Here is a 72,089-nt window from a genome sequence, read left to right as displayed (position 1 = left end):
CGTTATGTGTACTTTCGCAATGGCCAGGATTTCGGTTGGGGCGCGCGACTAACCTGAGATCAGGAGCTTACCACATTGAGTCTATCTATCTAAATTTAGGTATGAGACTAGTTTGGATAGAAGTCCTTTGTGATAGGCCCCATAGCCTGCGATACCACGTACTATCATCCCGAATTCACACTGCAGCTTGGTCATTTCATTCGCACCACATATTGCATATTGCATTACATCCTCGGCATATGGCATTCTGGGTTGCTATGTTTTTGCATTTATATGACCTAGATGAGGTTGATGGTATTCGTAGCTCTTCCGAATTGCATATTGTATGTGCATCCTCGATATCTGATATCTGGTTCATTATGTTTCCGTATTATATAGCCGATTTACATTACTTTCTTAGTATATGACATTAACTTGCTATGTCTTTTCATCGCATATCCTGGTGAGGTTGATGATATCTTTATGGACTTGTTAGTATTTCTGCTTACTTTGATATCATATAATTCATGATCTTACCAGTATTTTCGATATTGTATGATTATGACATTATATTGAATACTTGGCTCTTACCTTGTACACACACTTACACCACCCTCTAAGCTTTTTATAAGCTTATGCACGATAGATGCGTGCAGGTGATGTTAGGTTGCAGCAGCATGGAGCTTGGAGCATGTAGCTGACTTCTGATGCTTTTATTTTGACATATGTATTTCCCTTTCGGCAATGTATTCAAATGTTTATATTAGTGGACATGTGATGATGATGTTGCCTTTGTGATTTGGGTAAACTTGTGGTTATGCTTCTTACAAGATAAATATACGTTGGAAAATTCTCCTTATAGGATCCTAGGATCGGAATCTGGCATATGGGCGCTGGGAGCTGAGAATGGGGTACTACGGAGGCTATTGGCCCCGGATTTGGCGATCAGGATTCCTGTGAATCTGATTTTCGGGTTTGGAGCATGATATGTGGTGCTTTTAAATCCCATTGTTGTGGTCGAGTGGGAAGAGGTCTTACTAACCTAGCATGTTGGGATTGCGAAATGGGTTCAGGTTGATCCCCTGTCATGTTAGGATTGCAGTAGGGTTCCCTGTCAATTACTGGGTGGAGTGGTTTATCTGCCATGGTGCGTTTGACCCCACCGTTGAGGTGGGTATACAAGGTTATACACCATGGTACATTTTCCCTAATACTTTTTAAAGTATAACAGTAATGAGATGTGTTGGATATTTGACCTTGGAGGCATGGCATACATGATTGCATTGGCATTTTGTTACATTGTATCATTTTTATCGACATCTTATGGCATTACATCATATTGCATGCATATGGGTATCATTGTGCACTTTGATATTGGTAAGTTACATAGTATGTCATAAAAATACTTCACACACAAGAGATGTACTCACTGGGCATTTTGAAGCTCATGTATTTTTTTATTATATTTTTTTAGGTCAAGGCATATAGCATGAGTAGCTTAGCATGAATTTTGTCATGCATTTGACGTTCTACTCTTTTAATTTTTGCGATGTATCTATGTAGTTAGAACTTATGTATTCATTGTACTTGTAAATATTTCATAATAGAAAAAAGTTTTAGGTTGCTCTCCCATCCTTTTTATAGTGCTAGATATCATAGTCGAGGGAAACACTGCTAACCATACAAGAAAATTCACTCAAAATTTTTTAGTCACATCCCAAGACTGGAGTCAAGCGCATTGACTTTATTTTCGGAGTTTGACAAGATGGTACAAAAGTAGTATATATTAGATTAAAAAGAATCAAGATACACCATAGAATACAAGAACAATGGTTCAAAAATTTGAAAACATGCATGACTCGACTTTGTCTAATTGGGTTGGGTTAATATAAAGACTCGACTAAGTCTTTACTTGAATCAACTTGGTATTTTAATACTTGATTTAAAGTATATAGTATTTTTAAATTTTTTTATAAGTAAATAAAATAGCTAGAACAAACACATTTGTCTAATGGTTAGTTGTTAATGTTCCAAAAGAGTTTGATTATTCCAATGCTGTCACATTTATCATTTTTTAATAAAAAAGATTGATTGTGACTCAGTAAAGTCACATAGAGTCTTGTGGAGTTAATGAGCTTTAAAACTATGCATTCTATCCCTCAATAACTATAAAATGATCAAGTTATTGTATAGACTTAAACATAAAGCTACACACAAGCCAAGCTAACCTGGTTAATTCGCTCGACTCGGCTTGGTAAGCTTGACTTAGCATGGCTCGAAAGCTGGGTTCGAGTCGAGCCGAGCTTAACTCAACTCGGCTTGAAGCTCGGACCGAGTTCAACTCAATTTGGCTTGGCTCAATTTATATTCCTTTTATACACACACACACACACACACACACACACACACAATCAAAAAATTAATTTGAATAATAATTTTTCCTATTATGCAATAGGGCTCATGATTTTAATGGCTTGGATTGATGAACATATGATAATCATACAATAGCTATGTCCAAAGTCTGACTGCATCCACACCGTTGATGTAGCATGCCCCAAAAATCTAATTGATAGGATGATTCTATACTTTGTATTTGTGGCCTTCAAACAGACGGTAAAGAAGGGAGATACAACTATGTTCATATTAATTTGGTTTACAGATTGCCAGGATTGATGGCCAAGATGAGAAACATTTGGTAGCAAGGTACATACCTTGCAGATGAAACTAATTGTTGGCCCCAGTGGTTCCGATTGAAAGGGTCGTGATTCAATGAGGGTCCCTCATGTGAGAGGGTGTTAGACATCAAAGTGGATAATGTATGTGTGAGAGATCTAGGCCATTCATCTAATGGAACAAATATAATGTTGGTCTACTGATAAACCAAGTAAAAAAGTAGCTCGAACTTGGCCTGAGCTAGCTCGAGCTACTGGCCGAATCGAGCTAAGAAGAATTCGAACCAATGTAAGCTGCTGGCCAAATCGAGACGAGTTGTGCCAAGCTCTACTTGATTCGGCTCTACATCCAGCTCTACTTAAACTTGCATCTAAATAATGGCATGAAAGTTCGATAAAGTGGTCATTTCATATGGCTTTAAATTAATGAATCCAATAAACATGCGTATTTAATTTTTTTTGTATGAAAAAGTAATAATATATCTATATATAATTAATATGTTAATTTTTGGCACATGTTTAGAAGCAATAAATGATACTAAAATATTGTTATTATTTAGTTTTGAAGTTGATGTGATTTTAAGTATCAAGCTAATGAGGAATAAGAATAGCATAATTCTATCTTAGTCTCATTATATTGAAGAAAATACTTAAAAAGTCTAATTATTATGATAAAAATTTGATTTCTAGTCTTTTGTTTTATTCTAACATCAAATTAATGTAAATAAAAGTCATAAATTAATGTTATTTTAAACATATAATTGCTCACTAAAACTAATATGCAATTAAACTAAGTAAGACAATATAACACTAAGGCATCCAAGCCAATAGTGGGTCCAATCACATATACTGCAAATCATATTCCTATGAAGCAACTAGTCTATAAACATGATAGTGTACATGTGTGTGTGGGATGTGTTGCCTATTAACTCCTAGCATTCATTTAATCATGCATACATATAATTAAACATTCACTCATATAAGAACAATTAAAAAAGTGCTTAAAGACAATCTCAAACACAAGCATGTATAATGGTTCAGTTCCCTACTCTACTTTTGGTGGATGCACTCAACCCATGAGTGTGCTGGATTTCACTATCGGAGGTTTTAAATCAGGTTTACCTCTAACCTTTATAATCCCATACAAGGACCGACTCCTTTGGAGACTTACATGGTTTTCCATAGGCTCGCCATGAACCCCAGTCTTAATCTAATAATCTACATTTACTCCCATCAGAGACTCCCTCGCAGACTAACACGTATACACTCATGTCCGGTGGCTTACACAATGACTTACATTTATGTTCTACATAAGAACCAAAGTCTTACACAAGAACATTATTGAGTTTAATAATTCAAACTCTCTACACTCAATCCTACATAAAGAGGGATTGCATATGAACTTATACAAATGACAACTTACTTGTCAGATTGATCTCCTTTTGTAGCGCCTTCTTGGGTTGCTTGATCAATGCTCCACCGTGCTTCAATCAACTCTCCTTACTTCCCGGGTCATGATGCCAAGGTGTTGACAATGCTTCAGCCCCAAGATCAACCACCTTACATGTAATGCTCCTTTTGATGACCAATATGATGGGAGGTTGGTGAATTATCCTAATAGAGGTTGAGTCTAATCTCCAGAAAATGGTGGAGTTCAAGCACATCTTCAATATAGAGGTTGGAATCCTCATTAGAGTGTTAATATCAAAGAAGATGACTTAGAACTCATTGGTTTAGAAGCTTAAGATGATGGATATGATCATGGAATCACCTTTGCTTCTATTGCACCAAAAACCTATACAAATGCCCAATGCCTGTATGCCCTATATATAGAAACCTAGTTCAAACGGTAAAAAAAGGAGTAGAAAATGGCTCGTTTGATCGATCAAACTCCCCTTCTATGGGATCGAAGGTTGGCTTGATGGCATTAAGAAATTTAAGAAATTTGTCAATTTGTTCCTAGACATTTCTGAGTACATTCGATTAATCGAGCCCGATCGATCGAGACCAATCGAAGATCACTTGATGGGATCAATAATCACTCAATGTGATTGAACATCACACGAAAATTGTAATTTTGGACATATTTTTACATAGCAACTTTGCACCTCTTTTAGCCTTACTAATCATGTTTCAATTAGGTTTTTAAGGCTAATGGATGATCAACGAGATTTATCTATTAAGTCATGATCATCTAGAGGTTTAAGAGGTTATTTTGGGTCAAGGGTTAGGGTCACCATGGCATCTCATTTACCCGTTTTTTACTCCTTGATACTCATGTCCACTCGTGTATCTGGTTTTCAAATTTCAAGGGCTCAACCGACTATATGACACACAGACTCACATAATTGACAAACAAGATGCACAAATCAGTGGACTAATAATTGTCCACATGAAAATAGACATCTAAATATGAGTATTATTTAAAGTCATACATATTTCCTATAGCATAAATTACCCATTTATTACTATTTTGACATGAAAGCCCACTTGCCTGGTTGGGCATTGCAGGAAACCAAGGCCAATTCTATTAATATAAATGGCGTCGTCAAAACACTTATTGATGCTACTTTGCTAATGTTTTTGCTCGAATGCAAAGTAGACTCTCACATGGTCACATATGGCCACTTCAGGCCTGGCCCACTTGCAAGATCACCAAAACTACCACTAAAGGCGATGATAATAAATATACACAACGTGCATTTATATCACAACTGATGCGAGGCATAAATACAATGGGTCCACTGTTCCTTCCATGTGGGGCCCAATTTTACTAGCTACCACATGGACAATTAATAGCAATCCATATAATCGTTTCTCATATGTACTTGATATGCCATCCAAACCATTCACCAATGGGCTTTGCAATAGCGAATCATGGGCTCAAGTCAACAGAATACAAGATGGGGTCCACACATGTCATCCTATTATCAGCAGACAACGTGAGTGGGCCCCTGCATGAGCATACACTTCACTCAGGCTTGATAGTGAGGAGAAGTTTATATGCAAGCAAAACACACACACACACACACACACACAACAAATAGGTGGGCCTAAGCCCATTCCGAGCCTGACACTTGTGTAGTCTATGTGCAGCTTCAAATGGCAGTCCATTGGCTACTGAGTTGGGTCGAAGGCCATAACAGATGCTTGAAATGCAATTTTAGACCTTACAATCTAGGCCCAAAATGACAAAGCCCATTAAAAAGCCTTAACAGTCCTGGATTTCTATACTATAGAAGGAGACTGGTTTGACTGTTCTAGAAAGTCACTTCTAACTTAATTACAACATGAAGTCACATCCCCACACACATGACGGTCTAGCTAACATGCCATGTCAAAATTCATGCTTTGCTCTTGTATTAATTGCTTTTGATAATGACAATTATTCCAATAGTAAAAAATTGATGGGATCTCACTGGCAACCATATCCTAGTCAACCCAACAAATGGCATGTTTATTTCACATGTCAGCACCAAAGCAAAGACAGTTGAAGCATGACTTGCACCCTTATGCACTAACAAGTCAAACATCTGGCTAGACATTGGTTCATATCAAGTAGCATAATGGCTCTGGTGGGTCCAAACTATTCGCCAAAGGACAACCATACCACCTACATCACATGCCCTATCATGGTCTATTTCATGAAACGCCAGGATTAGATCAAATCTGGTCAGAAGGGCCGATCTAGGACAAACACAGACTAACATCACTATAACTTTCATGGCCATAACTTTATTACCGATTATTGGAATAGCGCACGTCCTTAGAAAGCCATCGATGAGCCCTACACAATATCCAATCAACTGAGGAAGTTCATGGCTCGTGAACAATTTCACAAAAAAATCAATCAATTTAGTAGTCAAATTTTAATATGAAATCATAATTAATTATTGTTTATAAGTTACAATTTTCTTATTTTGTTAGTTTTAAATGTCTAGATATAACTGATATGATTATTTAACAGTACTTTATGAGTTTAGGTATGTTTATATGTATTTTACTATTTTTAGTAAGTTATTATTTTGAGAGAGTTTTCTTTTTTAATTAAGCTGAGAGTCTTGCTTATTGTAGAAACCCCACATCAAAATGAGATTAAACTATTCTTCAACTTCAATTAAACTTTAATAAAGAATATTTATATGGCTCCAAGCTCATTGTACAACTATACAAGTTGGACAGGGTATGACTTAGGCAGGCCTTAGAAGCAACCGACGCGCTGGATTGACAGATCGAAGGGCCTACCAATCCATTTCCACCCAAAATTATCAAGGTCTCCAGAACACTAAAATGTACATTATTATGATAAAGTCACCCTAATTACCTCTAAAAGCTCTAAAAAGCCCAAGGAGATAGCTATGGAAGACCCTTAGCATTGTTAGTGCACTGATTTTTGCACCTTATTTGTCAATCACGTGATTCGTTATGTCAACTAGTCGGTCGAGTCTTTGGAAAGTGAAGACCAAATACACAAGCGAAGACAGATCATCAGGGAGTAAAGAACGGGTAAAATAGGTGCCTTGGTGACTCTAACCCTTGACCTAGAACAACCCATATACTTTTAGATGATCTTAACCTATTAGGAATACCTAATTGATCATCCCTTAGCCTTAGGAGATTAAGAAAATATGATAAATAAGGCTAGAAGAGGTTCGAATCTGTTGTGTAAAAGATTGCCCAAAACAACAATTTTCAATTGATGTTCGATGGCGTCGAGTTACCATCGAACAGACTTCGATAACATCGAAGGTCTCTTTGATGACATTTAAAAGAGTTAGAAATGTCCAGCAACCAACTAAATTTTTCTCTGATTTTCTTGATGGCATCGATGTCACTTTAATGACATCGAAGACTCGATTTATAGAAGATTCATTAAGGACTTTAGTCATCTCTTTCGTCTTTTTATGCAATCTCCTCCAAAAGGATATTCCCTTCGAGTAGAGAGAAGAATGCCAGAGAGGTTTCTCTAAGCGTAAGGCTATGCTGACTACTGCTCCCATCATGCAACCACCCGATTAGAACATTCCTTTTAAGATCATGCGCGATGCAAGAGATTATGCTATTGGGGCAGTGTTGGGCCAGAGAAAGGAGAAGGAGCCCTACGTGATTTATTATGTGAGTAGAACTCTAAATTCTGCCCAAGTGAACTACTTTACTATGGAGAACGAACTTTTAGCCATAGTGTTTGCTTTGGATAAATTTAAATCCTACTTAAACTGATCCAAGATCATTATCTATATTGATCATGCGGCACTTAAATACCTTCTTTCTAAGAAGGATGCTAAACATCATTTGATAAGATGAATTCTCGTACTCCAAGAGTTCAATATTGAAATACACAATAAAAAGAGAGTAGAGAACTTAGTGGCTGACCATCTCTCTAGACTTGTCATAATTGATTCCCTTGAGCCTACACCTATAAACGACATGTTCCCTAATAAACAATCGTTTAAACTTTTCCAACTACCTTGGTTCGCTGATATCGCAAATTATCTTGCTATAGGTTTCACACCAACACATTGAACTGCACAAGATAAGAAGAAATTTTACACCGAGGTATGCAACTTTATCTGGGACGATCCATATCTATTTAAATATTTCCCAGGTCAGATCCTAATGAGATGTGTTCCCAATAACGAACATTAAAGCGTAATCTCCTTTTGTCACTTTCAGGTCTATGGTGGTCACTTTTCTGCTAAAAAAACCATGACCAAAATCTTGCAGTGCGGTTTTTATTGGCTCACCATCTTCAGAGATACTCATGAGTTTTGCAAAGCTTGTGAGCATTGTTAAAAATTGTGAGGATTCTCCCATTAAAACATGATGCCACTGAACCCCATTCTGATTATAGAAGCATTCGATTGATGGGGCATTGACTTCATGGGATCATTCCACTAAATTATTTGGAAATATTTACATTTTTCTAGCAGTGGACTATGTTACCAAGCGGGTCATGGCATTCCTATGCTAGAACAATGATCATCAAATGGTCATTTGATTCTTAAAAGAAAATATTTTATCCCGGTTCGGAACACCTCAAGCCATCGTCAGTGATGGAGGGTCACACTTTTACAACCAGACCTTAATGAACAAATGTGGCATCTCACACAAAGTAAGCACCCCCTATCACTCGCAGACAAGAAGTCAAGCTAAAATTTTCAACAGGAAAATTAAACAAATTTTAGAAAAAATGGTTAACCCCAATCGAAAGGATTGGTTTATTAGATTGACCGATGCTTTATGGGCTTGCTGTACAGCTTTCAAGACCCCCATTGGAATGTCTCCCTTTAGACTTGTTTATGGAAAGGCTTACCACTTATTTGTGGAGTTGGAACATAAAGCCTAATGGACAATTAAAAATTTAAACTTTAATTTAGACAATGCCAGCTCTCTGCATAAACTTCAACTGAAGGAACTTGAAGAGATCTAAAATGATGATTATGAGAATTCGAGAATTTATAAGGACAGAATAAAAGTGTTCCATGATCGAAACATCCTTTGGAAATCATTCACGCCAAGTCATAAGGTCCTTTTGTATAATTCTAGATTACACCTTTTTCTAGGTAAGTTTCGATTTTGTTGAACCGGTCCCTTCATCATTAAAGCTGTTTATCCTTATGGGGCTGTTGAAATTGAAAATCCAATGAATGACAACATTTTCAAAGTAAACGGTCATCGATTAAATCATTCGTTGAGAAATTTGATTCAGAGGATACGTCCATTTCTCTGATTGATCTTGTGTACCAGGATTGACCTCCTAGTCTGATGGAGGTTTAGTTAGGTTTATTTCTTTCATAGGATTTAGAATAGTTGTTTTAGCTTGTTTAGTTTCCGTGCTAACTCCTTTTACATGTTGAGAACTTTAGAAATGCCTCAATTCTACTTCTTCAAGTATGATCTTCCTATCACTCTTTTTTTTTTTTTTTTTTTTTCGTTGTCTTATATGCATTGATTGTTATATTTTTTATATTGACGACAATGTAGAATTTAAGTTAGGGGTGTGAGATTAGATAGACTAATTTGTGTTTTCATAGTTTTGAGTAAAAATCTTTAAAATTTTTTCAATTTTCAATTTTAAAAACTTGTTTAGAAAGTGAAAATTTGGGTAATTGAACATATTCCGAGTACTACAATAAGAAATAGAGCTGAATTTTTGAATTTTTTTAGAGCTTTATTAACTGAGTAAACTATTGCCTAAGTTCTCTCAATGATTTAATTAATAAAAAGTTTAAACATCAATTGAATCTAATTCGCAATTCATACTTAACTTGTTTTTTGTGAATAATACTAGAATTTTTTTTATCTTAACATGTACATCACTGAAAAGTGTTAGGAACCAAGTCTGGAGATCCTTATCCACCTTAAAAATAATGAAAATGAAGAAAATAACTAGCTAGAAAATAGTTAGATTGACAAAAAAAGGCCATATACATGTATGTCTCAATGAAAAAGAATGAAAAGATGGAAAATAATGTGAAAAGGGCCATCGATATAAAATTCGAAAGCTGAGAAAAAGAAGAGAAAATGGGATAGGTTTGGAATCAGTGCTTGCGTTGATCTATCCACCTTAAAGTGATGAGCATGGCTGACATTATGAAACGATAGTTATCTTCTATGAAAAGTGAGTTAGGATTCGGTAAGCACATTAGAAACTTAATGTTTGAAATTCTATTAGTTAATTGATGTAGGAAGACTTAATTCAACAATTTACCCATGATATTTGGCTTTAGATTTTCAAATTATCACTCTTTCATCTTTGATTCTTACTTATTGATACTCGATTGCACAAAAGCTTGTTTTTAGAAGGAGGTTTAAAAAATGAGAAAATTGAGAATTTGAAAGTTTGCTTCACACATGATTTTCTCGGGACTAGCAAAATGCTGGTTGGGGTGTGTGTTGAGTGTCAAATATTGCATATTTTCCTTTGTTTATACCTTGGTTTTATGAACACGATATCACTTAATCGATATATTTATGCATGTTTATCTTGCGGGGTGATTTCAAGAGCTGAAGGAAAAAGGATGCTAAGCGCTTAATTTTGATGCTCAAGAATTACCAAGGCAAGGATGGATCTTTGGAGACTAAGATTGAAGATTTCAAAAGTCTAAGATCCAAGAAAACCAAGTGAAGAAGGAAGAAAATCGAGTTTGCAAAGTGCAGAATTTAGAAGTTGCTAAACTTGACTGTCAATGACATAAAACACACTTCGATGACATCAAAGTAAGTATTTGATGCTATTGAAGGAGGATCGATCATATCGAGATTTTAGAGAAAAATCAAGTTTGGTTGCTGGACTGTTGGGTGCAATTTTCGATTCCATCGAAGACCCTTCGATTCCACTGAAGACAGGGTTCAATGACATCGAGATTTTCAGGATTTTCAAGCTCAACCCACTGAACTATTCTGGGTGATTTATGATGACATCGGAGACCCTTTCGATGACATCGAAGCTAGGTCGATGATATCGAAGGTCGGGTGATGACATCGACAACTTACGCAGTGCGAAAAGGCACACAATTTCCAATTTGAATTAAACTCGGACTCGTACCTTCGATGACATCGAAGGTTACGTAGTGCATAAATTTGAGGCGTTTTCAAAGTCGGTCAAACCAAGCCTATTTAAAGGGCTTTTCTGAGGCATTCTAAGCAAGAATTAGGGTTAGAGGACTAGAGCCAAGGGTATCGCATCTTCCAAGGAGTTCTTTCTTCTTCTCTAGTGAGTTTCTCTATAGTTTATTATATTTCATATTTTCTAACATCACTAACATCATTTGCTTGTTTTTATTTGTAGGATCTTTAAGTCCAATTCTTCCCAACCGATAATATCCTTCCTCACTCCCTCTACTTGCTTAATTGATTTTAACCATTAAAATCCCTAGTGAAATTAGTGCTGATCGGACTTCTTTAAAATTCTAAAAAAAAAGGACAAAGAAAACCCGTCCGATGACGCCTTCTTATGCGATCGAGTGGATGTATTTAAAATAAAGGCCGAAAAAATCTTTCAAAATTATTTTGCAATAAAAGGCCTAGAACTAATGTTCACAAAACAGTTCTATGGTTCTTAAAAGAAAATACTTTATCGAGAATTAGAATACCGAGACCCATAATTAGCGATAGAGGTTTACACTTCTATAATAAGCCATTTGAGAACTTAATGAAGAAATATGGCATTACACACAAAGTGGCTACACCCTATCATATATGGACAAGTGGCCAAGTTAAAGTTTCTAATAGGGAGATCAAATAGATTTTAGAGAAAATTGTGAATCTAGAACATAAGGATTGGTCTTTGATACTAATCGACGCACTGTGGGCTTATAAAACTGCATTCAAAACCCTTATTAGAATTTCTCCCTATAAACTTGTTTTTGGGAAAGCTTATCACTTAACAGTGGAATTGAAACATAAGGCATATTAGGCCATAAAGAAGTTTATTTTTGATATTGACAAGGCTTCTGCATTTATATGGCCTAGATAATCCCGACGGCATTGTGAACTCATCAGGATTTGTATATTGCATTACATTCTCAGTATATGATATTCGGCTTACTATGTCTTCGCATTGCATAGCTAATCTACATTGCTTCCTCAGTATATGATATTGACTTATTATGTTTTGCATCGCATAACCTGGATACGGCTGATGATATTTATGGACTTACCAGCATGTTTCCGCATTACTTTGATATGGTACGATTTATGGATTGCCGGTATTTCCACTTATTCTGATATTTATATGCTTGGCACGTGCATCGCACACACTTACACCACCTTCAAAGCTTTTTATAAGCTTATACACGATAGATGCGTGCAGGTGGCGTTAGGACGCAGCAACGTTGAGCTTGGAGCGTGCAACTATTTTCTAGAGTTTTGATTTTTGATATATGTATTTCCCTTTCAACACTGTATTCAAATGTTTATATTAGTGGATATGTGATGATGATGCTGCCTTTGTGATTTGGGTATACTTGTGGTTATGCTTTTTACGAGATAAATATACGTTGAAAAATTCTCCTTGTAGGATCCCAGGATCGGAACATAATGTATAGGTGCTGGGAGCCGAGAATGGGGTACTACAGAGGCTATCGGCATCGGATTTGGCGATTAAAAATTTTATGAGCCCGTTTTCTGAGTTTGGGATGTGACATGACCCAAATTATGTATCCAATAACACAAGGAACCTTTATTATGCTAGGCCCATTAGATTTGAGCCCATGTGAGCCTAAAGCCCACTTTTAGAACATGAAAATTACTAACAAATAGGACAATTGCAATGTGATAAAATAAGAACCTAGCACATATAAGATAAACATTATAAGACAAAATTGGATTTTATTCCAAAACTCATCATTAGCTCTCTCCCCATGCCTTAAAAACTTATTATGACTCATGTCCACCTCATCCTATACATGCGTCCAATGCATGTCTTGATTTATGCCACATCACTTCAAACAACCAATTGCAACACTCCACTTCATCATCCACCATGCATCACCTACAACTTATAACCCTTATCCATCCATTAGCTAATGCATGTCTAGATTTCTTCCACCTTGGCCAATGCATGCTTAGCACCATCCACCTCATCCATCCACTGCCCATACCATACATCACATTCCACCTCACTTTAAGCACCAATGAGATCCCATGAACTTACCACATCATTTTGCCACATCAACCCTCAATTCCCTATATAAGAGTAGGATCTCTCTTGCACTTATTCTTTTTATATACTTAGAAAAATTCTGAGATTTTAAGAGAGAGTGAGAGAGAGAGAGTGGAGCCAAGGTGTGGCCCACCATTGATCAAGAGGGAGTGGACCACACATCATCATCTAACCATCCATCTATTGAAGTAAGTCTACAACACTCCTTCCATCTTCCTCATCCTCCTCTTTCTTCCCCTTTTTATTTTCTTGATATGTGTGGGTCCCACTGGTGTGGAGTTCTTGTGTGCATGCATTTATATCTATGGTGGTCAGAAAAGTAGCCCATGTCAGTATGGTCCACCATGATGAACATCATATCTACACCCTTCATTTGTAATCCTGTTTTTGTTTCTAGACAGCAAGTTCTAAAAATCATATAAAATCAACCATGCTAAGATCGGAGTTAAAAACTTAACGATGTTATGAATCACAATATGAAATAACTTTGGACCAAATTTCGTAGCCATCTAACGGTCTATTTATCCGTAACATCAAGTTTACTTGGCTATTGTCTAGCAGAACATGCAGGATTCCGATTTGCCTAAATGGATGCATTTTTAACTCTTTTAATGAATGTATTAAAATATATGTTCCGTTGGATTCGTAGAAAATCGAACTAGATTTCTAACGGTATATAATATGCCTCAATTAGAGTTCGGACGGCTAAGATCTTGGCATTATACAAAAGATGTATTTGAGAGCTTATTATGATCATTCTTGTTTGGGCCATATCCGTGATTCCAACGGTCAGATGTATTTGATATTTTCTCTTAACTTACTTGAGATATTTAATAATCATATGTGTGGTCCTTATAGTCATATTCTTTCATGATAAATTTAGAAAATTCTGGACCGATAGATACTTCTGTAAGGACAAATCTTGAATTTCTATGTGTGATCCAGATGGATCCAAGGCTCTGTATGGTTGGAAACCTATAAATAGCGTAAATGACTTGTTCCTAAACCATCCATTGGATCAGATCTTCCAACAGAGAATCTGATCATAGAGATTTCATCAATATATATTTCATGTGTTACTTGATGAATATGTTGGATCTATGTTATACATAACAATTATCCTCTTATTATCCCACTTGGGTGTAGGATCACTTGTGATTTATGCATTTTATTAGTTCATCCAATTTGGGAACCGATGTATATTTTGTGTGTTTCTTATCTATGGTTTGCTAGTATGTGGGCCCCACTTGCCATTGGATCTATTTCATTCCCTTTACACTTACTGTTTGCTGAAAATTTTCTAAGTACGTAACTGTATTGCATGTAGGCCTCTTTGACACCTTGTAGTGGGCCCTACACTCTATAGTTAAGGGTCTCACTTTAGGGGATGTTTAATCCTTATATAAGTAAGTTGTGATGTCCCACCTTTTTGTCAGGAATGATCCCTAAGTGTTTAGAAATTGGGCCATAAGTTGTGACAGACCCCATTTCTGAAAACTATCTGATTATTTGTGTTTTGTACCAACTTCGGGCCTTTGTAGTGGACCACACGCTGTAGGTTTGAGTAGGCCACCACTTGGAACCTCTAACCTACACTAATGAATAGATAAATAATATTTTAATTGGGCCAAATTAGACCCCACATGATCAGGGAGTGGATCCCAAAATGTGGTCAGGCATGGTTGTGTAGAAAAATTATGTGCAGAAAATCAAAGTGATTATGTTTGGCCCTATATTAAATATTACATGTGCACAACCAGTTGGTCCCAATTTATAATTTTTGAAGTGAATATATAGTAACCAAGGGCACCTGACGTCACACTGAAATGTGGTCCCTTTTAATCATGGGATATACTTAAAATTGGGCCAAAACTAATTCTGCACTATATTTCCTGCATAGTTTCTCTAAGTACCCATGTTTGGTCTATCACTATAAATTATACTCACCCAACCAATGAGGCCTGCCTTATAATTTGTAAAGCCCATACATAAAGCTATTGGGTGGTTATTCTCTTTCACCATATGTAGGCCCCACATGATCATGAATCTGACTCTAAAATGGCCTAAAATCAACATTGCACAAAAAATTGTTTGATGTAAAGTTTATGTGAGGCCACGTCAGTGGGGTCCACCACCTTCCTAAAGCATTTCATGTAGTATCTAAACTCTAAAAAATGACTCTCAGGTGTTGTTGGGCTAAAAACCTTAAGTGGGCCATCTAGTATGAGCTATCTTGTTTGGGCCTTACCTTCCATGTGTGAGGCCCAATGAGACATATGTGAGGCCCTTGTATGAGGCCCACTATGATGTATATGGGGCCCATGTGATGAGGCCCAATGTGATGTATGTGAGGCCCTTGTATGAGGCCCATTGTGATGTGTATAAGGCCTATGTGGTGAGGCCCATTGCGATGTATACAAGTCCCCTGTGATAAGACCCATTGTAATGTATATGAGGCCTATGGGATGAGGCCTATTGTGATGTATATAAGGCCTATGTGATGAGGCCCATTGTGATGTATATGAGGCCTGTGGGATGAGGCCCATTGTGATGTACATAAGGCCTATGGGATGAGGCCCTTGTGATGAGACCCATTGTGATGTATGTAAGGTCCATGTGATGAGGCCCATTGTGATATATGAGACTCTTGTGCAAGGCCCAATTATGATGTTGATCCCACCATGACGTATATGATAATTTTTATGATGCCCATCCATTTTTCTAGCTAGTTTAAGGGCCATTGGCTCCATTATGAGATAATCTCTATAGCGGGCCACATTCGAGGAGACAATAGTGGTTAAATGTCCACATTGTAAACTTCCTAGGGCCCATTGCTATGCCCATTCCCCATTATAAGTTAGAATCTAAGGCGGGCTGCACTTTAGGAGCAATGATGGTTAAATGTCCATGTTGCAAACTCTCTATAGCCCATTGTTAAGCCCATTTCTATTTTCCCCTTATTGGGCCCTCATTGAGAATAATACTTTCCATCATACCCTGTAGTACTACTTAAACCTTGGAACCCATCTTATGACCATGATATGTAGGCCCATTGTGATATGTAGGACCGTTGTGATAAGTAGGCCCATTGTGATATGTAGGACAACTGTGATATGTTGGCCCATTGTGATTGTATGAGGCCCAATGTGCGAGGCCCGTTGTGATTGTATGGGGCCCATTGTGACTATATGAGGCCCATTGCGATGTGTGAAGCCCATTGTGATTGTGTGAGGCCGATTATTATTATGATTGATAATCATGCATGGCATACACCATGATCCATGCCCATATGCATCATTTGCATGCTTGTTATGAGGAATGATTGACCATAACACCTGCCATTGGGCTGATTATTTTCAGGATTCCCTGAGAGACAAAGTTGCCCCATATGAGCGCGTGGTATGCGTATGACTGATGCATGATTGGATTGTATGACTCACGCATCTTGCATTTGTGTGATATGATTTCTGTTCGCCCTATCGACATCAGGGCTGAGGCCTCCACAGACATAACGTGAATGGCAGGATTAGATACCAAAAATGTTTTGGTTCTACATGAGGCGTCATAAATGTCCCTGGGTGAAAGTCCCTAAAGCCTTGTGGTACCAAGAGGATGCTCTAATGTCGAGACCGAGTGGATGTATGAGTGCAGGAGTGCCGAATACCATTAGGCCACATCTCTCACTGTGTTGTGGTCGGTTGGAAGGGGGTGTGGCCTTACCTACCCGAGGGTAAGGGGCAATGCTAGGCTGAGTCTGACCAGCTCGTAAATGGGTCCGCTATCGATGTGCCGGATAGGTATTGACAGACTATTAGCCACGCGGATAGTGAGGTCTCTTACTCTCACTTGGATTGCACCTTAGGAGAGGGGCAGTGCCATTTGGAGCGTACTAGACCTCGGTGATTGTCCAGAGATGAACTGTACTGATATGTGGATTCAGATGAGGACTGGTATGACTTGTGATTGTACCTTGCATATGACATTGGCCACGTAGGCCTTGCATCACATAGCCTTGGTATGGCTGACAACACTGTATTAAACCTCGGTAATGATCCCAGAGATGTACGGTACAGATATGTGGACTTACTGAGAAGGAGTTACGTACTCAGCATTTGACTCATTCATTCATTCACTATCCACTCGGGTTGGTGGTGCGCAACCAAATCATTATGTGTACCTTCGCAATGGTTAGGATTTTGGTTAGGGCGCGTGAGCAACCTGAGATCAGGAGTTTACCACATTAAGTCTAGCTATCTAAATTTAGGTATGGGATTGATTTGGATAGAAGTCCCTTGTGATGAACCCACAGCTTGAGATACCGTGTATTATCATCCCGACTACACACTCAAGTCATGTCATTTCTTTTGCATTGCATACTGCATTACATTATCTGTATATGACATATTGTGATGCCCCGTCACTGTGGTCACATATGGGTGGACACACGTAGGCGGACACTGATGTGGGCGGGGCCTAGTAGGCTTGGGCGAACTACCCGTGGTTGGCAGGCTATTGTGCTAGTAGGCTACTGTGCACACAGTATAGGCAGGACCTTATCCCACATATTCGTGGATTCGTTAGGATTTGCATATTCATCGCATCCTCAATATATGACATTTGGTTTATTATGTCCTTGTACTCGAACAGTTACACGTCAGCCTTACCATTGCCTTTTCATCGTATGTCATATAATAGAAAATGAAATTTGATTATCTCGTTCATGATAATTGGCTATTTTAATGATTCATGGTCGCTTGTTGAGTGACGTGCTTATTATTGATGTCATGTTCATGATAACCTGTATAGTTATACGACATGCTTCATTGATAACCTACTCACCTATGATAACATGATTGGTTGATAACATGCCTATGGTTGTTTTGGATGTCTTTACGCCAGCGCCCTGATAAGACGTATTTTACTCCCGGCACGCAGTAGATTCACAAGCTATGGTTTACTCATACGTATCACTTACACTTTTTAGGATGCATATAAGAGCTTTTGGAGTTTGCTATTGTTTTCTTCATTACTGTTGAGCTGGTGCACCATATCATGTGTGACATGTTGAACAAGTTCGTCTCTTCGATATGCGTTGATACTATGTACAAAATGTGTAACCGCCTAAACAAATTAATCGTTCCAAAAAAATTCACATTGAAAAAAATCCTCCTTGTAGGATCCCAGGATCGGAATCTGGCATATGGGCGTCGGGAGCCGAGAATGAGATACTACAGAGGCTGTCAGCACCCGATTCGGCGATCAAGAATTTTGTGAGCCCGGTTTCCGAGTTTGGGGCATGACATTATATATATATATATATATATATCATATCTTACGGTTTAAACTACGAGTGCCCACAACGCAAGCTGATGAGTTGCGGCCGTTGGCAGTAGAAAATTCAAATGGGTCAAACTAGGAGCATACTCAGCACGTTCTGGAGACAACTAATGGACTCGATCGGCTAGCGCCAAATCCATTAGCGATTCAGTCATAGCTGTGCATCTGAACTCTAAATCCTCGAAAACTCTCTATATGTAGCAGCTAATGTGTAAAAAAGATAAAATAAACCCTCTCTACCCAAGGATTGCTCTTGGTACTACTCTTAGTCTTCTCGGATAATGTTGTGTTGAGGCTCACATCTTTAAGATTAAGGAAAGTTAATCGTCCTTATTCACAAAGTAGCTATGGTATTATTGAGAGAAAATTCTGACTGATGAAGATGATTTATAATTCATTGGAAAGGTGATAAGATGATCTTCCTAACAAACTTAAGTTTTCTTCAATCCGGATTATAATGAGTAAGATCCGACCTGTTTATCAAAACCATGCATTGCCGAGCGACCAAAGCCATAAAAGCTCTGACCACACTTTATACTAGTCAAACAGAATCCGATTGAAGTGATTTCAATTACATTGAAAAGCTTATCAGTTAACATTTTTAATGAGCCTAAGATCATCGAAAATAGACCATCGGTTAAATTATAAATAACCGATTACATATAGTGAATGGTCATACTTTCGACAGGTCAAACGGAGTCCGATCAAAGTCTTGTTAGGAAGCTTATATGAATATCACGTTTCTTATATATTCGATATATGTGTGTGTGTGTGTATATATATATATATATAATATTGTATTATATATTTTATCTTACGATTTAAACTACGGGCTCCCAAAACGCAACTCGATAAGTTGTGGCCGTTGGTAGCAGAATACGGCTGTCAACGCTTATATAAGGATCCCACAGGACAAAGGAAGATACAGATGGACATAGAGGAACAAGGAAAGTGAGACATAGAAGGAAAGAGAAAAAGAGAGAAACAGAGAGAGAGAGAGAGAGAGAGAGAGAGAGAGAGAGAGAGAGAGAGAGAGAGGGTCCGATGTTTGGAGTTCACCCGGAAGTGCTGCTCGAGGTGTTTTAAAGATTTCCAACAGGCCGACATGATGCCCGACATATGAGACAAAAATGGCCATTAAAAAAGTCATTGATGCTAAGAGTTTGTCCATCTCTAGTTATTTTCCATTCCACTCCACACATTTCAAGTGCATCAAATACATCAACATTTTCTTATATATCATTGTGCATTATTTTTCCACTTCTATTTTTTCTTACTTTAATTGCCTGCCCAGGATTTAAATCCTTCAAAGTAAGGTTAGTTAGCAGTTCATTTTATTCATTACATTTTTATTTTATTTACCTAGCCGGGGCCACTTAGCTCTGCGATGTAAGGTTAGATAGTTTTTGTTATTTTTGTCTGCTCATCCTTTATGGGTTATGTGAAACATGACTAAATATAAAAATACAGAAACTCCGTTGAATTTTAAAAAATTGTAATTTTATTTTTTGAATTAAAGACAGTCATTTTACAGGCGGAAAATGGTGCTTAATCCGTTCCTTAAAAAAATAAAATCACAGAGGCTCTTACTCAGAATCTACGGTCACAGACTAACCATGTGAGTCACTTGAATTAGGGAATCGTGAGATTTTCGGACCCCTATGCGATTTTCTGATTTCTATCTCACTATAGATTTTAATTTTCATTCGACTAGTGACGATTCTTAATCAAACGCACTTTTATACACGAGTCAATAACATATTTTAGCTACACTAACAAATCAATACCAAAGTCAAAGAAGCGAAGGTACCACCACATACTTGTATGGAGGGAGGCATTCACAGTAACGCAAAAAAAAATTTATAAATGTCAACCAGCACTATTTCATGGGGCGTAGTCTACCGTAAATTTAGATATGCTTTAATATTTCATTTAGATCCATACCCTAAAATAAGGTAACAAGACAAATGGTTGGCCTGTATATACAACGTCAAGGTGGGCCCACGGTCACAACCTGACTGAACTAGGCGTTACCTGGAGGTGACCAAATCCACTCCCTAATCTCCGTTAAGGAACGTGTTTAGCCGTCCAATAAGAGGAGAAATATAAGAAATGATTATTTCTCCTCCAATAACAGACGGAGCATGTGAAGAGAGCCGCCTTTACCAGCTCCTACCCAACCTTATTCAAAACAGATACCATATAAGACACGTACGACCCACCCATTAGTTGTCGCCCACCACGTCATTACATTCAACAATTGCCACACGTACAATTGCTGAATGTATGGATGTGGCTGTTCTACTCATGTCTCTATCACAATTTAAAATTCAACTGTGAAATGCACGTTCTTTGCACGTGGTTGTTCCTGCAGCCACAATAAGATTACCATACAGCGCTTCTCTCATCATATACATATAACATTTTATATACATTTTGTCAATTGCTCACGTTGATCATTCACACTGGTCCAGTTCATCCCATCTTTTGCCGGTTACCGGTTACTCTGTAGGCTAGGGTTTGGGTAGGGTTGTCAATTGATTGGGTTTAGTTGGGTCTTATAGTACGTGTAACCAGCTGGATTAGATCTTGGTCACGCTGAGTTCCAGTCTCATTCTTTAGACCTGGACCCGAATCTGATTGGGTCTAGGTAGGTGCCCATGGCGGTACCTATCAGGTCTTTGAACATTGGTTTAAGTAGTTGGATATAGATAAAATAAGGGCATTTAAATGTTCAGACCAACCAATGGATTTATAGATTGAACACACGTGTCCTTCTTTGACACATGCATAGTGTGAATGGACTCTCTTACCTACTGGATTAAGTAATACATATTCAATAAATATAATTTAGCTTGAATCCAACTAAACCTAGCTTTTAAACTGAGCCCAAAATAGTAGACCTGAACGCAACCCAATTGGATCAGGTCCATCAGGCCATACATGTACATACCATATGAATATACACAGAAATTGCACCTCTCGGCATGCAAAACATGCATGTTGGGGGACATGCGGAAGCAACCCCCAATTATAATCAAACAATAAGAAATCAATCTAACCAAGCACAAACAAAATAAAGGGTTTTATGTAAAAAAAAAAATCCTCACATAAAAAAAACCATGGCAAAATCCATTATGAAATCAATATACAAGAGATGGAACGAGCTTACCAGTCGAGAGTACACCTTAAACACTACAAACCTTATCTTTTCTTCCCCCATTGCTCCCTAAAAAGCCCTAGACATGATTGTCACACCCTAATCCCCAATTACAAACCCTTTTAAGGAGTTAAAACTAAAATAAGAAATAAATCCCGCAATTCTGCAAAACTGTGCAAGTCGGTCAATGGGAGCTTCGATCATATCAAGTGCGATCGATGTTTATCGATTTTATTGAAGCCACTTTCGATCATATTGGTTTGAACTTAGAAACTATCAAGTGAGCAAAGTCCAAAAAATGGGTTTTTCTCGATGGGATCGAGTGGTCTGTCGATCCCATCAACAGACCTGATTACGGACAGATTTAAAATATTAGAAAACAATCTCCATCATGTCTTCAATATTTACAAACCATAGCTCTAAGCTCCATCTCTAATTGACTCCATTATAGCTATGCTATTGTCGTTGCTTCTCGTACACACTCCACTTTCGTCAAGTCTTCGCCAAGCCCAAAGAAGTTGCACTGAACCTGAACTTCTCTATAGGAACTGCATTCGTAAGAATGTCCACCGGATTCATGCTTGTGTAGATCTTTTCAAGAGTCACTCCGCCTTCCTTAAGCACCTGTTCGATAAAATGATGATGAATATCAATATGTTCAGTATGTGAGTGACAAACAAAGTTCTTTGCCAAATTAATCGCACTTTCGTTATCATAATTTACTTGATCTTCTCAAGAGTCAATCTGCCTTCCTCAAGCACTTATTAGATAAAATGATGATGAATATCAATATGTTTAGTACGTGAGTGATAAACATAGTTATTTGTCAAATTAATAGTGCTTTCGCTGTCACAATTTTTGACACAGCCTCTCGTTGAAGCCCAAGCTAATTTATCATTTCTCTCAACCAAACACCTTATTTGAATGCCTCCACCATCACCATATACTCAACTTCAATTGTGGAAAGAGCCACCACAAACTAAAGCTTCGACATTAAAATGATCACACCACACGTTAGTACAAATGAGTAGCTGGAAGTCGATCTCCTGTTAGCCTTATTTCCTCTGTAATCGGTATCCACATAGCCTATCAATCTGTCTTATGACTTTTCAAACGTTAAGACGTAATCCATTGTATCTCAAATATACCAAAGTAACCATTTCATTGCCTCCCAGTGTTGCTTGCTAGGGTTAGTCATGTATCTGCTCACAACATCCACTACAAGTGAAATATCTGGTCCTATAGATACTGTCACGTCCCAAACTCGGGAATCGGGCTTACAGAATTTTCGATCGCCAAATCCGGCACCGACAGCCTCCGTAGTACCCCATTCTTGGCTTCCAGCGCCCATACGCCAGATTTCGATCCTAGGATCCTACAAGGAGGATTCTCAGTGTGATTTTTTTTTGTAAAGGAGCATAACCACAGGTGTACCCAAATCACAAAGGCAACATTATCATCACATATCCACTAATATGAACATTTGATTATAGTGCTAAAAAGGAAAAATACATGAATAACAAAATCTCCAGAAGCTCGACGCATGCTCTTGCCTCAATGCTGCTGCAACTTAACGTCACCTGCATGCAACGGTCGTGCATAAGCTTACAAAGAAGCTTAGAGGGTGGTGTACGTGTGTGCGCAAAGCATGTGCCAAACATATAATATCAGCGTATGTGGAATACTAGCAAGTTTATAAGTCATACAATATCAGAGTATGCAATGCAGATCGGCTATGCAATGCGGAGTTATAGTGAGCCAAATATCAGATGCCGAGGATGCAATGCAATATGCAATTCCTGGCGAGCTACAAATACCATGAGTCTTATCTAGGCTATATAAATGCAGAAGCATAGTAAACCAAATGCTATGTGTTGAGGATATAATGCAATATACACTGCGAAAGAAATGACCAAGCTGGAGTGTGAAATCGGGATGATAGTACGTAGTATCGCAAGCTGTAGCATCCATTACAAGAGACTTTTATTTAAACCAGTCCCATACTTAAATTTGGATAGCTAGACTCAATGTGGTAAACTCCTGATCTCAGGTTGGTTGTGCGCCCAACCAAAATCCTGGCCATTGCGAAGGTACACATAATGATTTAGTTGCGCACCACTAGCCCAAGTGGATAGTGAATGAATGAATGAGTCAAATGCTGAGTACGTAATACCTATTTAGTAACTCTACATATCAGTATGGCTTATCTCTGGGATATCACTGGGGTCTAGTACACTCTATATGAGATCGCCGCCCACTGGACACGCAACCATACAAGTGGAAGAGACTACACTATCTGTCTGGCCAGTAGTCGGCCAATATCTACCCGGCACGTCGATAGCGGACCCATTTATGAGCTGGTCAAATTCAGCTTAGCTGTGCCCCCTATCCTTGGGCGGATAAGGCCACACCCCCTCCCAACTGACCATGACATAGTGAAAGACGCGGCCTAACGATGTACGGCCCTCGTGCGCTCATGATATCTACTCGGTCTAGACATTGGAGCGTCCCCGGTAACAAGGGATTTAGGGACTTTCACCCACGGACATATTAGATGCCCATATGCTAGAACCAAATATTTTCATTGTCCCAACTGGCCATCCACGATATACCTATGAGGCCATGACCCTGATGTCGCTAGGGTGCATAGTGATCATGCCACACAAATGCGAGATGCGTGAGTCATACTATCCAGTCATGCATCAAACCTACGCATACCACGCGCTCATGTGGGGCTACTCCATCTCACAAGGAGTCCCGTAATAAACCATCCTAACGACACATGCTATGATCAGTCACTCTTCATAACAAGCATACATATGATGTGTATGGGCATATATCATAATGTAATAAAGTACATAGGCATGATTATCTGATAGGGCAGATAATAATAATCCATAATCGGCTATCACTGGCATGTCACATACTACGAGTATAAACTGAACGACGTGCTCCTTCTACAACTGTAGGAGCCTATGCGGTTTGTCTTACATTAGCCTTCCAAGGCTCTGCATGATCCAAGACATGGACAATGGGTCTACCCTATACGTCGAGATAGGTTCTACATAGTGGATATACCCAGCTTGATACTACATATTCTTCTATCTACGACAATTGGGTGATGATGTACTAAGCTATGGACGGCCTAGATGATACACTAATGTTAAGGATGGACCTCGCACTTGTCTCAACAAAGAGATGGACAATGCGGATGATATGTGCATGTCACGAGGTCTTAACAAATGGGTTACAAGGATGGGATACACCTTTCATGGTGAGTCAAGTGGGTATATGACAAGGTGAGCTAACAGGGTGAACAATTGGGCTTCCTAAATTTCTATATCATGTAATAAACTGGGCTTTTCAATGGGAAGCCTAATACATACACAAAGTGGTTTTTGTGGAGCTCCTACATCTAGGATTATGTGTCCTTCCAAACGGATTAGGTAGCCTGCTCAACACCTAAGTGGGCCTTGGGTATAGACACTAAACTTTGGGTAGTTACATGTATCTAGGTGGGCCACATCTCTTATGGAAGGCTCGGTATGAATATAAGGTGGGCTCTAAGGTTTGGATAATCCTACAAGGTATGGTGGAAAGCACCATCATCAAATGGGGGCCTAACAGATTGAGATACCCAACAAGGGAAAGATGGGTATCACTAACATTAATGGGGGCCGAATGGTTTGAGTTAACCCGATAGGGTGAGATGGGTATCATCAAATGGGGCCCAACGGATTGGATTAGCCCAATAAAGTGAGATGGGTCATACTAATAATAGTGGGGGCCCAATGAATTGGGTTGGCCCATTAAGAGAAGATGAGAATGGACCTAACAATGGGCCCCAGGAAGGATTACAATGTGGAAATTTAACCACCATTGCCCTTATAATGGGGACATTTAATCACCATTACTCCCAAGGTATGATCCATTTAGGATCGGAATCAGAATCATAACAGGGCTCTCGGCTCTCCAATTATCTCGAAAATGGATGGACTGCACGTGCCCATCACTCACACATGGTGGGCCTGCATAAGGCAACCCCATGTGGGCATATAATCCATAAGTCAGGGTGGGCCACTTAAGGCAATGGGGTCCATGACCTTAGAGAAAAGGATGAACGATGTGAATATAACACATACATCGTGGTGGGATCACTTACCATGACTGGGCCTCATATGAGGGCCTCGTACACATCACATCAGACCTCACACAAGGGCCACATATACATCATATTAGGCCTCACCAAATGGGCCGCAAATACATCATATTGGGCCTAAACATGTGGGCCAATATATATCACATCAGGCCTCATCAAATGGGCCCCAAATGCATCATATTGGGCCTCACCAAATAGGCCACAAATACATCACCTGGGCCTCATCAAATGGGCCTCATATACATCATATTGGGGTGGGCCTTGCACATTCCAAACGGGCCTCATCAGATGGACAATTTGGATCAAACATGTACATTACCTGGGGCCCACGTCCCATGGGCCTTGAATACATCACAATGGGCCACAACCCATGGGCCTCAGACACATCACAATGGGCCTCTCATACGGGCCCAGTATACATCACAATGGCTGCTCACACGGGCCTAATATACGTCATAATGGGCCTCTCACACGATCTTAATATACATCACAATGGGCCTCACAAGATGGACAGTTAATACATACATCATGACAAGTCCCACACTTACACACATACCGCAACACCCCGTACTTTCCAGTGCTCGGGTGCTACCATTTAAATCAAATTTAGCACGAGCCTGTGTGGAAACACACGTAGCTCACCTTACACATCATCATTCAATGATTCACAAACCATTCAACATAACCATTAGAGTTAGGAGATGATGACCCACAACGTATGCATAGGATCTAAAGTCAGCACATTTTGACTTAACCCTTGATTTCTCATAGGAGGAATTTTTGTCATGAACGATCATCCGACCTATAGTCTAAGCTGGCAGTTGTGGTTGCGATATCATACTTATACACCTTAAAAATCACCTGATCACAAGCCTAGATCAAACCTCGACTTTTGTCCTAAGCTAACGTGTATGACTGTTCGACCCAATAGTAGGTTGGACAACTCATTTAATCGACCACAAGATCAATCCATACGGAGTGATCTTCATCATGACCATGGAATACATTCATGCGATTTACGTCAAAACCAGCCTATAAATGCTATCATGAATCAATCTATCCATTAGAGACACTTTTCATCAAGAGTTCAAGTTATCCATCCGTTATTCTTCAAGGTGAACCGTCATATCGTTAGAGAAAACTATTGTTAGGATTTCAATTTCCTTGAAGAACAAATCGGACCATTCACTATCAACATCAGGCCCCATATCATCAACTCACCATTCATCTAGTCCATCATCTTGTTCATATATTAACCCATAACTAGGTTATGCAAATTCGACCACTAGATAGAAAATATATAGTTGTATCTACTCCAGATAGTCACCATGATGCTTAGGACCATAGAGGAATGATTTTTGTAACGATCTAACCATTGGAGCACAAAGTTGTTTGTTAGATTGATCGAGGCCATCAACTGAACACTAAAGCCCTTGTTGTGTGGCCCACGTAAATGAATTAGAGAAAAGTAGAGGAAATTGTACAAAATAGTAATAACAATAATAATAGTAATAATAAGGTTATTAAGTGTGTTATAATAATGATATTTAATATTATAAATGTTTATGGAGTCATATGACCCCAAATCTAGCCATTGATTTTTAGCTAAGTGGTCCCTAGGACCCTTTTCAACCGTCGATGTTCAATTTCGAGGTGATCTGACCAGCAGACTAACTAGAATCTACAATTAGAGCTAAAAATAAGTGAAATTGGGAGTATGGCCCACCTAAGTATTGGGTCTGTCGCATATTTGGTCAGATGGCCTAGTGGGGCACATAAGGACTTATGAACAGAGCAGATTTATCACAAATAGCACGGTGGACCCCACTTAATGGCGTGCGTGTACACAGCTGGTGCACACTCGCTGTGCACCAGATGTGCTAGGCCGGTCAGCATGGGCTGACCCATGTCTCTCCAAAAAAAGAGAAATTTTCTCTTTTTGGCGTTGGCAGCGGATGGACAACGTCCAAGAGTTTTTAATCAGTGGCCCACCACCTGCAGTCATCGGCATGATCCAGACCATCCATCTCGTGCACAACATGGCCCTAACCAAAACCATGCCCTCCATCTGCATTCATGTAAACATATGTGCGCACAATCCTCGCTATAAATGAGACCCAAAAGAATAATGGAAACCGGTTTTGCTGCTGCCAACCTGGTGATCCGTGTGAGGCTGGATCTGTCTATCTTAGTCATCCATGGACAGCCGATCCTAGCCGTTGGAGAGCAGCAGGTGCTGTTGCTAGCTACTCAACCGGACTACCAGATGTTGCCAGTAAGGGGAGGAGAGAGAGCGAGAGAGAGAGAGAGAGAGAGAGAGAGAGAGAGAGAGAGAGAGAGAGAGAGAGAGAGAGAGAGTGAAGCCCTGGGCTCAATCCAGACCCTCTAATCTTCATGCGATGGCTCTAAGGAGAGCTGGGGTTTGTATAAGGATGAGAGGATCGAGTAAATGGAGCCCCTCATTCGTTTCTTATAGCCGCAACCAAAAACTAGCTGTTTTCTTCTCCATGTGAACCCACCACCCAAACTCTCCTAAAGCTTTGAACCAAGCTAAGTTGGGGTGCAATAAACTGGTTGACTCAGTCGACGATGGAGCAGGCCAAGTAATGGCCTAATGTCCTTGTTTTTCCTTTCCTCTGTTGGCGCACTATTGTGGGAGTTTAAGCCATGTTTGGGGCCAGGTTTGGACTGAAACCAAGCTGGAGACAGCCCTCGACAGGGCCTTGATTTGAGCCGAAAATCAGACCTCCAGTTGGGCCACATTTGGGGCCGCGATGCCTCTCATTCAGGCAAAAAATGGCTCTCAGTTAGGCCAGGAAATTTGATCCAAATAGTCCCATAAATGAGCCTTCAACCTGAGCTGAAAACCTCATTCCATTGGCCCACGACCAGGGTTGAAACGACCTTTTGTATGGGTCATAAACCAAGTTGAAACCAGGCCCTAAAAAGGGTTGAGCTAGCTACCGAAAATAGCCTCTAACTGGGTCATGCAAGGGGCCAAGTATAGCCTCTTAGTTGGGCTGAAATCTGAGTGAGATCAGGGCCTTTATTGGGCCATAGATAGAGCTGAAAAGGGTTCGAGGTGGGCCGCACCTGAGAAATGCCTCTATGGGCCACACTGTAAAGCTTAGTGGGCCCAACTCCCTTTCTGCAAACCAAACATTTTGGGCCCAGTTTGCATAAGTTGAGCCCAAGTGCGTAGGTTGGGTAAATCCCTATAAGCCCACCTAGTTGAGGTTAATCATTAGTAGGTTAGTTTTGCTAGTATTAGTTAGTATAGATAAAACCACAACCTTAGTTATTAGAATTCTTAGATAGTATCATTAATGGTAGGAGAATACTGATTACTACCATTATAATGATTATCATTGCCATGATTAGCTAATACTAATTCTATCATTAATATTAATAATAATGTTATAGTTATAAACTAACATGACAATTAATTAGCATTCAAATTCAACAATCTAAGCTTAGAACCAAACTCTGGGATGAAAACCATAAATCTAAGTAATCAAAACCTCAAGTTATAATCCTAACCATAGTTAGTGTGTTAGGTTTGGATCTAAGTGTAGAATTTCATAATTCATGGTAGATCATAGTATTTATTATCACGACTAAATTCATTATCGATAGCTATGACTATTAGCATTAGAAAATATTTATCATTTTCCTTATGGAATTAGTATAATACTTGTTAACATAATTATTAGCATTAGTCCTTATTGTATTATCGTTAGTAAAGATTCCATTATTATTACTTGTAAGATTATTAGTCATTATAAGAATATTGGATAATGTCAGTAAATTTAAATAGGAACTTAGGAATCATCATTAATAATAGTGATGGATTAATACTCCTACTAGGAATATTATTTGATCCATTGTACAATACTAATAATAATAATCATGGTAATAAAAATTTAGGATCCAAATCCAAAAATCTAAGCATTTAACTCTAGGCTAAAATTCTAATTCTACATCAAAACCCTAAGTAATCTAAACCCTAGGTTATAATCTAGACCTTAGATAGTTTTTTAGAACCTTGATTTAACCATACAAGTTCATAATTTGTAGTAGGATCCAAGTCTAGGGGCATGTGCACTTCCTAATAACATTAGAAGGCGATTCGACAAATAAGGTGATGATTTCTCCCCATAACCTTTCCATTTTCCCATTAGCTTAAGTATAGTTTTATTTTAATTTAAATTGATAATTTATATCTCTATCTTATAATCACATGCATAATTGTTGGAATCAAATTGCTAGATTTTATGCTTAATATTTATCATGCATATTATCTCATGCTTGTGGATTATTTGTGGATTGCTTATAGAACTTAAACTGGTACATCATTGGAAAACCCCCACCTATAAATGTACACCCATACTTGGGATGTAACCCGACTGGTGGTGATTGTAATGGACCTTCAGCTTAGTAGTTATTGAGTGGTGGTTCAAATTGATCAATGATGTGGGCCTACCATCTAGGGTTGTTATGTCCAATGGTTTTAGGGATAGTTTCTTATTGCATGGTTTCGATATTAGCACTACGTGGCTTAGTTTTACTAATCGCCCTATGTGGCTTAGTTTTGATATTCGCCCTACTTGGTTTTGTTTTGGTACTTGCCCTAGATGGGTTCAATGTTTTATTTACGCAACCATGCGATGGTAAGCCCCATATACTAAATATGATTGGCCATTAGTCGATGGGTTTCATTAAACATCCTAAGGTGGTAGCCTCATGAGCCAGGGATGGTGGTATGAGACATTATGCCTGAGTTGTCAGCCTATGCTAGGTGATGAATCCCCCGTAGTGATCTTTGAGCTTATTAAACTGGCTGGTTGTAAATAGAATAATAACGGATGGGTTAATCATACATTCATAGCATTCGGGCAATGACAGATGACTAATTCTGGATGCTGTAGCATGTGCCCAGTAGGATTTAGTTGGGCTATCGTTTCGCTAGCTCCCAGTCCATCGACTATCGACCCACCTTTGGTGAGTTTAACACTACGCATGTACTCTATACTTTCGCTGGTGACCGACCACATTGGTGAGTTTGATACTATGTATGTACTATGTACTTTCCCTGGTGACCAACCATATTGCGTGTATTTTGCCCAAAAGCCAACTGGATGAGCATCCCCAATTGATGTGCCCTCATACACCCATGCATTTAATAAGACTGCATCATGTATTGTCTTGTATGCCTTGTATGTTTTCATAACTATGCTTACCTAATACAGTGGTGTGTAATCTTGAGGGGAATTCACACTGTGTTGACCACTTATCCATCAAATATATAACCATACAGGTAGCACAGGTGGCCCAGACGATATTCATGTCCATATTGATGAGGAGTAGGCTATGGTTGATAAGGGTTCATGACTGTATTTGTTAAGGGTTGCTACAAGATTTCACAGCTCAAGATTGTTGTAAATTTACTTTGTTTCACATGTCATATTATTTTATTTCGTAACTGCAAGAATGAGGACATTGGTTTGTATAAGTCATTATGGGTAGCTTCTTGTATATTTAAATGATAATGCAACTTTCCTTTACGTTTGATTTGTCCATACTACGCTAACTACCAACTTTGAATGAATAGACTCTAAAGAAAAAAAATATATGTGGACTTTGGTTTTCTAAGATTAACACTCGGGTTTTTGGGAAACGAGTCATATACTCGGGTCCTGAAAAGTCGGGGCGTTACACATACACAGTGGGCTTCACACACAAGAGATGGGCCTCACATACTACACTGGTCTTCACACACAATAGGTGGGCCTCACACATACATAGTGGGCCTCATATATATCAAAATGGGCCAGCCAGTGGCCTGGACTATGTGCATACAAAACATACATCAAAGGTGGGCCTGCTGCCGCTGGATAGATAGGCAGGCCCTACTGCTTGTAAATGGACGGTGTGTATAGAATACATACATCTATGTGGGTTCCCACCGTCCTAAGCAGTGGAAGGTGAGGATGAATCACATGCACCATGGTCGTCCCACGTCCAGTGGGCCACATGACCCATCAAGGTAGGGTGGACGGTTGGTATATAACACGTACCCCACGATCAAACCCTCAGAACATGCTGATGCTAACAGCAGTTATATGTTGGTGTGAGGTACTCCAGCCAATCTGCTTCGAGGTGGGTCCCACGCGAGGCCCACCATAATGTTTGTTTTCCATCCAATCTAATCATAAGGTCACAAAGACCTGAATTAAGAGGAAAAATAAATTTCATATAGATTCAAAACTTCTGTGACCCAAAAAGGGTTTTAATGGTAGACCTTCAATCTCCTGGTGCTTTTTTTTTTTTTTTTGTAGTGTGGACCACCTGAGTTCCGTGTATGGCTGATTCTTGGGATATCCCAATACTTAAAGGGGACCCATCAAATGGACAGTGTTGATGTTCAACACGCATCATAGTGGGGCCTATGGTGGGGCCCACTGATCCTGCCTGTTATTACAAGTAGCAGGACACTGCTTGCTGCAGCATCCTCTGGACGTTGGCAGCAGTAGCGTCAACCTTCTTTTTTTTTATTTTTTATTTTTTCACGGTTTTTCATAGGTGGGGCCCACATCAGGAGGATCCACTCCTCCGGTTGAATTCCCGGACTCGGGACAGGTCTAACCAGCCCCATATCGAATATGTTTCGGTGCGTAGAAACATCATAGAGGGCCCTAACAGTTAATATCACCTAAAACCACTGGTTTCTACAATATGGCCCGCCAGAGATTCAGTTAGGCTTCATCTTTCGGCTCAACGCCTAAAATGAGAGGGGAAATTGGATGGATGGTGTGGATTGAATATATACATCAAGGGTGGGGCCTGTTGTGGTCCCACAACTCCCTTCTACTAGGAGCATGCTGGGATGCTGCAGCCCTGGACGTTAGCAGTAGCGTCCTTAGCCTCCCTTTTCAATAGGTGGGTATGCACCACCCCTCACTCACGCTGTAGTGGGATTTCACCACCTATGAGGGCCTACTTAATGGACGGTATGGTTGGTCCACTGGATGGACAACGTGGATAGAATACATACCACAAGGTGGGCCATCATACAAGGGAGAGAGAGAGAGAGAGAGAGAGAGAGAGAGAGAGAGAGAGAGAGAGAGAGAGAGAGAGAGAGAGAGAGAACGACGGTGATGGAGGGACCCTGCCACTATGAGCCCTCCTATGATCACAATACATACATCAAAATGAGTCCCAAATAGGATCCATACCATCAATCGGTAAGCCTCACTTGGTCTATCACAAAAATCACTATCTAATCCAATAAACACCCACTGATGGTCTTCTTCTTTATCTCCTTAGACTCCTTAGCTCTTAGGCTTTCTCTTTAAGGGTGGATGATGAAGTTTGAAGGGTTGGATGGTGAGATGAGGGGGTACGAAGTGGGCCTTGATCTTTTCTCTCCTTAGAGCTTCTCTCTCATGGAAGCTTGGGAAAATGATGGAGAAAATGAGAGAGAAGAGGGTGTTGTAAGAGAGATGGGATGGGAGGAATGGATGTTGTAAGAAAGTGACATGGAGGGTATGGGCTTGGTTGAATTTTGGATGAGAGAGGGATGGGTGGAGAGAGAGAGAGAGTTGACTTTGGGTAAGGCTTTTTAAAGAGAGGGATGGGTTGTGTACTTGACTTGTGATTGATTGATTGATGTGAAAGGTGGTAGAGATTCTCTTGAAATTCGCAACGTGTGGCGTTTTCCTCAAAATAAACCCGGGCCCATAACTCCTAGCCTGGGTATCGCATCGGTGCGTGAGACGTGGCATTGGAACCACGGTGACGGCTCGGTTGCTAAGGTATAAGTTTCAGGTTAAGCCAACTTTGATATACGGGATGCAACTTAGGGTCGCGCTTAAAGGCCGGTTACAAGTCGCGGGTCACCGAAATTTGATGGGAATGATCAGGGGAGTTGGCGGAATAGTACGGTCTAGGATACGGGCCTTATAGATACCATGTCATATATTAAACTGTTAATGATGCTCGAATAGGGCATACAAGACATCACTTTCTTTTCTTCATCTATAGTAGGACATTGTTCATAAGAAAACTTAAAGTGAGTAGCATGGGATTGTTGAGGCTCAAATATTGCATATTTATCCTCTTAACTGCATCTGCTTTCCATGAATTTGAGTGTTAATTTGATACACTTGCATATATTTCATGCATGCGAGGTGATTTCAAAACCAAGAATGAAAATGTGCTTAAATATGATGGAATTAGAGCTCAAAAGAAGATACAAGGAAGAATCGAAGATTCCAAAGTTATGAAGGAGGATTTGAAGTGCCAAAGGAACAAGGGAACCCAGTGCAAAAGGAAGGAAATTGATGATTCGAAGTAAAGTTGCAAACACAAGAAGTTCAGATACCTTCGATCCCATTGAGTGATCTTCAATGGCATCGAGTAGACTTCGATGGGAGGTCTATGCCATTGAGCATAAATCGAGAAATTCTGGAAGATTTTTAGACAAAAATCTATGTTCCTACTTAGTGCCATCGAATGAGCTTCGATGGTAATGACATATTTCTAAAATTTGAAAAATCATTGTCGGACAGTTTTCATGTTCCTACTTGATCCCTCGAGGAGATCTTTGATGCCATTGACAGGTGTTCAATGGGAGTTTGATGCCATCAAAGACCCATCAACAGTGTGCAACTACGCAAATTCAAAGTTAGTGCGAATCAAGTTTATTTAAGGAGGTGATTTAGTTTCTTCTAAGTACGATTTAGGGTTTGAGAGAGAGAGAGAGAGAGAGAGAGAGAGAGAGAGAGAGAGAGAGAGAGAGAGCAAGGAGTTGTGAAGCATCTACGAAGTTGTTCTTCTTCTCTAATATTTTAGTTCTAAGTTGTTTTTCATATTTTTATTAGAGTTTATTTCAATCATGTATATGGTTGGCTAAATCTCTTAACTAGGGCTAAGAGGTGAAGCTTGTAGTGGTTTTTAATGTTCTAGTTTACTTTGATTCAAGTTATTTGGTTTGAATGTTAAATAATTCATTGATATTTGTTTGAAAAAAGGTTTAGTTTTAATTTACTTGGATCCATGGTCAACTCTAGACACTTTGGATGCTTAGGAAGGCTCAGATTGATGGCTTATCTAGTTTATAAGGGATCAATCTATAAAATAGGTTAATCTATCATAGACTAAGGGCATGATAGATGCTTTAAATTCTCTATGATCAATACTTTGGTGCATTATGTGGGAACTGAATCAATTGAAGTTCAGATTTATTTTGATTTGTGAATGATGAATTAACTGCTCTATTATCCAACTAGATAGGATATGACTTTGATTCCAGTTGGGTTATCTAATAGAATTAATTAAATTAGACATTAAGAACGACTATAAATGAATCCTTAGCACTCTAGTGTTTCTCTTTATTCATTTCTCCTTTAAATTACTTAATTTTCAATCATTACTTCTTAATCCAATTCCATAGCTAGTTTTAGATTTAATTATAGTTTTAAAGTATTTTAGAGAATCCACAAATATAAGTTCTTGTGGATTCAATATCGGTCTCACCGAGTTAAAACTACATTGCAGCCCTGCACTTGAGGTTGTCATCTTTTTGGATAGATCAAGTTTTTGGCGCGATTGTTAGGGACTTCGGCTGCATTTTTCTAAAATGCCTTAAGGTTATAATTTTTGTAGGATTAGGATTAGTTTTATGTACATTTCTAAATTAGGGTTTTTCCTAGAATTTCATATACTAACATTGTCTGTTTTTTCGTATAATGTAACCTAAAATCGTCAATGGGGTACTATCCTTCCAACACTCTTACTTTAGTTTATTTTAGATTCTTATTTCGCTGTAAAAGTAGTTTTTATATGGAAGTAGGTTTAAGTTTAGAATTAAGTTTGAGTGGTTTGTCCCCAAGTGGGTTCGTGATAACACTCTCCATCTCTTGAGTGAAGGAGGACTCGTTGAAGGATTGTCCATCCATCACTGTATTAGAAAACACGTGAGATCTTTTGAAATGGCCAAGAACATGGCTGAGAATAAACCCCATCAGAGTGCTAATGAATAACAAGATGAGAACGATGTGTATGATGATCCACTAGCTAGAACCCTATGTCATTGTTTACAAATAGTTAGGAAGAGCACCCCTTCTTGCATGTTTTTTCCACACAATGTAGGAAACATGGATTATAAATCGAGAGTGATCCAACTATTTTTGAAATTTCATGGGCTAGATTCTAAGAGTCCATATCTACATCTCAAGGAGTTTGATGAGATTGTAGCTACCATACAATTTAATAATGTGCCAGATGACAACCTAAGATTAAAATTATTCCCGTTTTTATTGAAGGAGAAGGACAAGTCATGGCTTTACTCCTTAAGGCTGAGATCGATTGGGACATGTGCTGAGATGACCCATGAATTCCTTCAAAAGTTCTTCTTGATTCATAAGACCAACACCCTTAGAAGGGCCATAATGAACTTTTCACAAAAAGAGAAGAAAACTTATTCCAATGTTGGGAGAGGTTTAAGGATCTTTTTCAGTGCTTGCCCACATCATGGCTTCAAAATTTTGTGGTTCATAAGCTTTTTCTATGATGAATTGACTTCACCCATGTGCCAATTCGTAGAGATGATGTGCAATGGAGAGTTCAAGAATAAGGATTCCAATGACGCATGGGACTACCGTAAGTGTTATGGTTTCCAGCTCCTATGATTGTCAAATTTTGTAGTGCCAAAACCTCTTAGAATCTGTCTTGTGTAGCGCATCTACATATTTAAGACTGTGCATCTCATTTACAAGAACAAAGGTCTTTACCTCAAGAACTTCAAATGCAAGATTACATGTTCATGTTCAAGTACAATACCAAGTGTTAATTCAATCTTTCAAGCTTCAATAGTTCAAGTTTTCAAAGCTTCGTCCAAGTAAAGACAAAGTTCTTTACTTTAAACCTCAAGCTCAAGCTTCAATGTTAGTCAAATTCAAGCTTCAAAAGTCTCAAGTTCAAGCTTCATCATATGTCAAGATCTCAAGCTTCGTGAACTTCAAAGAACAATTATCAACTGAAGTAAAAGAAGATTCAATGTTCATATTTTGCTTACAAGGTATGAATGACCCTGATTGACCATAGGATAGGTCATTTTGAATACATAATTTAATTGGGTCACTTTATAAGTGCATAAACTGTTTTTCGACTAGTCTTAGACTATGTTCGACTAGTCCTAGTACTGGCTCGACCAGTCCAAGAAATTCTCGACCAGTCCTAAGTTTGTTACTTATTTTCAGGATTTTTTGTTATTGCCTCGACCAGTCGTGTGAACAGTACTCGACCAGTCCTTCAAGCTCGACTTAAAGTCCAACAACTAAAAATGGTCCCACACAACCAGTCGTGGACATGACTCGACCGGTCATGGAGGCCACTCGACCGGTCGAGCAGGCCCTTTGACCAGTCATGGAACGGTCTTATCTTATCACGTCCAAATTTTCAAAAGTTTGTTGGTCCTTTGACCAGTCGAGCCGACCTCTGGACTAGTCGAAGATGCGATTTCTGCACTTATAAATAAAGCACAATTTTCAGAGTTTAATATTGAATTCAAGTAAGATCAAGACACCACTCTGAGAGATAAGTTAGTGATATTCTTAAGCTATTTGGTGCTCATTTTATATTCACTTTAATTAGCTTTCTGCATTTGATTTTGTATTCTGCATTCCAATTTTATTTGAAAGAGGGATTGAAGTTTTCCCATTTCTTAGAATCAAAATCAAATTAAGCTAGCTCAAGGTGATTTAATTTAAAATCTATTTAGAACATAGAACCATTTCATAAGTGAGTGTGAACATTGAACATCTACGTTGAACTTCTACTCCAAATTGGTTCTTCAGGGCTGCATCAAAAGGAGAATATCTAGATAAGTATTTTACAGTTTTTGTAAATTCATTCTTTTGGTTTCTTTAAGATTGTGTTAGAAAAATCTCTTTCTTTTGGTTTGTCTGAGGTGATCTAGAAAACTCAGAGTGTGGGGTTTTTGAATTGTGTAAGCCCACTTGAAAGACACAATTGTGAGGGTTTTAGGTGAACCTTGAAAAACCTATTTCATAGTGAACACTAATATCCACTGTGTGAGGATATTAGGAGTGGAGTAGTTGTGTGGCTATTTTTCTAAACAGTTGGTGTACCCACAAGCAAACCACTATAATTTCTAGTCTTGTGGTGATTGATTGATTATTTCATTTTGTGAATGTTGAAATTTCCCTTTATGCATTTGTGGAGAATGTTGTAATTTCTTTTATGCAAGTGTGAGATTGTTGTAATAGCTTAGTTTCTTTCTTTGCTATTTATTTCTTTATTCCTCTATATCAGTTTGAGTTTTTGATACACAAACCATTCTAGGAATCAGGTTGTCCTACCATAAGCCATTAGTTTTTGGTGTAAGGTTGTCCTTAGAATAACATCTGTATCAACCTCTCAATACTTGTACACTTGAGGTTGTTTTACATTTCTGTATTGTGGGATTGTTTAGTGCTATCTTTATGTATGTTTGTTTAAATTCCGCATTTAATTTTTAATTTGGCATGGTCCTATTCCCCCCTCCCCCCCTCCCTCTAGGACTCTTAGCTCGACCTTTTCAACTACTTTGATATGCTAGGTGAAAACGCACAATCCTGGAATACTTTAGCCAACTTGATTCAGTCCAGGAAAAGGGGGAATTTATGTCTTAAGGGAAAAAGATGATGTCAATGCCAGGGTGGCCAGCCTCACAAGAAAAGTCGAGGCCATGGAATTGAAGAAGGTGGAAACAGTCAAATCCAAGGAGACCCTTGAAACTGTTTGCATTATTTGTGCAAGTAACATACATTTGACGAAGGGGTGTCCTACAATTCATGCGTTTTAGGAGTTTTTACATGAATAATCTAATGCCATGAATAATTATCAAAGGGTTTTCATTGCTATAATCTCAAACATGTATAATTTTAGTTGATGGAACCACCCAAATCTTAATTGGAGGAATGGACCAATGACTAATGCTAATAAGAATCCTTAAAGGACTATTCTTTCGATCCTTATTCCATTGTTAACATAGAAAAGGACCCAAGAGGATTTAGACTGAAGGTGGAATGATTGAAAGAAATTTAATCAGAATGATATGCAAGCATTCTATGATATTTGAAACATCCTTAGGAATGTTTGCATCATCCATTCAAATATTAGAGTTGTTCATACCCGTTTTGGCCGTAGTCTATGTTCACAACCCCAAGTGCAAGGTCACGATGTAGTAACAACTCAGTGAGATAGAGGTCGAATTCATAGGGAATGGAGAATATGATCTAGTGCTAATCTAAGTCTATCTAGGTTGGTTAGATGATTAATCCAGTGTTTATAGGAAAAAGTAGAAAACAAAGATAAAAGGACTAAGGATCCAGGAATCCACTTGTAGTAATTTCAATCATCAATTTTCTGCTTCAATGATACTTCAACTGGAATCGAAGTCCTAATCTTTCTAGTTAGATGATAGAGCGGTTAAATCAATCACAAATATTAAGATCGATATGATTTCAATTTATCAGTTCTTCTATAAAACACTTAGAGATCAATCACAGGGAATCGAATGCATCTATTGCACCCTTAGGCATCGTTGGATAAATTATATAGATTGATTCCTTCGCTCAAACAAGGCTCAACAATTGCTATATCGAAGTATCTATTGTACTCGAAGTGCACAATGAATCTAGAAATAAATAGCTCCAAGATTTTCAATAGTAGATTCAAACTAAACCAATAATCAATCATCATTCAAAATAATAACATTGAATTGAACAAACTAAGAACTGAGATTAACTACAAGCTTGATCCCTTAGCCTTAGCTAAGAGATCAACCTAACAAGAGTAACATCTTAGTAGAAAACATAAAACTAAGGAAGAAGAAAAAACTCAGAGGTTGCTCCACCCTTTACTCTACTCCTTGAACCCTAATTTGTTCTTAAAAACTTATAAAAGATCCAAATTTATAAGCTTTGCTTGGACCGACTTTGAAACCGCCTTAATCTTACGCAAAAAGTTATGCTTCAGTTGGACCGAATTAAGGCTGAAAATCTCACTTTCTCGTTGAACTGTTCTGTGCGAATTCGGTTAGACCGAAGTTGAACTTCGGTGGGACCAAATTCAATTTTTGGAATTATTTCAAGACTTTATCTTTTTGGACTCTGAATTTTAGAATATGATTTTTCTGGCCAGTTTTCACGATTTCTTTTTTTTCACTTCAAATCTTCGATTCTCTTCATTCCTCACTTGGTTTGCTTGGATCTTTGGCATGTAAATTCTTCATTAGTGACTTCCAAATCTCCAAATCTTCATTTAGTAATATTTGAGTATGAATCTTCTCTTTAAGCGTTCTTTTCTCATTAACTCTCAAAATCACCTCATAAGAGAAAACATGTGAAAATAGATCAATTCAGCGTATTTATGTTCCCAAAATCAATGAATAACAAGGGGGAAATATGCAATGTTTGACACTCAACACACACCCCAACCAGCATTTTGCTAGTCTCGAGCAAAACATGCATGAAGTAATCCTCAATCCTTGAGTTTCAAAACCTCTCTTGGAAAGAAACCTTTTGTACAATTAGGTATGAATGAGTAGGATTTCAAAGATGAGAGATTGAAAATTAAAAAATTAGAGCCGAATCTCATGAGTAAACAATTGGATCAAGTCTTTCTTCATCAATTAACTAGTAGTATAAGTTCATATATCAATTGCCTAATGTGCTCAATGATTCTCACTTTACTTTCCATATAAAAAAACTATTGTTTCATAATGTTAGCAATGCACATGATTTTAAGGCAATTAGATTAACAAAACCTTTGATTCTGAACTTATCATCCTTTTCTTCTTTTTCTAGTTTTTGATTTTATATCGACAACCCTTTTTTATATTAATTTCAGTCTTTTTATTATTTTTCATATAATTTCTCATTTGAACACATGGCCTTTTTATCGATCTTATTGTTTTTTAACTGGTTTTTCTCTTCTTTTAAGGTGGATGAAAATCTTCAGACTTGGTTCTCAATGCTTATCATTGATATACATACTAACAATAAGAAAGTCTAGATTCTCTATAAAAAATAAATCAAGTGTGAATGTGTGAATTAGATCAAAGTGATATTCAAACTTTTCTTTCAGTTAATTAATTGGAAGCTCTTATCAATGGTCTACTCAGTTGATCGAACTCCAAGAATTTAAGGTTCAACTCTCTATCATATAATCATACTCAAAACATTCTTAATTATGCATACTATCACTTTCCTAATAAGTTTTTAACTTTAAAAAATTGAAAATTTTTAAAATTTTTGCACAAAAAATAAGAAAACATTGATTAGTCTACTTAATCCACACCTAACCTAAAATCTACATTGACCTCAATGTAATAGATGTGAACATGTTATGCATATGAGACAACGAAAATAAAAGGAAGTGATGGAAAAATAGTACCTGAAGAAGAAGAAGTTGAATTTTTCCAAAGTTCGGCAAGTAATAGGTTAGCACAAAGACTAAATACAAATTAAAACAACTATCCTAATCCTACAATAGAAAGAAATCTAATCCTAATCTAACAATTATCCAAAGGCGACAGTTCTTCCTTTGGCAAATATGTCAACAAATTTCTCAACAAAGTTTTCAACAAGATCATCCAATAACTTTCTTTAGAGAAAGTTTGGATTTCTTGGACCTTACCATCTAGAGAAAGTTAATTGCCTCATTAATGAATTTCTTCTTTATGTCCTATGGTATCCAACGAATGTATGATTCACCTGCAGTAGAAAATTTCTCAATATTAGTAGGTTGAGGTGAATGAGAGACCATAAATAATTGAATAACAAAAATTTTGTTCGTCGTGGTCTTTTTAAAATCCGAAGTTGTAGGCTTCGGTTCAAAATGCATCTCCTCCACCTGTAATGGTGAAAATTCAATGTTAGTGAAGGAAGTGTTATCAACTTCCCAACCAATATTAGGCATCGAGACAATCTCGCAAGGCATCCACTTTATCTTATATCATGGGATCATTTGAATCCACAATGTGTGCCAAGCAAACTTTCTAAGATTCAAGAGTTTTGATTGAAAGAGGCTCTTTATCTTTAACTGTTTCAATTAAGTTCCCCTCATGAATCGTGTCCTCATCCTCTTGTGATTTGTGCAAATTTTATACTTATATTCTCAGAAGATATTTTCATTATTCTATTCCAGAAATTTATGATGGCATTGGTAGGGTTAAGAATGGCCAACCTAATATGATAAGAATTTGAGTGCCCATATTTAGAACTGGGTGTGTCTAAGATGATGAAATTTATTGGGTAGTAGAATCTATCAACTTGGACCAACACATCTTCTACCATACCTCTTGGTAGTCTAGTCGAGCGGTGGGCTAGTTGTAAGACCTGTATCCTAGCCTGTATAGTTTCGTAAGCTTCCACGGTCCTCCCGGTCGAATTTCGATGACCCACAAACTTTTATCGGCAGTTGCGCGTGACCCCGAGTCGTATCTCGTATTCCAGAGTCGGCTCGACCCGATACTTGTACCAGTGCAACCGCGCCATCGCCGCGGTTCCGACGCCGCATCTCGCGCACCGAGGCGATACCCAGGCCAGGAGATGTGGGCCCGCGTTCAGTTTGAGGAAACACCGCGAGTTTGCAATTCCAAGAGAATCTTTACAACATTTCAAATCAATCCCATCAATAAATCAAAGTACAACCCATCACTCCATCCCATCCCCAAGTACACAAGCCATTCCCCAAGTCAACTCTCTCTTACATGTCAAGTACATGCCCATCACCCATCACTCACTCCCCATCACTCCATCACTCACACCCATCCCTCTCTCTCTTACAACATCTCTCTCTCATTCTCTCTCATTCTCCAAGCAACTCCAACGTCTCAACCCCTCCATGAGAGAATGCTTGGTGTGGCCCACCTCCTAGCTCCCATCTCCACCATCTAAAGATCATCTTAACCGTTAAAAATGCACCCTTGGAGCTCTAGATCACATCGGTGGAAGGAAGAGTCCAAGATCTAACGGTGGGTGATTTATAATTTGATTTTGATTATTTGAGGGTCCACTTATGGTGGGACCCATCTTAATGTATGTATCATATAGAGAGGGCCCATAATGGTGGGGCCCCTCTGTCATTGCCGATCTCTCTCCTTCTCTCCTCTCTCTCTATGATAAATGGCCCACCTATGATGTGTGTATTTTATCCATGCCGTCCAACTAGTGGGCCACCTTGATCCCGATTCGGGGTTCGCATGACCGAACGGTCACACAAGCCCGGATGAAAGGGAAAAATAAATATCAGTTGGATCCAAAACTAATGGCCCACTACGTGGGGCCACCATGATGCATGTACATCATCCAGCACGTCCAGCCTGTTGGACGGTGGCTGGATGCTAGATATATATTATATAAATATATGGATATATATGTGATATGGATACATTACAATATTATATTATATTATAAATATATAATATGATATAATATTATACTCTATATATATAAGCTATATATGTATATGCTTACAAATACATATTTGTATGTGTGGGCCCCATGTGGGACCCACCTGTTTCGTGATAGGGGATGGGCTGGTGTACGTGTACAGCAGCTGTATAGCTGTTGTACTGACGTTACCTAGCAACGTGGGACCCACCTTTGTACTGACGTTGCCCAGCAACGTGGGACACACCTTAACATTGGTTGTATATCCGCACCGTCCATGGGCTAGGACGGTGGGTCTGTCATGAGGTCTGTGTTATATACACACCGTCCATCAACTTTAAATCCACACCATCCATCTGCCAGATGGTGGGACCCACTACCATTTAACTTCATCAAGTTTTGTGGGTCCCAAGTGATATTCAACCATCCAGATGATGGGACCCATCTGCCATTTGACGTCAGCAAGGTCTATGGTACCCACCGTGAAGTATGTTTTATATCCAACCATCCATCATCTACTGGACGTATGTTGGATGGTGGTGGGCCACCCACGTGGCACCATCCCATGATGTATGGTTTATATTCACACCATCCATTGCTTGGACGGTGGGCCACACCAATGTATGTATTCTATCCAGCGGTCCATTTATCTGGACGCTGGTTATCTTCAAAATAAATAAATAATAAATGATAATAAATATAATATAGTATATTATATTATATTATATAAGCATTTATACATATATGTAGGTGGTGGGCCCCATGTGAGACCCACCTGCTGAGACTTCATGGAGCAGATTCAACTATCTGATGAGCCACGTACGTGGAACCCACCCCTAATAAATGTGTTCTATCCAAACGGTCCATCCTTTTTGGCAAGCTCATTTAAGGCTTGGGACTATAAATGAGGCAAAGCTGATGATTAGGTGGGCCACACTGTAGAAAATAGTGTTGAGTGGACGTCCACCATTGAAACCTTTTTTTAGGGTCACGAAAGTTTGAAACAACATGAAATTTATTTGTTTTTCCCTCTTAAATGAGGTCATTGCAACCTTATGAACAGATTGGATGGAACATAAATATTATGGTGGCCTCATGGGGTTTTAATGGTGGAAATCATTATGACCACATTACTTGGTGTGCAGTCCAGGTAATCTTTTGATATGTTTTATTTTATTTTATTTTTTTTGTTGTTCTATGAAATGCTCTAAAATGATCTTTAACATATAGTTGAATGGCATAGATGGTGAGGCCCAAGCAATGCAGCCCACTTGTTCTATACGAGGCCCATGGTGATGCATTTACGTCCCATTTAATGAAGCCCATTGCGATAGGTTGGAAGCCCATGGGACAAGGCCCATTGTGATATATCCGAGGCTCATGAGCATGGCCTATTGTGATATATTCAAGGCCCATGGGTGAAGCCATTGTGATGTATTTGAGGCTTGTGGGCATGGCCCATTGTGATAAACTTGAGGCCCTTGTATGAAGCTCGATGTGATGTATGTGAGGCCCATGAATGAGGCCCAATGTGATGGATGTGTGGCCACTACGTTGTGTATGAATCCCTTATGTGGGCCACTCCTTGGGAGCAATGTTAGTTAGATGTACACATTAATGGGCAATGATGGTTAGATATCCTTATTGTGACCTTCCCTTAGGCCTTGTTAGGCCCATTCTCATCATTCTCTTAGTAGGTTAACCCTAATTAGTGGGCCCCATTTACCATAGATGGGTGACTCCGTGCTATCGGATTGGATATAACTATGACCGAGGGCCGATCTTTATATATTATGGTTGATCGGCTGTTCATCTGTGGACCCCGCCTTGTTTATATGCGGCGTATCGAGGCCGATTCTAATTTATCGAGGCTGATTATATAGACCGATTCCGATTATCATGACCGATTGCCGATTCTGATTAAACGTGACTGATTAACCGATTCTGATTATCAATTGACCTTGATTGTCAATTTCGATTGAGGTGACCGATTTGTCGATTCTGATTATCGACCGATCCTGATTGTCGTGACCGATTTACCAATTCTGATTATTGATCGATTCCGATTGTCATGATCGATTGCTGATTCTGATTAATGTGATTGATTTGTCGATTCTAATTATCGATCGATCCCGATTGCCGATTTCGATTAAGGTGACCGATTTGCCAATTCTGATTATCAACCGATCCCGATTGTCATGACCGATTTAGCGATTCTAATTATCGATCGATTCTAATTGTCGTGATCGATTTACCGATTCTGATTATCGATCGATTCTGATTGTCATGACTGATTTACCGATTCTGATTATCGCTCGATTCCGATTGTCATGACCGATTGCCGATTCTGATTAAACGTGACTGATTTACCGATTCTGATTATCGATCGACCTCGATTGTCGATTTCGATTGAGGTGATCGATTTGCCGATTCTGATTATCGACCGATCCTGATTGTCGTGACTGATTTACCGATTTTGATTATCGATCGATTCCGATTGTCATGACCGATTACCGATTCCGATTAACGGACTGACTTACTGATTCTAATTATCGATCGATCCCTATTGTCAATTTTGATTGATGTGATCGATTTGCCGATTCTGATTATCGACCGATCCCGATTGTCATGACCAATTTACCGATTCTGATTATCGACCAATCCCGATTGTTGTGGCCGATTTACTGATTCTGATTATCGATCGATTTCGATTGTCATGACCAATTGCCGATTCTGATTATCGATCTATTCTGATTGTTATGACCGATTGCCGATTCTGATTAACATAACTGATTTGCCGATTTTGATTATCAATCGATCCCGATTGTCGATTTCAATTGACATGACCGATTTGCCGATTCTGATTATCGATCGATTCCGATTGTTGTGACCGATTGCCAATCCCGATTGACGTGACTAATTTACCGATTCCAATTATCAATCGATTTTGATTGTCGAGGCTAAGTATCGAGGCCAATTACGACTTGTCGAGGCCGATCGTATAGGCCGATTACGACTTATTGAGGCTGATCGTATAGGCCAATTCCGATTGTCGAGGTCGATTTCAATTGTCGAGGCCGATTGTTGAGACTTATATGATGTATATGCAGCCCGTATTTAAGGCCCATTGTGATGTGTATTCAGCCCGTGTGTAGGGCCTAAGGTGATGAATATGCGGTCTATGTGATGAGGCTCATTGTGATGTATTTGAGGTCCAGGTGATGGAGTCGATTGTGATGTATGTTAGGCCCATGTGAAAGGCCCATCGTGATGTGTATTAAGCTCGTAAGTGAGGCCCATGGTGTTGTATATTTGACCCTTGTGTGAGGTCATGGGCCCACTATGTATTAGGCTCTATGTTAGCCCTTCCTTGGGGGCAATGTTGGTTAAATGTCCACATTGTCGAGGCTGAATGACAATGTCGGTTATTGATACTGATTATGAGTATGTTACAGCTTAGCATCATGATACATGCCCATACGCATCATCTGCATGTTTGTTATGAGATGTGGTTGATCATTGCATATGTCATTAAGCATATTGTTATAAGACTCCCTAATAGGCGGAGGTTATCTCACATGAGTGCACGGTATGCCCAGGATTGATGCATGACTGGATTGTATGACTCATGCATCTTACATTATGATTACTGTATGCCCTAGCGACATCAGGGCCGTAGCCTCCACAGGCATATCGTGGATGGCCAAACGGGGCACCGAAAATTTGTTCTAGCACCGAGCTGCCATAGATGGCCCTGAGTGAAAATCCTTAAACTCTCTTGGTATCAAAAGACGCCCCAACGTCGAGATCGAGTGGATACATGAGCGCCCGAGTGCCGAATACCAAGAGGCCGCATCTCCCAGTATGTCGTGGTCGGTTGGGAGGGGGTGTGGCCTTACCTACCTGAGCATAGGGGGCAATACTAGGTTGAGTTTTACCAGCTCGTGAATAGGTCCGTTATCGACGTGCCGGATAGGTATTGACAGACTATTGGCCAGGCGGATAGTAAGGTTTCTTACGCTCACTTGGACTGTGTAGCTGGGAGAGCGGCGGTTGAAGTGTACTAAACCCCAGTGATGATCCCAAAGATGAACTATACTGATATGTGGACTTATTGACCAGGAGTTGCATACTTATTCATTCATTCATACATTCACTATCCACTCGGGTTGGTGGTGCACAACTATTTGTTACGTGTACCTTCGCAATGATCAGGATTTCGGTTGGGGCGCGTGACTAACCTGAGATCAAGAGTTTACCACATTGAGTCTGACTATCCAAATTAGGTATGAGATTAGTTTGGATAGAAGTCTCTTGTGATGGACCTCATATCTTGCGATACTACGTACTATCATCTCGACTTCATACTCCAGCATGGTCATTCCATTCGCACCACATATTGCATTACATTCGCGGCATATGGCATTTTGGGTTACATGTGTTTCTGCATTTATATGGTTTAGATCGGCATCTGATATTTGACTCTTTATGACTCCTCATTTGTATAGTTGATCTGTATCGCGTATTATGATATTGTTCCTCATTTGTATAGTTAATCTGTATTGCGTATTCTGATATTGTTTGACTCATGGACTTGTCAGTATTTTTGCTTACTCTGATAATGTATGATTCATAACCTTGTGCCTATTTTAACATGGTATGATTATGACATTGCGTTGAATACTTGACACTTACCTTGTGCACACACTTACACCACCCTCTAAGCTTTTTATAAGCTTATGCACGATAGATGCGTGCAGGTGACGATAGGACGTAGTCGAGCTAGGGCAGGAGCGTGCGGCAGAGCTTCTGGAGATTTTATTATATGCATGTATTTCCCTTTTAGCACTGTATTCAAATGTTCATATTAGTGGATATGTGATGATGATGTTGCCTTTGTGACTTAGGTAAACTTGTGGTTATGCTTTTCATGAGACAAATTCATGTTGAAAATCCTCCTTGTAGGATCCCATGATCAGAACCTGGCATATGGGCACTGGGAGCCGAGAATGGGATACTATGGAGGCTGTCGGCACCGGATTCGGTGATCGGGATTATTGTGAATCCGATTTCTGGGTTTGCGGCATGATACTAGGCATAATGTTTTTTAGTGGGTTTCAACTCACCAAGGCCTAATTGTTCATATACCGAGTATGGTATCAGATTAACACTTGCCCCTAGGTCTAGAAATGCTCTATTAACCTTGAAGTTTCCTATCACATATGAGATTGTATGACTTTTAGGATCCTTATATTTTGGGGGAGTGCTTCGATTGATTATGGCACTCTCCTGTTCAGTAAAAAATGCTTTCTTATGTACGTTGAGCTTTTGCTTTACCACACACATATCTTTTAGGAATTTAGCGTAAGATGGGAACTGTTTTATTGCATCCGATAAGGGGATGTTGATCTTGACTTGCTGAAAAACCTTTAAAATATCCTGATAGCATTGCTACAATCACCACTATCCTTAGAATTTTCAGATTCCTTTGGTTTCTCAATCTCCTTGGGAATCTCTTTGTCAATTTCTTTTCCACTTCTTAGGGTGGTGATGGCTTGAACATGTTCCACATGTTGAGTTGAAGAGTTGAGCCCACATTCTTGAGTTTGTGCCTTTGGGTTAGGTTGGGGATGGGTTGGAAGGGTCCCTGTCTCCCTAACATTTAGTCGTGTCTCAAGTCTTGCAATTGAAGCTTTGAGTTTGTTCATAGCATGCAGTTAGCCCTGCATGAATGCATCTAATGTATCTTCAAGGGTTTTCCTGGGTGGAGGTCCATTAGATGGCCCTTGAGGATAATTGTTTACATTTGTAGTTGGTCCGTTTATCCAATAAAAGTTACGCTAATCTGGAATGTTTGTGTTAGAATTGGTGCACTAAAAGGTCGTTGATACGCATTTGTAGCATTTACTTGAACATTCAACACCTCTTAAAAAGTTAGGATCGTAGGATAATCTTTAGTTAGGTGTATATCGCTCTCATAAATTCCACATACGGTTTCAACAACTTTTTTGAATCAAGTTGATTCATTCCTAAATTCTAAGTACTCAATTTTTTGTGTGAGGTTTGCTAATCATACATTAATATCCTCCTCCTCCTTGACTACATGTACTCCCCCCTCTTGTGGCACTACCTTAGAATTACTAGCTTGGTTAGATGTATCCCATGCTTGGGTGTTTTGAACTAGTGTGTCAAAGTAATCCCAGGCATCTTCTGGTTCCTTGTTAATGAACTCTCCATTACACATCATTTCCATGAATCGGCGCATGTTCGGATTTAGTCCGTCATCGAAGAAGTTAATGGTTCACCAAATTTCATAACTATGGTGTGGGCAAGAGAGAAGTAATTCCTTGAACTATTCCCAACACTCAAAGAATGTCTCATTATTTTTCTGGGAGAAGTTCATTATTTCCCATTTAAGAGCGTTAGTTTTATAAGCCGAGAAGGAACTCTTGTCTCATCTCTGCCCATGTGCCAATGGATCAAGGCCTTAACGAATGAAACCATGATTCGGCCTTTTCGTTTAAAGAGAATAGAAATAATTTAAAGCTAATTGTATTAGGAGGAACATCATTATAATGTATGGTTGTAACAATATCTTCAAATTCTTCAATATGCATATTTGGACTTTCTGAATCAAGTTCATGGAATTTAGAAAGTATTTGGATCATCTCAGGTTTAAAGTCCACGTTTCTTATGTTGATTGGGAAAATTATACGGGAAGGTGTACTTATTCTTGCCGGTTGTAAATAATCTCATAAAGTTTGAACCGGTGGAACCCGATGCACTTCATTCTCACCACGCACTATCCTAACAGGTGGTGTGTGATGTACATGATCCTCATCAACATAATGTCCTTGTCACACCCCAGACTTGGTAATTGGATTCACAATGAACTCGATAGCCGGTTCTGGCCGCAACAGCCTCTGTAGTACCCCATTCTCGGCTCCTAAGGCGGGTTCCGATCCTGGGATCCCACAAGGAGGATTTCCATAATCATATAACCATTTCTAATACGAGCATACCCAAGATCACAATAAGTATATCTGAGAATAACAAAGGCACACATCACAAAATCCACTATAAATTTGAACCTTAACAAGTACATAGTAGAATGGAAATACATCTGATAGCAAGAGAGGGAGGAAGAAGATCTGCAACATTGGGAGTCCTCGGCTCAACTTTAATCCAAGCTCTGCCGCTATGATGCTGACCTAGGATCACTTACACGTGTCAATCATGCATAAGCTTATAGAAGCTTAGAGGGTGGTGGAAGTGTGTGATAATGGTACATAGAAGAATAATAGGAGGGGAAACATGATCAATGATAATATCACTAGCCTTACCGAGACTTATCATGAATACAATGTAATGAGTATTGGGCGCCTTACCAAGGCGATGCATAAAGGGGCTTAAGTAGTTGATGCAAATGCAATGCATAGTGATGCCGGTGCTCATATTCGAATCCACATATCATGCACATTTCCAATTATAAGGAAATCACTAGGGTCTAGTACACTGCTGGATTACTACCACTCTCCAGACCCGCACAGTCAAACGAGCGTAAGAGACCTCACTACCCACCTGTGGACAGCCAATCACCAACAAGGCTCGACGACATCAGACCCATTTACGAGCTGCTCAAACTCAGCCTAGTAATGCCTTCTTACACCAGGCGGGTAAGGCCACACCCCTACCCAACCGACTACACAACAGTGGGAGTCGCGGCCTAATGGTATAAGGCCCTCTTGCGCTCATAGTTTTTACTCGGTCACGACGTTGGGGTAGATCCTTGGTACCATGAAAGTTTTGAAAATTTTACCCATGGGCATCCTATGTACCCTTTATGCTCAAGTAATATTTTCGGTGTCCACACATACGACCATCCATGAATGTACCCATGGAGGTAAGGCCCTGATGAAGCAATGGTAGTATCATCATGAAATGCGATGCCAATGCATGAGTTACGAATACAGATCATGCACTAGCTTCAAGTACTCGATGTGCATAAGGGGAGAAACTCCATCCCTCTATCATGTCGACCTAATGTTCACACATAATGCAATCTATTCACGCAGATGATGCATATGGGTCATAATGATGTAAACATGCTACTCGACGGTGATGACATAGATCATACTCCTTCCCAAGGAGGGACAGGGTTTAAATACATAAACAAGTACTCTAAGGGGAAGTCCTGTAGGGGGCCCCAACACTTTGGGGTAGCTCACAAGCTAAGAGGGTCATAAGCCCAAGGAAGAAGCGGTCCTAATCAAGGGCCCGAGGTGGACCTTCAACCACCTATAGGAACCCTATGGGCCTACCTTAGGGCCACCAAGGAGGACATCCAACATCAACTGGGTCCTAAAAGACAGCCAGCTATGCATATAAAGTAAAGTCCAAGGCCCAAGCAATCCATGACCTAGTGGGCCATACACTATGCCCAATACATAGGCAACATGGTGGGCCCTCAAGCAAGGTTTGGGCCCAACTATAAAGATCATGAGTCCACTCATTGTGGTGGGCCTAATGGGCAACCCATTATTCCAACATATGGGTGATCATTATATTTAGAACAAGTAAGTTGGGCCTCACATCTCGGCCCAAGTATGGGTTTATTTTAATGGGCAAGTAAGGGCCCAACTACTTGAGTATTTTGGCCCATAAAACTCATCACAATGGCATGATAAATATAGGCCCCAAGGGTCCAATGGGACTATCAAAGGTTCCAGCCCAACCAAGGTTATATGGTCCAACAATTAGCTAGGAGTATGGACCCAATAAAAACCACAACAAGGGTGGGCCTCAAGCATGCACTAATTAAGCCCAAGATTCTAATTAAAAAATAGGATAATACATGTGTAATAATGTTTTCAAATTTGGTGGACCATGCTGCCCCAAAACATTCATTTATGGGCAGCAACCATGGGCCTATTGCTGAAATTCTAGCCCACCCACAATCTGGCTTGCTGGAAATTTAAAATTTAATTAATTTATATATTCATTTTAGTTCCTAGTGACCCATACATGTCACAGGGGAGTCCACCAAATGAAAGGGGTATATTAAACACATACATCAGATGGGCCATGCTGTTGGACTGGTCGTCCAGCAGCAGCCCAATGGGTTGGGCATCCCATGTGTAGGCAGCTCTATGGGCCTGGGTATTTGGCCCAAAAACTCATCCTGTGGGCCCTAATTGGATGCTACTGATAGGGAAGATGATCACGTCTCCTATGGACCCCACATGGATGAATGGTGGGATATAAAATACATTAAGGTGGGCCTATAAAGTGGCTTGGACAGCCAGCCAAGGCTGGATGCCCCAGCCTAGTGGGCCACTCTAGGCTGCACCACGGATGGTACAGGGGCCCGATGGCCCTAAACATTTATAGGGTGGTCCTTCCATTGGTGGGCCACACCTCTACAAAATTTTACAATTTTCGGACAATCTAAAGTATTTTATTTAATTTAAAGAAAATAAACTATCCAGAAAATCTTTTTGACCTAGGCATCCTAGCCTGGTAGGCCGGTCTAACCCTTGCCACGGTGTGCACAGGGGTCCGTTGGCCCTAAAATTTGGTAGGTGCGTCCTACCATGGGTGGACCACACCTCCACAAAATTTTATGATTTTTGGATACTCAAAAATATTTTAATTAAATTCTGAATTACAATCTATCCAGAGTGAAATGTTGCTGTCCATGCAATGTTTATCCAATAAGGTGGGCCCAAACTTCATCTAGGAGGGGGAAAATGGATGTTTAGTATTTTTTCCATAAAATACAGCAAGGTAAGGTCTACAAAAGTTGCCCAACCCTTCATATTAGTGAAAATATCAGTGATATGGGGTCCACACCTTCATATTACACCCCACAATCATAAAGAAAATAGTGAAAATCATGATCCAAAATCCATGCCAAACATTGAATATGACAGTCCAAGCAACAGTCCAGATCTTTGGACATCAATACATGGCTGGATATATCAGACTATATCTCAATAATCTCAGCAATTAAAAGGGTGTGTGGCCTTCCATAGTGGGCTCCACACATGTCTAGATCATGAACTAAGGTCAGGACACTTACATGCATTAATTTAGGGTGTCCAAAAACCATGGAATAAGGTGGTAGGGGTGTCTCACCCTTGCTAAATTTTAGGACGTCCTATGCCCACCAAGTGGGCCATACACATCATCATCCATAATAATAAGAGAAAGGAGAAGAAGAAATATAACCCGGCCATGGGGGTAGGGCCCCGCCACTAATGGGCCCTCCTAAGATTCAATCTCATCCATACAACTATGTAGATTATACATGCAACAATAAACCAATACATGCATGATCCATAACTAAAATGAGTGGTTGAGATGCCATCCCAACATGACTTCTAGGGTCTAGATGCCCTTGGAATGAAGTAGATAATACAATACATCATGATGGGGTCCATGGAGAATGGCCCCATCATGTATCATAACATGCATGTAGGATGGGCCAAAGGGCCACATCCATGGGGTCAAATGAGATTCCCACCATGGATTGGTAGGTCCCATGTGATTCATTTAAAGAAAAGAGAAGATTAAAGGTCAGGAAAGAAATTAGAAATTTATATTCACCCACACGCAAAGCAAGCCTTCAAACTTCCACACTAAGGAGATTTTGAGCCTAAGAAGAGGTTTTAATGGTGGAGATCTATTTTTAATGGTGGGATGAGAAGTATGTTGGGGATTAGAGGGTTGGAGAAAAGAGGGAGAAATTGCTAGCAAATGGAGGAAAATGGAGGGAAATGAGAAAGATAAAGAGAGATAAAGGGGTCATGATGAGTTTGTAAGAGAGGTCATCATTGCCTAAGGGAAGAGTTTACAATGCTTAGGCTTTAGGCTATGCTTGTGTAGTGTGTGTTGAGGTGGGTGGTGTTTTCCATAGAACTTGTGTAGTTTGTATAGGGACTTATGCCAAGGAGGTGGTCCACATGCATTGCACAAAAGTGGGCCACATGATTAAGGGCTATACTATGTAATGTTTATAATTTTTGATCCATATATCAGATGGACGCACAAGACATGTTGTTGGAACCACAATGACGATATGAACAAGATGTCATAGGTCTCGGACCGATCCAAGTCGGGTCGAGGTGACCAGACTCAAGGATGACCGCAAATGCTTTCCGAGGGTCGTAGGTCACCGGGATTTGACTGGTAAGACCGCGGGACGAAGAGAAATGAAATGCATACCTACACACACATGCACATATAGGAACTCGGGTCGGGTCTTACAGTTCTTTAGTCATGATCTCAGATGATGTTTTAGGAATATTTGGGGGCTTTCTAACTCTTCAATGGATTGTGAGTTCTTCAACTAAACCTCCTTCACTCAAAAGTCTTGGTGTACGGTCCCTTACCCAATTGGGCATGAACCACACCAAGTTCTAATTCTATTTCTTAGTTCCTATAGCAAGTAAGAAAGTAAAATTAAGAGAGGAAGAGTATTACCAATGAGAAAGACTAACTTGAAGCTCATATATATAGCATAAAACACACAATGTTAGTAAACACAAGACAAAATTCTAAAAATCCTAAGATCCTAAATTATAAAATTCATAAACACATTAAAAATTCTAACCTAAAAACAAAACTCAAAAAATTAAACCTAAATGTGTTTTTGCCACTCCCTGGAAACGGCGCCAAAAACTTGTTCACAACCCTAAGTGCAAGGTCGCGATGTAGTAATAATTTAGTGAGACCGAGGTCGAATCCACAGGGAATGGGGAACATGATCTAGTGCTAATATAAGTCTAACTTGGTTGGTTGGATGATTAATCCAGTGATTTTAGGGAAAGTGGAAAACAAATATAAAAGGACTAAGGATCCATGAATCCACTTGTAGTAATTTCAATCATCAGCTGGAATCGAAGTCCTAATTTGTCTAGTTAGATGATAGAGCGGTTAAATTAGTCATAAATATTAATATGAATATGATTTCAATTGATCAGTTCTTCTATAAAATACTTGAAGATCAATCATAGGGAATCGAAGCATCCAATGAACCCTTAGGCATTGTTGGATCATTCAATTATATAGATTGATTCCTTTGCTCAAACAAGGCTCAACAATTGCTACATCGAAGTATCCATTGTACCCAAAGTGCATAATGAATAAAAAAAAATAAACAGCTCCAAGACTTTCAATGGTAGATTCAAACTAAATCATTAATTAATCATCAATCAAAATAATAACATTGAATTCAACAAACTAAGAACTGAGATTAACTACAAGCTTAATCCCTTAGTCTTAACTAAGAGAATAGCTTAACAAGAGTAACATCTTAGAAGAAAACATAAAAACTAAGGAAGAAGAAAGAACTCTTGGGAGGTTGTTCCACCTTTTGCTCTACTCCTTGAACCCTAATTCGTGCTTAGAAACTCCTAAAAGATCCAAATTTATAAGCTTTGCTCGACCGACTTTGAAATCGCCTCAATCTTACGCAAAAAGTTACGCTTCGGTCGGACCGAATTAAGGATGAAAATCTCACTTTCTCGCTGGATTGTTCTATATGATTTCGGTCGGACTAAAGTCTATTTTTTAAATTATTTCAGGACTTTCTCTTTTCAAACTCGAAATTTCAGAATATGATTGTTTTGGCCAATTTTCAGGATTCCTCTTCTTCACTTTAAATCTTCAATCTTTATTCCTCACTTGGTTTCCTTGGATCTTTGGCATGTGGATTCTTAATTAATGACTTCTAAATCTCCAAATATTCATTTAGTAATCTTTTCAGCATAAATGTTCTATTTGAGCGTTCTTTTCTCTTTAACTCTCAAAATCACCTCGCAAGAGAAAACATGTGAAAATAGATTAATTAAGCATATTTATATTCCTAAAAACAATGAATAACAAGGGAAAATATGCAATATTTGACACTTAACAGTCTGCCTCATCCAATCAGAGTCATTTACATGTGATCTGTATGAAAATGCATGGTTTACTAGGAGACTTTCCTACAGATACGTATGGTGAATCCTAAAAAAGTGGATTCATAATGTATTAGTTGTCACTGAGCGTTACTAAAGTGGTCGAGAGGAGAAACGACCGAGCTCAGATGATTGCATGATATAAGAAGAGGTAACCAAGCTCGAACGATTACAACTGGCCCAAAGATAGTAGAAGAAGCAAAACATGGGAAGCATTTAGAATCCAAGTGATGGAGAGTGGTTACTCTAATCGTCGAAACATGAGAATGATCCAGAACGGCTATATTAGAGCTATAAATAAAAGGAGATTACAACAGAGTAAATCGTGTCATACCAAACTAAACGAATTAAACACTATCTTTCAATTTATTAGTCAATTTACATTCCATAATGTAATCCTTTACTTTTCCTGTTAAGTAAATTACAATTCTGAGTGTGTTCTTTTACTTTTCAGCTTGATGATTTATGTTTCATAGGATAATCTGTAGGAGTAATCTAATCTTTAGTTGTAATTGGAGTTTATGCTTGCACGCTGGACCTCGTTCAGTCATTGGAGAGGTGTCCTTCAACAGTTCATAGCAGCTGACTATAAGGATTTCTTTCTCGTTTCATTTGATATGTAGAGGAAAGTCCTTTCGTACGGAAGGCAAAGGAGTGACCCATCATCAGAGGACGAACCCTACCCTCTAAATATCGCCTAATCTATTTACACATCGAGTGAGTGGCCGAATAGGTGACCTATCTCTTCATATCTTAGTCATACACTACGTGTCTGCCTATCTTGGTGCTTGGGGTCATTGTTGTTCAGTTTGAATTGGAGCTGCTAATCTAATTCTGGCATACTCGTACACTGTTTGAAAAAATAACAATGAACAATTTTCTGGCACGCCTGATGGGACCCTGTTTATTAATTACCGGTTTGACCTTTGCTGAAAATGCAAATGAGAAGTGCCCGAATTACTGGGGTGGGGTCGAACCCTCAACACCGACCGCACCACCTCTAGGGGAGGATGTGTTGGTCCATGTGCCTCCTAAGGCTTCAAATCCAAATACTAACCCAACTGGAAATTAGGCTGGACCATCCATGCATCGAGCCACACTTCCAGACAGGTATCAATGGTGCTTCAGGATGTTCAGATGAGCATCTAAATGGTGCAAGAATTTGGAAGAGCCCAAGCTAAACCATTCCAGATCCAAGCTGAGAGCACTAATCAGTACATGGCCAGTCAAATGGAGGCCATGCAATGTTTGTTGGTTGTAATAACGGAACAAACACCATTGACACCACAACACACTGCCAATGAAAGCTCGGTCAACAGTGCAGTTCCATTGCCACCTATGCCACCTTTGTAATGTAATCCACCACCGATTCCTCCTTTGAATGTCAGGAATGTGCCACATCCTATGGAAATCAGGCAACATGAGAGGGAGGTTACGTGAAAGTACCCTGGTTTGTCAATTAGTGTGAGCGTTAAGTCAGCAAGACAGAGAAGCTCCATAGGAAGATCAATCAACCATCTGCCTCAACTGGATGTGTGCTTAAACTCACCACAGGTAAATCTAAGCCTCACATCCCATGTCCCAAAACACCAGGTACTTAAATTAGAATACCTAGGGTTTTTTGAGTTAGAAAACTTTTCAAAATATCAGAAAATCTCTAAGTTTTTTACCTCTGTCGATTTATCAATAGACTTATCGATATAATTGAGAAGTGCTATCAATGTCCTTGATGATCAATCGATACCATCGAAATGAGGACCAAAGATGTCTAGCAACCACATATTCATCTAGACGGAATTATCGATGTACCGATACCCCTATCGACATCACTGATATTTGAAACTCAAGTCTATTGAAGTTTACTCGATAAAATTGACAGCATAGTGTATGTGTCCCTATTTTTTATAAGAAAATCATATAGACCTTCAATATATCGAAACACTCCTCGATATCGTCAAAATTAAAAAACCGATGATATCGGAAGGCCTTCGATGATATCGGTCTCGGACACAGTTTTCCCAGTAACATTTTTCAAGTGGTTTTTATCTAGGATCGAGGGTCACTCGATAGAATCGATATTCAAATATCGATGATATCGAGGCCGGATTGATGGCATCGAGAAAGGACATAAACTGTCCAACAAGCTCACTGATAAAATCTTTGGATTTATCGACGCATCGATACGGCCTTCGATATCATCGACATTCAAATTCCGATGATATCGAGTGTACCACGATCATATCCTTGACCAGAAAAATTTCAAAGGCTTTGTCTCTCTCATTTTTAAATGTCGAGGAATCGAACCTCGTGTTGATGAAATCGGAGTTCGAAGTCCGATGACATCGATGCATGTTTCGATCCCCTCGATCAGCTAGCAAAAGATTTCAAAAGCGTATGACATTTGAGTTCATGTCATCGAGCGAACAGTCGATGCAATCGAGAGTATACGCTCGATGATATCAACCCTACTCGATGATATCGAACTCTGTCATAAATGTGACCGTTTTATATCCGTTGGAACTTTTTGCCTATATATAGAGAGCTTGTCTTTTGTTGCTGGTAGAGAAAGAAGAGAGTGCTTCTGAGTGTTTAACCTTAGATCATATACCCAAAGCTGTTTCTCTCAGGGAAGTTTATCCTCCAATCCACCCTCATCATTGATATTCAATAGAGTGGATTGGGGAATGAACTTCCACATTCAAGGATCCTCCAGCTACCACCTTAATGGCAAATCATTAAGCTAGGATGCCTTGAATGCATAGATGATTGGAATCTCTCTATCTCCTTAATAGGAAAATATTTGAGAGTAGGATTCCATCCTTACCTTGACCCAACCCGTCGCCATGCATTGGTATATCTTCTTAGTTGCGGTTCAAGGAAGCAGAAGACTCTTCATCAACAAAGGAGGAAATCTTTGTCAATGAGCTAAAAGGGACTCATCTGCTTATCTATAAGTTATCAGAGTCCAGAGGACCCTTGTGATCATTCTTTTGTAGGATTGGGTCTAAGGTATTTCTCACCCCTTGCAAGTCCTTTAGGAGGTCTCCGACGGGAGTGTACGTGGTGGGTGCATTGTGTTGACCCTTGCTCTATGGAGAGCGTAAACAGTTAGGGTCTTATGGAAGATCCTTAGCCAATGTGCCTAAAAGTGGGTGCGTTGTGTTGACCCTTGCTCGTGAGAGCATAAACAGTCAGCTTAGGTGTAGGTTATAAAGGTTAAAGGTGAACCTGATTTAAATCATTAGGTTTGGGGTGAACCATGTGAAACCTCTTTAGTAAAATTCGGTACACTCAAGGGTTGAGTGCGATTACCGGGAGTGGAGTAGACAAGTAGTCGAACCACTATAAAAATGACTGTGTTTGAGATTGTTATTGTCTTTCATTTGTTTATGTAATTTCCTGAAATACATTCATATTTGATTATCTAAGATCACACTTCACATACACGCATAGTCATATCTATCATAAATTAGTTTGCATATTGTTCATCTCTCAAATAGTTTGTGATTAGATCCTCTACCGAGCTTGGAAGCCAGTAGAGTTACTCTTGAGTAATCCTAAAATATGCTTGTTGTTAGGATTAGAGTGATAGGATTTTAAATTATCATAAAATTTTTAAAAAGTCCTATTCACCCCCCTCTAGGACATATTGGCATATTCCTACTTCAACTAAAGCGGTCTTTACTGCAATTTCATTTGGTATCAGAGCGGGTCTCTCTTAAAAGGCTTCACCGCCTAAAGAGTGATCTTAACTGAAGTTGGGAATATGGCCAAAGGAGAGGGCTCATCGGTTTCTAGGTCTCCAGTATTTGATGGATCAAATTATGCATACTGGAAGGTTAGAATGCACTACTTTCTGAGATCTTTGGATCATGATGTTTGGGACATAATTGAAAGAGGATATGTGCCACCACTTGAACAGATAGTACTTGAAAATAACACAACTATCTTCAAACCAAAATCCAAAGAAAAATGGACAGAATTCGACAAAGAAAATCAAAATGTTGAGGCTAAAGCTATGAATGTTATCTATTGTGCTGTGTCCCAAGATATTTTTAATCAAATCAGAATGTGTGGGACATCCAAAGAAGCATGAGATTTATTGGAAACAACTCATAAAGGAACAAGCACTATAAAGAGATCCAAACTGCAACTCCCAACATCGCAGTTTAAAAGTCTCAGAATGGAAGAGCATGAGACCTTTATGGAGTTTTTCACAAAGTTGAATATCATTTGCAACTCCATGGGTGAATTAGGTGAGAAAGTTCCGGTACCAAAAATCTATAGGAAAATTTTAAGATCATTACTAGAACAGTTCAATCCTAAAGTAACAACCATTGAAGAATGTAGAAACATAGATGAAATGAAAGTAGAAGAACTTGTAGGTTCCTTACAAACTTTTGAACAACACTTCAAACAAACCCAAAAATCAAAAAATACTGTCCTCAAAACTTCAAAGAAAATAACTAATGAGGACATTGAAAGTGAAAGAGAAGATGAATATGAGGAAGTGACATTGCTGGCACAAAGATTCAAGAAGTTCTTTCAGAAAAATGGTGGCCGTCCATTTAAAGGAACAAAGATGGACAACAGACTTTCTGCAGGTAAATTTGGTAAAAAGACCAAAGAACCATAGTGTTATACCTGTCAGAGGTTTGGACACCTGTCTACTGAATGCCCAAACAAAAAAACAAAGGGTAAGGTAATGGCTGCCACATGGGAAGATACAGAAGAGTCAAACTCAGAATCTAGTGACTTAGAGAGCGATGGAGATTAGAAATCTTTGAAAATCCTTATGGTGTCCACTGCTCCAATCATTCCCAGTGAAACTGAGAACGAGAAAGAACACCAAGCTACTGAATCATTTTCATCAGATGATGAGGAAACTGAAAAGGAAGAAGAAGAAGAACATAATAAACTACAAGATGCTTACAATCAACTTTACATCCATAGCATCAACATTGTTAGAAGACTTGGAATATCTGAAAATAAAAAAGAATTGCTGCAAAAAGATTTGGATAAAACTCTGAAAATTAATACACATCTAATCAATGATTTAAAGCAATATCATTCAGATAATGATAGACTTGAGAGAATTAACACCTTCCTTAAATTCGAGTCTGAAAAACTAAACAAACAGGTTGAGCAATGAAAAGACAAAAACATGCTAATTCAAAATGAAAATCATACACTCCTATTTGATTTAGAAGAATCTAGAAAGATCACTAAGCTAAACTACAAGTTTTCCTAGATTGGTGAGAAGCTAGAAAAACTCTTAGGTATGGGAAGACCTGGAAAGGACAAGACCGGCTTAGGATATGATAAATCTAAATCAAAGACTAGATATGCAGCACAAAAGACTGAAAAATCTGCTGCTTCAGGAAGTAATACTAGAACTACTCTAGTTTGTCATTTATGTGGTGATTTAGGTCATTATAAGTTTGAATGCTTGACACCTAGAAGGACTCCACATAACCCTGGTCAAAATCATATTGGTAAATTCAAACCGACTAGAGAAATACAGAATGTCAAAAGTCCACCTAGGAGATTGGTTAAAAGAAATACTCATCCATCACCACCTAGAATGAATGATAGAATGAAGGAGTCATTGAATCAAGTGGGTGAGATAAACATGAAAACTAAATCTACCACAATAAAAAATTCTATCGCAAAATGGATAGTGATAGAAAAACTGAATTTTCTGATAACTCACTCTATTCATATGCCCTGAAATATTAAGCATGAAAAGACAAGTCCAGGTCATACATCGAAATCTGGATATTTGCTAAAATGATGCAATTTTTGCTGAACTTTTAATGTTATATCTGAGGTCTCTCACCTCGTCTTTTGTATAAACATCATGATGTTTATAATTTTTGGTTTTACAATATTTGTAATAAATTTTGTTGTGTATATTGTTGATTCAAAGATATACCACATTATACATGTATGTTTGTAGAAGTACTACAGTAAAATGAAAAATATTCACCTTCGATATGTCTGTTGATAGGTCATGTGGATTCTCGATTAATCGATCATAGGTCGATATCATCGACGCCTCTTTAGAATGCAAAGAGTCATATAATCGAGAATGATATCGAAAACAGCTTCGATAACATTGGGTGGGGTATCTCAATATCATCGAAACACTAGTCGATGATATCGAAGATTGCGGCCTGATAAAAGGCGGTCGAGTGGAAAAAATTTATTTTCTTTTCTGAAAAGGCATCTCACTTTTCCCGCTCATTCCCTCAGCCGGAAGTGCATCGGTGGGTCCCGGAAGACTCCTCAGAACTGGTATTACCCTTCCATTCCTTCTATTCTAGATTCTATCTTACTTTTGGGTTGGGTATTTTTAGTTTTTTTTGGGGAACTTTGTCCGTTTTTCCCAAATCTCTGTCTTTATAGGTAAGGACAAAGAAAATGTGTCTGGTCCAGGAGAGTCATCTAGAGCTTCTCGACGAAAAACCCTTGCTTCAAAAGAGAGAGCAAGAGCTCCTGAACGGGGGACCCCCACTTGTCAAAGGACACAACAAGCTTCACATGGTGGGTCCCAATCCGAAATACCAGTCCCTCCTCTGGCTAGAATAAATCCGGTTCAGGCTAAATATACCGGTAGGAAGCTTATCAATGAAAGAAAGGTTGACAGGGATTGTTTAAAACTGTACAATCTGGAATCCCTGTTTGCTGCAATCGATTGGTTGCCTGTTCTTGACTTCGGTGGGCCATGTCATCTTGAACGAACATGCAGCTTTCTCGCCACTTGTCACTCACCTATGTCTGATCCTCCTATCATGGTCTCTCTTGATGGTGATGATGTACTAATCACTCCTGCTACAATTGCAAACATCCTAGGGCTGGAAATGTCACCGGATGGTCTCCCTGAAATGGACCTCAAAAACATTGAAGTTCGGTCCATGGTTACTAAATACCTCTGTCATGGTAAAGACATTCCTTGGTACTAAGGAAATGCATTGAAATCTAAGTTCATGGAACCACGATTTTGGGTCTTACACGGTATCTTCGCCACAAACATCTATCCTAGAAGTACCAACCGGTCCAATCTCACAGGTTTCATGACCATGATAGTGCATTTAATAGCCAACGGGATAAAAATCTGCCTCCCGACTCTGATTGTACATCAGTTGGTCTACGCCGTTCATACATTCAGGGATCTTCACCTGCCCTATCCCTAGATTAAAAACATGGTGTGCAATGCTATCGACTTCCCAACGACCAGTGATCCGGAACTTCCTCTCCAAGTTTTCAACAAAAATAACATTCGAAGGATGGACTTGAAGTTCCATAAGTATCCCGAGGATCCAGAGGAAGGCATTCACGAAGAAGTAGCAGGAGGTGAAGGAGATGCTCCCACTGCAGAGACTGAAATGGTTGGGGAAGAACCGCCTGTGCCCCATCAAGCACCATCCACATCAGCTGCCGGGCATGCAAAGAGATTTAAGCTCCATCGAGATAGGATTGGAGCAATCCAGCGAGATGTCTCCTAGCTCAAGGAATCGGTGAATGAAAGGTTTACCGTCTTGGAACACCTGGTCAACGGAGTGCAGCAGACTGTTCACAGTTGGTTGATCTACTCACCTGACTCGAGACGACACGACACCATCTTCCTCTGCTCCATAGTGTTGGTCTCTGGTCGCTATCACATACAGCTTACTCTTATTTCCGCGTATGAGCATTAGTATCTTTTTGGATGCTCTACGCTCCCATGAGTGTATATGATAACTCACTAATCTGCACAGTCTGACAGATTTTTTTTTTTTTTTTTTTTTTTTTTTTTTTTTTTTTTTTTTTTTGTATATGCCCATGGATGGGCTAAACATTGATGGTTGGTTTTGGGTGCCCATGAATGGGCTTGGTAATTGTGTTTGGATAACTGTTATACTTCTGCCAATCTTGGGCAGTATGTTTTTTTTTTGGATATTTTGGATATGGCTGGTTATAATTCACTCCTATTTACTACCATGATTATGTGTTAAGATCCCTTGGTTTTATCTAGTTTCTGATATGTGGAATGCATGTGATGTTTTTTTTTTAATGATTGATTCTATCTGCTTATATCACTGCTCTATCTGGTTTGTTATGCATACATAGTTTCTGAAAATGATGTCTGATTAAACTGATTTGATCATTATACATCTATCCTTTATATATGTATGTTCTCTTAATGTTGGTTCTCTCACATACTTCAAACTTCAGTCAATATCAACTATTATATTCATCTTTGTCAATGACTGACAAAAAGGGGGGAGAACATTTCAAACACCCCGAAAGGAAAATTATATATCTGCTTGAATGGTAATGCAGGTGTTAGGGGGAGCAGCTGCATCAAGATAGGGGGAGAATGTTGTTAGGGGGAGCAGCTGCATCAAGATAGGGGGAGAATGCTGTTAGGGGGAGCAGCTATTGAGTGTGTGTATGGTTTTACTAGACATTGTAAAATTATGTAAAATACATGTACACACAATTTAGGATGTGTTTGTCTAGATGTTGTTCTAGGGTGTTTTGGTATTTTGTCACGTAATTGACAAAGGAGGAGATTGAAAATACCCTGGTTTGTCAATTAGAGTGAGTGTTGAGTCAGCAAGACAGAGAAGCTCCATAGGAAGATCAATCAACCGTCTGCCTCAACCGGATGTGTGCTCAAACTCGCTACAGGTAAATCTAAGCCTCACATCCCATGTCCCAAAACACCAGGTACTTAAAACCCTTAAAAATTGATTAGAATACCATAGGGTTTTTGAGTTAGAAAACTTTTCAAAATATCAGAAAATCTCTAGTTTTCTACCTCTATCGATTTATCTATAGACTTATTGATATAATCGAGAAGTGCTGTTGATGTCCTCGATGATCAATCGATACCATCAAAATGAGGACCAAAGATGTCCAGCAACCACATATTCATCTGGACAGAATTATCAATATATCGATACCCCTATCAATATCATCGATATTTGAAACTCGAGTCTATCGAAGTTTACTTGATAAATTGGACAGCAGAGTGTATGTGTCCCTGTTTTTATTAAGAAAATCATATAGACCTTCGATATATCGAAACACTCCTCGATATCCTCGGAATTCAAAAACTGATGATATCGGAAGGCCTTCGATGATATCGGTCTCGGACACAGTTTTCCCAACAACATTTTTCAGGTGGTTTTTATTTAGGATCGAGGGTCACTCGATAGAATCGATATTCAAATATCGATGATATCGAGGTCGGATCGATGACATCGAGAAAGGACATAAACTGTCCAACAAGCTCATTGATAAAATCTTTGGATTTATCAATGCATCGACACGACCTTCGATATCATCGACATTCAAATTTCGCTGATATCGAGTGTACCTTGATCATATCCTTGACCAGAAAAATTTCAAGGGCTTTTTCTCTCATTTTCAAATGTCAAGGAATCAAACCTTATGTCGATGAAATTGGAGTTCGAAATCTAATGACATCGACGCATGTTTTGATCTCCTCGACCAGCTGGCAAAAGGTTTCAAAAGTGTATGACATTTAAGTTCATGTCATCGAGCGGCCAGTCAATGTAATCGAGAGTATACGCTCGATGATATCGACCCTGCATGATGATATCGAACTCTGTCATAAATGTGACCATTTTATATCCATTGGAACTTTTTGCCTATATATAGAGAGATTATCTTTTGTTGCTGGTAGAGAAAGAAGAGAGTGCTTTTGAGTGTTTAACCTTAGATCATATATCCAAAGCCCTTTCTCTCAGGGAAGTTCATCCTCCAATCCACCCTCATCATTGATATTCAATAGAGAGGAATGGGGAATGAACTTCTGCATTCAAGGATCCTCCAGCTACCACCTTAATGACAAATAATTAAGTTGGGATGCCTTGAATGCATAGATGATTGGAATCTCTCTATCTCCTTAATAGGAAAACATTAGAGAGTAGGATTCCATCATAACCTTGACCCAACCTATCGCCATGCATTGGTATATCTTCTGAGTTGCGGTTCAAGGAAGCAGAAGACTCTTCATCAACAAAGGAGGAGATCTTCGTCAACGAGCTAAAAGGGACTCATCTGCTTATCTGTAAGTTATCAGAGTCCAGAGGACCCTTGTAATCATTCCTTTGTAGGATTGGGTCTAAGCTATTTCTCACCCCTTACAAGTCCTCTAGGAAACCTCCGGCGGGAGTGTACGTGGTGGGCGCGTTGTATTGACCCTTACTTTATGGAGAGCATAAACAGTTAGGGTCTTATGGAAGATCCTTGGCCAGTGTGCCTAAAAGTGGGTGCATTGTGTTGACCCTTGCTCATGAGAGCATAAACAGTCAGCCTAGGTGTAGGTTGTAAAGGTTAAAGGTGAACCTGATTTAAAACCTTGGGTTTGGGGTGAACCGTGTGAAACCTCCTTAGTTAAATCCGGTACACTCAAGGGTTGAGTGCGGTTACTGGGAGTGGAGTAGACAAGTAGTCGAACCACTATAAAATGGACTATGTTTGAGATTGTTATTGTCTTTCATTTGTTTATGTAATTTCCTTAAATACATTCATATCTGATTATCTGAAATCACACTTCACACACACGCACAGTCATATCCATCATAAACTAGTTTGCATATTGTTCATGTCTTAAATAGTTTGTGATTGGATCCTCTACCAGGCTTGGAAGCCAGTAGAGTTACTCTTGAGTAATCCTAAAATATGCTTATTGTTAAGATTAAAGTGATAGGATTTTAAATTATCATAAAATTATTAAAAAGTCCTATTCACCCCCCTCTAGGACATACTGGCATATTCCTACTTCAACTAAAGCAGTCTTTATCCTAATTTCATTAGGAATTCCGAACCTGATAATAGGAATCATATACTGCCAGCTGGATTTAATCCATAGTAGGGCCTTAGATTTCCTCATACTCTTAATTGATTTGGACCGAATCACCCACCATCTGTGGAACCTCAGTGGGTTGATTTAGGCAAGATAGCACAACTTGTTCAAGAGGTTGCTTGCCAAGTACTTGGCAGTAATACTATTCCTTTGTATCACAAACCCTACCCTGAATGTGTAGATTGACAACATCCCCTACCAAGAAATTATCGATCGGAGTTTGCCCTGTTCTCGGGTGAGCCTGGTTAGTCAACGATCAAACATGTCGGCTATTTCCTGATGGAGTGTGGTGAACTTGCCAACGATGATTATCATAAATTATAATTGTTTAGTTACTCACTAACCGCTGTGGCATTCACTTGATATTCAAACCTACTATCAGATTTAGTACACACTTGACAGGCAATGGAAGAGAAGTTTCATACTCAATTCTTCTCCAGGAACATAAAGAAAACTATGGCCGATCTCACACGATTTCAGTAGTTACATGGGGAATCATGTGAGAGTTATATTATGCGATTCAAGTGGGCAAAGAGCCACTGTAAAGTAGTCATGACTGAAGCTGAATTTGTGCAACTCGCATAAGATGGAATAGAATATAAGCTCCGCAAAAATTTCATAGGCACAGAGTTTATCTGTTGCGCCCCAAACTCGAAAACGGGGCTCACAATATTTTCGATCGCTAAATCTGGCGCCGACAGCCTCCGCAGTACCCCATTCTCGGCTCCTGGCACCCATACACCAGGTTCCGATCTTGGAATTCTACAAGGAGGATTTCTATAACATAAGTCTGTTTCATAGTCAGCATAACCAAGATCATAACCTACAGATAATAACCACAGGAGTATCATCACAAAATCCACTAAGAATAAATACTTTTACAAGGCGCATAAAGGAATGATACAATGGCTATAAAAACTCCAAAAGAAAGCTTCGCAGCACGCTCCGGCTCTTGCCCAGCTACTGTCTAGCATCACCTGCACGCATCAATCGTGCATAAGCTTATAAAAAGCTTAAAGGGTGGTGTACGTGTGTGTGGGACAGGTTCAAAGTATGCAGAAATGTTGGCAAGACCATGAAAACCATCAGTTGTAACAAGGCTATACAATATAAGGCAGAGGTGTCATCAGCCATACCAAAGCTATGTTATACCAAGCATAAATGCTAGACCGCTATACCAAGGCAATGCGATGAGAGGCCTATATAGCCAAATGTCATATGCAAGGTGCAATGCGGTCATGCTAGTGCTCTTATCCAATCCACATATCAGTACAGTTCCTCTCTGGAAAATAACCGGGGTCAATTACACTCCACACTGACTGCCGCCTCCCTAGCCGCGCAGGCCAGCGAGCATAAGAGACCTCACTACTCTCCTGTGGTCAGCCAATCACTAACACGGCTCGATGGTAGCGGACCCATTTATGAGCTGGTCAAACTCAGCCTAGCTTAAATGCCCCCTCACTAGGGCGGATAAGACTACACCCCTTTCCAACCGACCATGATACAGTGGGAGACGCGGCCTAATTGTAAAGGCACCAGCGCTCATGTTTTCCAATCGGTCTCGATGTTGGAGTGTCTCATGGTACCATGAAGGTTCTGGGACTTTCATCTAAGGATATCCTACGTGCCCACAGTGCTCAAACTAATATTTCTAGTGTCTAAATATGGCCATCCACGATATGCCTATGGAGGTTACGGCCCTGATGAAGCTAGGGCGAGTATTAACCATGCTATGCAATGCTAGATGCATGAATCACACAAATCAACCATGCATCAATCCTGTGCATACAGCGCGCTCAAGAGGGGCAACTCCATCACTCAGGGAGTCCCATAACAGCCTGCCTAATGGCATAAACCATGACCAATTACATCTCAACCAAGCACACATATGATGCACATGGGAATGGGTCATGAAGATAACTAATTATGCTATGCGACGATATTGTACTCTCCTCATAATAAGATTTGGTCTAGGTACTTAGATAATTTTACATGGAATAGTAAGAGCACAACTACTAGTGGGGACCCAACAATTTGGGGTAGCCCACAAAGACTAAGAGAACAATACTATGAGCTTAAAATGATAAGAATGGGCTTAACAAATGGTTTAAGGTGGACATTCAACCACCAATAGATGAGAATAAACCTAACAAATGGGCCCAGATCCACAATGGGAACATTTAACGACCATTGTCCCCCAGAAGGCGACCTAACAAAGATTCTACCTAAAGCAAGGCCCAAGGCGCAAGTACTACCTTAGAAATAAAATGGGCAGCAATACATATATATCATATCACATAATGGGCTCCGAGAAAATGGCCCAAAGCCCTCACACAACATCATGGGCCTAAAAAGGCAAGCTATGGTCGAAGAACAATGGCCACCGAATTCATGTATTATGTTGGACCTAGTGGGCAGCCCATAAGCCTAAGCACAACGCAAAAACATATCCATGTTAGGTCAAATGGGCCCTTCAATATCAGCCCAAATCTAAGTAAAATAGGTGGGAAATCAAGGACCCAGTCACATATACAATTCAGCCCACAAAGTCCAGCATAATGTGAAGACAGTCCATGTACAAGGACTGGGCCAAGGCTGGACGTCCCAGCCCATCTGGGCTTACTGGACATCTTAAAAATCTGGACTATACATTTGGGCCCAAACAAATAACTAAAAGGTGGGTCTTACTAGGCACTAATTAAGCCCAAAAATCTCATAAATAAACTCATAGTGTGTGTACACAATACTCTCCATTTGGTGGGCCCCACGTCCTTACAATGTTCAGCAACATGTACAATTTATTCCTTAAGACATTGCTGGACTTTTAGCCCATCCAGCTCTTGGGCCTGCTGAGGTCCAGCAGATAGTAATCTTGAGAAAAAATAAATTTTTATAGTGGCCCTTAGTCATCATAGTGGACCCAAATCAGATGGAGAGTGGGGATACAACACATAAAATCAGGTGGGCTACTATGAGAAGAGAAGTGGAAGAGGAACTCCCTCAACCGGCGGCTAAAATACCCCATCCTTTTTAGAAGGTTCCTGTTCTTGATGATCAATTGGGGGTAAATGCGGTTGAATCTATACTATTAGTTACGACACATAAGGATCGAGATGACCTCAACAACATGTTTCAGTCGGGAGACTCCAAAGAGGATGACAATTGGGGTAACTTGTCAGACTACGTCATCGAATACTGTTTCCCAACAGAGGAGTGGCTAGCTAGCGAACTCTCATCGACCACAGATACTCCGAAAAGTTCCTCGCCCATCGACCTTTCAGCCGAACTCGTGGCTGATGAACACCCTAGTTAGATTGGAGAAATCAGATCTGAAACACTAGGGGGTCAAAGTTCAAGTGGTAAAACTGTGTTTGGTTCAATGCCGCCAATAACATTTCATTGTAATATGGTTTTGATGTTGCCATCCAGCTTTCAGGCGAGTCCTATGCAACCAAACACAATGCCTGGAAACGTAGAGGAATATGCTCCTCTAGTAATCATACAACATGCTTCTTTCCTGTTTGGAGAAGGTAAGGAGATGAAATTAGGGTTAATAAGGCATCACATGTCGACATGGTCACCATTGTGGCCAGGAGTGCATCCGAAAGGGTGATTATCGACAAACCCACTAACGATATGATCCAATGCCTTAAGATGTTGTACATATCAACCCATCTAGATGGATGCTCGATTACCAAAATTTTGGTTGATAATGGGGCCGAAGTGAATATGTGACCAAAAAGAATGATGGGCAAGTTGAGAAAGACTACAGCTGACCTGATCCTATCTAAAATGACTGTTTGCTGCCCATGTCACGAACACACACAGTGTCTTATCGGTCAATTTGACCGTGGGTACTAAGACAATTTTGGCATCATTTTTCATGGTAAATACTTCATTGAGCTACAATGCTCTGTTAGGAAGGGATTGAATCCATTCTTTTGCATTTATCCCATCTTCTCTCCATCAGTTCGTGATTTTTAAAAACCATGACAAGGTCAAGCTAGTCTTGGCTGACAATAAACCTTTCTTGGCTCAATTAAATGCCAATGAAGCTTATTACTACAGTGAAGAGGTAGGGCCTATTAGATTCACTAGGAGAAATAAGCTCGGTCGTGCTACGGGGATCACGGATCACAGTAAAAAAGAACCCAGACATTATTATGCAAGCCATGCCAGAAGTCACTCAAGCCAATGATGCTTGAGTGAAGGATATTATCCTCTATCGGCCGACCTCTCAATATATTATTGAAGAGGTCCCATGATCGGGACATCAAGGACCAAGGTAGAATAAAGAGGCTTGAGGAAAGCCTAAAAGAAACCGATGAGGGTTGTTTTGTAAATTTGGTCGAATTAGAGGAACTGGCCGAGGAAGGCAATTTTGAGTTTGAAGAATGTTCGCTTATACTGTAATGCAGGGTTGCGATGTAGTAATAATAATCTTGGTTAGACCTAGGTCATACCCATAGGGACTAAATGTGTATGATTTTCTGAACTACTTTACAATTAGAATCAATAACTAAATAAAATCTAGAATTTAAAAGGAATGTTGTGGTAATTGTAAATATCAATAAAATAAAAACTAGAGAATCAAGGATCGACCAGTAATCATCTTAATGCATCCTTACTTGATCTAATCAATACTTCGACTGGAATCAAAGTCCTAATCTATCCAGTCGGATGATTCGGCAATTAAAAACATCACAAAAAAGTTCCAATATAAATCTAGACATTCATAACAACATTTCATACATAACAATCTCATTAAATTGATTATGGAGCAATCAAAGCATCTACCATGCCCAGAGTC

General features: G+C 39.4%; 2 non-coding genes across 2 annotated transcripts; one reads left to right on the top strand and one right to left on the bottom strand.

Annotated features, from left to right (window-relative positions):
• Positions 1 to 36,406: 36,406 nt before the first annotated feature.
• On the bottom strand, positions 36,407 to 36,513 carry LOC131217909 (small nucleolar RNA R71). Its single transcript, XR_009157494.1, has one exon. It is a non-coding gene; the product is annotated as a small nucleolar RNA R71 (small nucleolar RNA).
• A 13,236-nt stretch (positions 36,514 to 49,749) lies between these two features.
• On the top strand, positions 49,750 to 49,856 carry LOC131217929 (small nucleolar RNA R71). Its single transcript, XR_009157512.1, has one exon. It is a non-coding gene; the product is annotated as a small nucleolar RNA R71 (small nucleolar RNA).
• Positions 49,857 to 72,089: the final 22,233 nt, after the last annotated feature.

The sequence above is a fragment of the Magnolia sinica genome, chromosome 10, assembly GCF_029962835.1.
Source record: "Magnolia sinica isolate HGM2019 chromosome 10, MsV1, whole genome shotgun sequence".
NCBI lineage: Eukaryota > Viridiplantae > Streptophyta > Magnoliopsida > Magnoliales > Magnoliaceae > Magnolia > Magnolia sinica.
The sequence above is the reverse complement of the archived record's forward strand: the minus strand, read 5'-3'. Positions and strand labels throughout refer to the sequence as shown.